Source organism: Amblyomma americanum, chromosome 1 (genome assembly GCF_052857255.1).
Source record: "Amblyomma americanum isolate KBUSLIRL-KWMA chromosome 1, ASM5285725v1, whole genome shotgun sequence".
Taxonomy (NCBI): Eukaryota; Metazoa; Arthropoda; class Arachnida; order Ixodida; family Ixodidae; genus Amblyomma; species Amblyomma americanum.
Window position 1 is genome coordinate 381649887 of NC_135497.1, and position 72089 is coordinate 381721975.

General features: G+C 46.0%; 3 protein-coding genes across 3 annotated transcripts in view; all 3 read left to right on the forward strand.

The window, feature by feature from the left end:
- Window positions 1-22523: 22523 nt before the first annotated feature.
- LOC144101602 (uncharacterized) lies at window positions 22524-33341 on the forward strand. Its single transcript, XM_077634748.1, has 4 exons — window positions 22524-22680; window positions 22921-23222; window positions 27731-27890; window positions 33070-33341. Exons 2-4 carry the CDS (start codon window positions 22937-22939, stop codon window positions 33236-33238), a joined length of 615 nt encoding a protein of 204 aa, XP_077490874.1. The 5' UTR covers window positions 22524-22680; window positions 22921-22936; the 3' UTR covers window positions 33239-33341.
- A 2272-nt stretch (window positions 33342-35613) lies between these two features.
- LOC144122639 (uncharacterized) lies at window positions 35614-41636 on the forward strand. The gene is made up of 4 exons (XM_077655810.1): window positions 35614-35924; window positions 36666-36863; window positions 38602-38986; window positions 41510-41636. Exons 1-4 carry the CDS (start codon window positions 35618-35620, stop codon window positions 41634-41636), a joined length of 1017 nt encoding a protein of 338 aa, XP_077511936.1. The 5' UTR covers window positions 35614-35617.
- Window positions 41637-71592: 29956 nt separating this feature from the next.
- Window positions 71593-72089, forward strand: part of LOC144101612 (uncharacterized) — a 7839-nt gene continuing 7342 nt past the window's right edge. The window contains exon 1 of the mRNA XM_077634758.1: window positions 71593-71915. Within this exon, the coding sequence (XP_077490884.1) occupies window positions 71745-71915 (171 nt within the window). The 5' untranslated portion in view covers window positions 71593-71744. The remainder of the gene's footprint in view (window positions 71916-72089) is intronic.

Here is a 72089-nt window from a genome sequence, read left to right on the forward strand (position 1 = left end):
CAAATGTCACGCGTCCCCAAGTGCAATAGAGAATGCAGCTCCCTGCGTCCTTTGTCTCTGCGTACTTGTGTCGTCAGGGACTCGAACTATTGCTAGCTGAAAGCGTCATTCTAGCTTTTACAGGAAAGTTGATGGCGTTGTACTCGTCACAATTGACTGTCAAGCCATTGCATACGTGACATATCATAAATTCTTAGCTGTTACTGTAGAGCGTTTCCTGTCCTGGGAGAAGTATGTCTCTTTGATAAAAAAACAAACAATCAAGCTGGACAGTTTTACAAGCATTGTAAGATTTGTAGCTGGAAAATGCTGGGGCCCGTCTGAGTGATCTTCACTTCCCATGTTCCAAGCGCTGGAGGTTGGTTATCTGAGATACAGCGCGCCTGTTCTTCAGAGGATAAGACTGTCTGCCCTGCGAACTACTCAGGCTCGTCCTTTAAAACTGTGCTTGGGACTAAAAGCAATGCTTGGACATGGGGCACATTTTAGGAGACCCGCGCCTGGTCAGCCCTAATTATTTCCAAGAGGAGCCACTACGAGTGCATTTGCGGCACGTAACGAGGCATCACCAAAACATGTGGCCAATATTATTAGTGCGTGTCCAGACCCAGCGAATTGGAATTCCATAAGGATGTAGCGCAATTTGATGCCTACAAGCTATACGCCACACCAGTTTGTGGAGGTCTCACTATAGAAATTTCGAAATTACAATTTACGTGACATTGTTCCAGGAATACCAAAAAAGTCACAGATCGCGACAGTTCGACTGAAGCAATTTGCGTTATCATATATCTACTCCACGTCTGGCGTTTCAGAAGATTTTCTTTTCAACGGATCACTGTGAAACACCTCTTCAGCAGCAGCAATTATTGTGCCTTACAGAGCCATCAGCCACCGTTTCAGGCACATGCATAAACCATCATTAACGGCAGCCGAATCGGCAGGCATTCGAGAGGCCATCCGCTACATTGGTCAGCAGACCGTAAATAACTGGACTATATTCTGCGACTCAAGACCGCCACGTCAAATCATCAAATCATAAATGAAACCACGCATATGTGAGCAGATAATCAGGTAGGTTGCGGTTTTGCTTGCTGAGGCCTTCCAGAGTAATCACACCATCAGGCTTTAGTGGATACGGAGCCTTTTCGGTGAAACGGGGAATGAGAGCGCAGATGCGGAAGCTAAACTGGCTTATGCTGATCAGTCTTCCATTAAAATCTCGTTCGCGAGAAATGACGTAGCAGCTTTACTGGCTCATTCAATGCAGGCTGCAATGCAATTGCACGGGAATGATGTTATATCCACCAGCAGGATAGCATCTCTCTGATGCTGGTTCACGACTCGACCTATCATCAAATTGTATGCGACGTCAAGGAACTCTGTTCCATCGGTTACGGCTTGGTGTCACATACATCAACACCTACCTCACAAGATCGGTGCTGCAGCTAACCCGAACTGCATGAACAGCAACAATGGAAAGGCAATTGATCATATTATCTGCAAGTGCCTTCACTCCACTGATGCGAAGAGGGCCTTGGAAAATACCCTCAGACAGTAGGACAGTCGCTTTCTCTCCGATGAATCTACCGTAGGCGTCAGGGCGAAACTAACAGGCGACTGGTGTGCGATGCAGGCTTTTTTCATGTTTTTATGTGAAGTAGGCCTAGATTCTCATCTGTGAGTCTTCTGTGTGCTTGGCCGTGTGGTTGTGTCGTGCGCGCCTACACACCTTATATTGCAGACATGCCGTGTACATGACATGAGTGCCACTGAGTGTTTGCACGGTCCACTTTATAACCCAGACCACCCAAGCAATTCATTGCATTACGAGATCATCACGCCCCATTCGCAGCCCAACCTCCTCTTACTTTCTCTTTCCTCCTCGCCCAGTGTGGAGGCCGGCGGCACCTTACCGTCGGCCCACCTCTCCACGTTTCCAGTCTTTAAATTACTTATCTCTCTCCTCCCGTCCTGCTGTTATTAACGACCATAAACTCACTTGCAGAAATTACCTGGTTTTAGAGAATGTGCACAAGCTGCTCAGTCTTTCTGCACAGGTTTGTCTTGCCCACGCTTGAATGTGAGCAAAGCAGTTAGTTTAGAAATCTATTTACGACAAAGAAGAAGCAAATTAAATTACCGACTGTTGTGAATCTTAAAATGTATGCTTTCGGCGCCGTATCCAAAAAGAAAAGTCACATAATTCGAACAGGACCAGCAGTTAAGCACTGAACCTTCTGTTGAAACTAAATATGAAGAATATTAAAATAATCACGCACCGTTGTTTGAGTAGACTTAACGTGATTTAATTGTTTAATCGATAATTTAACTGTGCTTCCTACCAATATTGCCACGGTAGGGGTGACAAGAAAGAGACGCGTCAGCTCGGCAGCATGTCCTTCACGAGGGGAGCCGCCGAGCATCAACGTCGTTGTTTTGTTGTTGCAACGTCCTTTCTCAGCATCAGCAGAAAGTTGGTCATTGCTTGCGCAAAGGGGCATTGAAATGACCATCGCCTTAACCTCTCTGCCGTATAGGAGGCGAAATTGTGCGAAACGTGTCGTCTCTTTTACGGCTGTATTTTAGGCGAATATCACGTATCGAAGGTCGTATTTTACGTCTTCTGTTGGACACTGACGTAGTACATCTGTAGCATGTCCGCCACGGACTTATTAAGCAGTTCTGTGAGTCCGTTTGCCTGCTGGTGGTAAGCAGTAGTTTTTCGATGGGTCGTGCCACTGAGTCGAAAAATGTTGACACTCACCTGCGAAGTAAAGGCCGTCCCTCTGTCCCTAATCACGTAGGTCAAGGTGCCATGCCGAAGTACGATTTGATACATGAAGAGAAGTGCAACGTCAGACGCAGCACAACGAGGTAAGGTTCTGAGCTCGGCGTATCAAGTGAGATAGTGAGTGGCAATGATGATGCATCGGTTGCCACCCGAGGGCAAACAAGAAAGGGCCGAGAATGTCCATGCCGACCTGATCGAAGAAGGACGTGGTGGTGCAATAGGTTTGAGGAGTCCGAGAGGTTTGGAAGCTGGAGTATTACGGAGCTGACATTTCCGGCAGCTCTGGACATAGTGCTTAACAACAGTGACAAGGATGGCCATTAGAACCGCTTGTGTATTTTGGAAAGCTTGCAGAGTATCCCAAATGGCCTGAGGTTGGTTCCTCGTGGTACGCAGAAGTGATTTCTTCTCGATGAGTTGTGCGGACGACGAGGAGGAAAGCTCGCTAACTGGAACAATGGTTGTTCTTAGTTTCAGGGAAAATGACAAGTGTCGTGAAAAACAGTTAGGTTCAGTGGCTGGTAGAACATTTAAATAATCGATGAGGAGTCGCAAGACTGGATCGGGCGTTTCTGCGTTTGCAACTAATGTCCCTACATTTTCCGCAAATAATCGCTCCACATTCACGCAGAAAATCGGCGCCTAGGACGAATTCTCGCGAACTGTTATTGAAAACAAGACAGCTGGCTATAAATGTGGACTCCTGGATTTCAATTCGGGCGGTGCACAATGTTATAGTTGCATCTTACAGCTCACAATCTCGTATCGCAAAAAGAAAAGTGTAGGGAATTCTGTCTTCCGTTTAATTGGCCTTCATGCCGTCGCTTGCCGGATTTCAGTCCCTTCCTTCACAGCAGTGCTACACATTGAACTTCTTGTTCTCCTCTCTGGATGACACGTGACTGACAAAGTTTAAAACCTGCTTTAGCCGCTTATGTTATGCGTTTACCCCGCGCATGAAACTTATGTCTAAACTTAAAAACCATCGTGCATTCTCGATCGATGTGTACTCACACCGATCCACGGACCACAGAAATTATTTTCAGTATATCTTTTACCTTTTCGCTCTTTTCGTCTGCTTCCACTACCTCCCCCGAAATGCCTCCAGAACAAATAGTAGATTGTGAACACTTTTCGCACGCTGGCTAAAGGCTTTGTTCTTCGTTTTATGATACTCTTTCAAAATCCTAGCAGTTCCTGGTGGAAGTACTTTTTTCTGTGCACAAAATCGGCCCCGTAGTTTTTCCTTCTTCTTTCTAATCAGTGATACTTCAGGTAAAGTATGCTTCCTAACTTTCCACTGACCAACATTCCAAAATAAACAATAGAAAAAATCTACTGTGCTTTTCTTGGATTCGGTGACTATTGGACTCCTTGATATCTGTTTATTCAGTAGCCGGTTTTCCACGTTCACCGTTATGCTCGTCCCTCACTACGTGTTTTAACTCTCCCATTTTGCGCACATCCCAATGAATGCTTCCTTCTCACTTGTGCGCTGTATATTTATTACAAGCGCTTGTCCAGAGTGCTGTGTTTTAAAATCACCTGGTGAATGGCTCGGTAAATGCAGACCACAGAGTTCTCGTGTTAAAATGCCTTCCCTGATAGAGGCTATTTCACCGCTACTAGGTTTCGGAGACAAATTAATAATTGAACGAATAATTATTCTCTTATAATAATTCATTCAAATTATCAACACCTCCTGAATTACTTCGGTAGAGAATTTTCTCGCTCCAGATTTATTGAAGTGCATCGTACGAAACTGCGCTGCCTTCTTCCGCTGCTCTATTTTTGCCCATATAAGTTTGGCCAGGTGCTTTCTTCTTTTAGCCCATTTCCTCATGAAGCCGTGTCAATATACTGTTTGTGCCTGTTGTGCCGCCTCTTCTTGGCTTTGCAGAGAAATGTGCTGCAGGGGCCGTCTCATTAGCTTGGTCTCGGTTTGAGCAGCCCAAAAGCCGCATGACTGCACCGGCGTTCAATATTTTCTACCAGAATCTCACCGGCTGCAATGCCAAAGATTTACAACACTAGCCTAGCTCTACCTTTCTTGCTTTCAGTCGATCCATCTATCTTTAAAGCGCCGACATCGTGATGCTCAACCACTCGTGTAATCGTCTACGTTTTCCTTTTGTTTTGTCCTGCCCCTTCTCAGAATTAGAACTTCCGAATCTTGGCTGAAGCCCGAGTGGGTTATGTGCCATTCGAGGCATGAAACAACGTTATGTTACAAAACAATACTGCCTCGATAGAAACGATGCGCCGTTTTGTTGTGCTTTTATGCTTGGATGACTAAATCTACCGCATTGCGATACTGTACATAAAATAGGATTAAAAGTGACGGCTGATCATGCAAACTCATGCAAATAAATGAGACAGCACGGTGATTTTTCATTTCGCTCTTCCCTTCGCTCTTCCTGCTCTGCGCATTGGACGCTATAGCTCTCCGTTGCTTCCCACCAGGTAAGTACTAGTTTTGTTGCTCCACTTCGCGCACTCACGCCCTCCCCTGTACATTAATTCACTTCTGCATACATTTCCAGGTTGAGCCTCAGCAATCATATCCCGGTTTCCTGCTCTTCCATAGCGCAAACTTCCATCCAAAAGCGCCGTGGCGTAACTCTGTCAGGATATTGGTACCTCTCCACACCAGTCTGCTTGGCGCAATAACTCATCAACAGCGCTACCTTCCCCTTCTCCTTCACCCCTCCACTTCGTGCCTTCGCGATAAAGCGCTCCTTTCTACGGACAGGGAAGCGCCGGCGTTGTGCGGTATCGATACTGAACTGGTTCATGAAGAACGGTACAACTGGCTAGTCAGTGTCCCCCCCCTCCCCCGGCATGCTCGAATCCATTGCCGACATGAGAGGTGCAGTTCACCACAACTTTCTCGTGCAGAATAGTCTTTAATTTCTTCTCTCCCCTCCCCTGTATATATGTTAAAAATTAAATAAATTGTTTAAAATAATGTAATGAGCGACGCAATACTGCCGATCACTGTCCAGACCAAGCCTGGACGGGCGTCGCCGACACCAAGGTGTCACAATAGAGGCTAACGCAGCTGCGGATACTGGGTGGGAGGTCAGCGCACGTGGCGACCCGGACAGGCCGCTGCAGGACGCTGAGCACCGCTGCAACAGACCCCTGCTGCATGCCCCGCAGTCGTCCGAACGGAGTCGCATCGGGCGAGCTCCAGTTTCCCAGTGACTGGCTCTGCCGCTCCAAGCGCACCTCCTGGTGCTGCAGGGCTGTCTGGAGGTGCCCTGGCCACACGACAAACGACACCATTGGCCCAGTGTCGCACTGGCTGATGCACCCGAAGACGGCACGGTCCTGTAGCTAGGTTTGCACACTGCGAATGAATTTGTGCACGAAACCTTGCGTTTGCGAAATAAGTACTTCTGGGCGTCCAAAACAGAATCATTTAATATGATTTTCAACCTATTGCGCAGTGCTGTGGCTTCAATTTTTTTGCAGAATACATACTTAGCTATTGTACAATTATGCAAGCGTAGCTTTTTGTGTCCTCTTATGCTGCGCGCCCACCTACCACAAAATTCCTCTGTGGAGCCCATGATCATTTTAAAAATAAATATGCATATAAATAAATAAAAACAAAAATGTTGTGCTGCTGCTGATATTATTCACTGCGGTTCCTGCGTTTCTGTAGCAATGTTAAGGCTCTAGACGTCATTACCTCCGCAGAAACAGCTTTGGCTTAAGTGCCTTGCCAATAACCTAACTTAAAATTAGATATTCCCTGAAAGAGCTGCACGGGAAGTGCAAGGGCATGAAGGAAAAAAGTTTAAAAGCCGCGCATTTCGTAAAGAATGGTCCCGTGAACATTCACAGTTAATTCGCGTAAATTTAAAAAGTGCGATGCTGCCTGCCACAGTGACCGGCAATCTGCCAGGTGTTTCCTTTCTATATGAACACCATGTAATATAACCCCTCCCTCTGGGACCCTCTGGCGGGAATTCCGTTACCCATGTTTCGCTTTTGTAGCGATAGCTACATTACGGTAGGCTTTCGAACCATCAGCGTGGCCACCCCGTGGCCTCTGTGGCGGCGCCGGGGCTGGTCACGTGGTTGGTCACGTGGTGCGGAAAAGCTGCCGATGGCGCGGCGCACCGGAGAAACCGAGTCGGGAGGGGGGGTGAACTAAAAAAACGGGAGAGGGGGAGAGAGTGAATCGACGTCTAGGGACGAAGATGAGGAGGGAACACCCAGCGAAACGAAGCGGCGAAAGACAGAGTTTGCAATTCAACTTAGCGAGTTCCACTCGGCAAGCTTTAGCTATCTCGTCACTCAAGGTTTAGCCAGAGCTAAACCACAGGCATTTTTTGAAACCCTGGCTTCCTAGGCAATGCTTTCGTAAAAATCCGATATTGTAATCCCTGCATGGACGCCTTTTATATGCACGTATTTTAAGTGGTCTTGATTCACGGCTTTCGACTATGTTACTTATCACGCTGCAAAAATCCTCGGAGAAGCCATGAACTGAAATGCAATGGCTTGTGCTGAAAAGATGCAGAGCAGGGAAATGGCTCTCCCTATTTCATTGGAAGGAATACGAATGAAAAAAAATGACGTCACCTGGGAACACAGCACTATAAAGAGCGCCCAGCTTTTATACTTGTAACTTTTATAAACTATACAGGGCAGCTTTGACCATCTCTCTTTGTTCTCAGTTTTCCGCGGTGTAAAATACGCCACAAAATCTGAGTACTCTTCAAGCTGCACACAATAACACGCCAGACCGATGGATTGCCTACCATGTAGATGTAAGGTACTAGCGTGGCTAGACTTGCCGTCTTTCCCGTGTGCGTTACATGTGCTACGATTTACCCGGCCAACGCTTGGCCACGACAGAGCATCTCACTGGAAAGAGCAAGATGTGAGCACAAACGGAAGTCTATTGCATGCGTCTGTTTACATGTTCACCACAGAAAAATAGCGAACGGGAAAAGGAACGTGTAGACCTGCAAATTACAACACAAGATTCATGGTGGAACATAGCGGTCGGTGGAGATTTTGTCTCAGAAATCCCCCTGCAGTGCTTGACGCGCCTGCGCAAACGGACCTCCGCGAAATACAGAAAAGAGAAAAATAAGGGAATCGTTTACGCCACTTTTGCAGAAGCACTGGTTTAATTAAACATATTATGTTACCGGAAGCTCCTAAGCCTATTCCTAAAGCACCTTGACATGTGAAGACCCGGTCACTGTTCAGACCTCGATAAGTCTTCTGGACCTCTTATTCAGTACAACTATGGTGACCATTAATGCCTTAAGTCCAGAAATTGATCACTTGTGCTACTCGCCTAAACGATGGTGTTCTTTGCTTTTAGGCTGTGAGAGTCACCATCGAACTCAGAGGTGCGCGTTCGTTCCGAAAAGTTAATCCATCCTACTGACTTCTTCCTGGGGGAGGAGGTGGAGCAACTTTATTTTTCAAAAGAACAAAACGTCTTCAAGGGTCAGCTCCTACTTTTCCAAGAGTTCGCGGGCCTGGGCCTCACGGAGCGCTCTGTCTAATAGCCATGTTTGGCCAGGTGGTTGAGCAACTCGTTGTCCCATGAGGAGGGGGATGGGCTCGGTATGGGGGAAACTGCCATGATTTGGGGGCATTCCTACATGTAGTGCCATGTTTGGCCAGGTGGTTGAGCAACTCGTTGTCCCATGAGGAGGGGGATGGGCTCGGTATGGGGGAAACTGCCATGATTTGGGGGCAATCCTACATGTAGTGCATGATGGTGGTCCTGGCTGCCCCACATGTTGAGCAGAGTTGAAGGGTCAAGTATTGACCTGCTACCTGTAGTCGGCCATGGTGGAGTACTCAGGGTTTGTGCAAAATCAATGCATTCCTTCGCCGGTGCTGTAGAGCACGCTTTTAGCGAAGTATTACTAAATGTTCCAGCCAATCATTGACAGTACTTGTTACGGCGAGAGATATGTTGTTTTTTGGTCGTTTCAATACAAACTTTGAATTACACTGCTGATTCAGCTGTTAATCACATTTTACCTAATTCAAAAGAAATTGACCCGATGTGAGCGTTACTAAGTTCGCCAGGACGACATCCTTATGTCCGTACATTTGCGATTCACCTTTACCCACAAAAAGCGTCTTTGATGTGAGTATGGAAATGTCTAGTAGTTGAAGCATACGGCTCGCAAGCAGGAGGCGCCGTGCGTAGAGCTAATGTTTCCGGATAAGTAGTACACGCTTTTCTCCGGCCTGGTGCTCGGCTTTGCAGGGGTTAAATGCGTGGGGAAAGGCACTTGAACAACCCTATCGTTTTTCGGCAATTCGTACATCGTGGAAGGCCCTAATGGTAAAGCCCGATTCTGACATTTAATCAAGCTGATAATGAAAATTCTCTATCCTTGCACGTCTTCCCACTCGACATTCAATATAAGGGATACACTCAATCCTTCTCGATTGACGGAATAATAAGCGCACAGAACAACACACACAGGAGCTGAGGAGGACACGGACTGGCGCTAACTCACATCTGATTCATTTTCAGGCATGCACAGCAGAAAATATATAAAAGGGGGGGGGGGGGGGGAAGACATGCGCAGTACACACAAGATAAAAAGAACACAAGGTGACAAGGCAACCAAATGATCACATCAAACCACACGTTCAAGAAAAACCCAATTTCTGCTTTGTATAGTTTAGCCAACGTATCACTGACACATTTGTCGCCCAATTTCCTGATATGAAAGGCTTCTAGTAACTCGTGCGCGGCTTTATCTCGACCTTTACCTAGAATCTTTGTAGCGCTAAGTCGTGGTTAACACCCTGTGCAGTTGGCGCAAGGAATAGCCAAATTCGTTTCACCTCCCCTAATAGCCCTCAAAAGATCCCCCGCGCGATCATTAATGCAACGCCCCGTCTGGCCTATGTAAGCCATCCTACATGTCAACGGTATCTGACACACGACTTCGGTGGAGCAGTTTACAAACTGCTTGGGATGCTTTTTTCTTCATCCGCTCAGATTAACATCTCGGGAAATGCGTGAGCACAGCTGGGCGAGCTTTTCGGACCAGAGAATACCACTGGCACACCATGTCGGTTCGCCACTTTCTTCATGTGGTGGGACATCTTGTGTACATACGGTACCACAACAGGATTAACAGGGAACTTCTCCCGTGCAATCTCCTTCCCAAACATGGCACGCTTGGATTTTCTAAAAGACCTTCCCTCACAGACACAATGACCTCGCAGGGGTAGCCAGCAGACATTATCCGATTTACTTTCTTGTCAAAACTAGACTGCACAGAGGGTGGGCATGACTTCTTGAGGGCAGATCCCAAGCATTGGAAAGTGATAGCTCTCTTCACTGTTTTTGAATGTGCCGACAGGTAGGGTAAAAGTTCCTTCTGTGCCCACGGTGCGTACTCCCAACATACGTGCCCATTATTTAAGGTAGTGTTAATATCTAAAAACTGCAACGAGCTGCAACCAGTGGCCGTCAAGTGGCCACTGGTCATCGGATGTCGTCACATCAGGCGATGCGAATCTGGGCTCTAAAGGTAAAAGCCAAAGGTCAAGTGACCACTGTTCATTGGTCGCGTGGTTGCTGGTCATTAGCTATGACCATAACATACGGGCATATCATGGCTATGGTAAGCAAGGCACATAGTCCTACATTGTTACTCTAGGGGGTGTGTGCTTGGTTTTACCTTGGTCGGGCTTCAAGGTCAAACGCGCAAAGCCAGGCGGAACTGCGAGTTGTACCTCGAGTAGTAGAACTTTCGCTCTAGAAGAGCACCGATGATTATGCCCTTGAAAAGTGAGGCCTCACTGCAGGGAGCGGACAGAACAAGGCCGCAATGGGCAGTCTTACATTAAACAGCGACCACGGTGCCGAGTGGATTCAGTAAACGCCAGCACCGGATTTCGAAGCGTGGTAGTTGCTACGACGCCCGTCGGAGCTTTCTTGAACACCGGAACCTTTTCAGCGATCTTGATGGGGTGGAAAAGAGCGGCTTGTCGTCGGTGGCGAGCGCGTCGGGAGCCCTACAGGTGCAGAGTCGCGAAGCAAGGCAGCTTCAATGGCAGGTAGGTAGGTAGGCAGGCCTCAGACATTGCTGGCACATACCCACTGCGGGGGAGTGGCCAAGACACAGGCGGCTAATTGCTGGATACAGCAAAATTTTGACGGGAAAAGGAGTGGTAATAGTATGTTGGCTGATAGATTGGAAGACGCAAGGACACGGGTCCTGTTAACTTGGAGATCGAAGACGGGACAATGGCTTAATGGGCATAATAGTATACAATGCCTTTAATGTTTCAATGTCGCACTGACTGAAAGCGGCAAAAATAAATTAGAATGGGAGTCGCTGCGTATCTTGAAGGAAGTTTTGCACAGCAGAGCGCACATTCCTGTCGCTTCGTCCAAGCAAAGAAGCGCCAATGGAAAGAACAACCGCGGAGGACACAAGCAAACCCAGGTGATGAAATGGAATTTGCAAAAGACGCTTCCTCAAACGAGAGAAGCGGCGGCAGAACAGCAGGAAGGGATCTATTGCCTCAGGTTCGGCACAAAAAGTACACAATTGGGAAGCCGCCAGGCCAGATCTGTGAAGGTAGAAATTTAGAAGGGGAACCCGGCAACGCAAACACGCGAAAGAGACCTCTAGTCTGCGCGAGCGCCAGTCTTTGCTACTCCAAGGATGCAGAAGATGCTAATATTCGGGAGATGATGTAAGAGCCGAGGCAGCAAACTCCTGAAATATTGTGTAGCTGCGAAACCTCACCGCAGCTATATATGCTCAGGTTGGCAGAAGAGCAACAATTGGGCCGCAGAGAGAGGCTCTTTCTAAGGAATCTGCAACCTCATTTAAATGAAAGCCCATGTGACCTGGTACCAAAAGCAACCTGATCGAATTTAGATGGAGCGGAATCGGGAAATTAAAGAGGCGTAATGCCCCAGACTCAGTGGGTGAGGATAATGAATATCGAATGGACAGAGAGTCCGTCATAACCACGACATAGGAAACGGTAGTTTCTTATTTTTGTAAGACTAAGATTACTGCTAATATTTCAGCCAGATAAATTGGAGTGAAGTGAGGAAGACGAAGAGTTAAAGACCAACCCAGTGAAGACGAAAAAATTCCCACACTTGCCTTCTCGCGATCCTGCGAGGCATCGTTAGCAATAAGAACATGAGAGGGAAAGGACCTTAGGTGGTCTTGCAACAAACCCTGAAGAACCGGAAAGGGCCCCAGCTTTGCATTCGATAAGAAAATGTCATCGAATTAAATCTTGACAGAAGATGAGTTGTTATACATTTGGTGAAGATCTGTGAAATGAATGTTTATGGGATGAAGGAGGGACTGCACGTAACATATCTACGGAGTATGAAAACGAGACCAGGCGACACTAAAAAAGGCGGAATGGTGGCTAAGAATTATTGTACTTGCAGGCGTGAAGAGGTGAGCAGTCAGCACGCGTGCAGTCTTCGTTTTCGTCACGCGTGCACTCGCGCTAGTAATTTCCACGGTAGATGGCCGACGGATGAAAGCGCTAAAAATTGGAGCGCTTAGGCAGTCGTAAAAAAGTACCAAGAGGATGTGAATGAAGTCCAAGTCCGTCCACGAAAAAATCAAAGGGATAGGTGCATCGCTACACCTTTAGATGTAATCGAGTACTGGAAACGCCTTTCGATGGAGCATAGGCTTGTCCCATATATCGCTTTTTTTTTCAGGGCTGCTACCCTGCTGCTGAAGCAAAGTGCATCGACAGCCCTCCACAAGAGCGGAGCGTATATACTCCCGCTGTAGGAAACTTAACTTTCGGGGCAAAATAAACAACAGCTACAGGTGAGCTGGGCGTCCATCCGCAGAACGTGTCGTCGTGAGCCGGCTGCGATACTTCCAGAGCACCGGTGGGACGACTGCCGCTGCTTTGATGCAATGGTAGAGAACCTTCCCGGAGCAGAAACCCAGCGCCGTACAGCGTTGTGTAGAAATATCCTGATCGTCTGGCAAGTGGTGACGTCATTAGATACGTTACCACAGCCATGAAATCCAATTGGCTGTAGCCTTATCCAACCGTAAGCTATCCATCACCGGCGGGAAAGGCGCAGAGAGGGGAATTGGCGAGGAGGAGAGTGACCGTGCCTCAAGCATGCGTCAATGCGCTGTTGGAAGCGGATTCGTCGGCGCGCATTGTTCGCAACCGAAGCCTTCCCATACAAAAATGTCCTATGGCCGGCTATAGAATTTTAAAAGGCGCCGCTCCTTTAGAAGGCGGCTATAGAAGGCGCCGCTCCTGCGAGGGCACTTGTGAGACTGCTCTTGAGTGCCCCTGCTCTTCCTCTGGAATGCGATTTTAGCTCTTGGTGCTGCGCCCTAATGTCCATTCAGCCTGAGCCTATAGGAGTGCGAACCCCTCTGGTCTTCCTAGAAGGAGAGCTGCTTTCACGGCACGCCACTCTCCCTTCCCTACTTCCCCCGGTGGCATTGCAGTCCCATCTGGCTGCCGGTTGGCTCAAAATCCCGGGAGCGCGCAGAGCACAGTTAGCTTTATCTGATGCCGCAAACAAAAAAGTTCAGCCCAACAAACACGCAACAAATTCGTCGCAGCACGGATGGCCCAAAGCAAGACTGCTTCGTGTTCATGCTCGTTGCCGGCGCTGACGTCACGGCTCTGGCGTTAGATGCTAGTAAAGGGGATCCTATTTTACATTACACGGTGACAACGGAAACTGGAGCAGTGGGCACACGTCAGAGAATTTGATTTAGGCGGTTCCGAACTAGGACACCTGCTGATTTTGTGAAAAATGCATGAAGACAGAATATCCTGTACATCGTCGATGCTTCTGATCGGTGGCTTCCCATTTTGAATCTTACACTACTTCTGTATATTCCATTTCTGTAATACAAGCGGATGAAAATATAATTTATCTTTTATATCCTTCTGAATAACATCTCCTTTGTCTCCTGTACCTTGTTCCTTCTGGAAAATTGACATATGACGAAACATCGCAACACGGTGCGGACATACCAGCATACCGGTGTTTAGCGCTAAAAACATGCAAAAATTATAATGAATGTATGATGATGTGGTAGCTGGTTCCTTTTCCATTTTTTTTTATTGAGGATGCGTGAATAGAACTGATTACTTGCTGACGCTGTGCTGCTGAGTCCCTGTTTCAAATATTCTATTATGACGTTTGTGAGGCACACTGTTGTTCAATTCTGTTCTGTTAGTGTGCGATGTTTGTAAGTTTGTAATCATTCTCAGTTTTTTTCTTTTCTTGTATGGAATCAGTTAGGTTGTCGGCCTGTCTAGCAGACGACCAGGCACTACCCGCACCGTTATCCTTCCTTTAACTATTTCTCAGAGATTCATCTTTCACCTTAAACGGCTCTGCGGAATTCTCGCCCTTTGCTCACGGGAAAAAACGTCCTGAAGGCCGGCGTGCCAGTGATTAGTTCAGTTTTGAAGGAAAGCAAGTGAATGGCCCAAAGCAGCTTGTCTCGGTCAGCTTGACAAAATTCTACCCATAATTCTGTTCAGGCCTATCAGTATTTTGGCGGTGTTTTATTTTTTTCCAATTGGGGAGGGGGGGGGGGCCGCTCGGAAAATGTTTTTTTTTTGGTGAAATTTGAGCGGAGAGCCGTGGTGCTCTTGAAATAGAGAGCGGTTCACGCTGCCCACTCTAGGCCAGTTGTTCTAACGCGTGTGATTTCAGTAGTCGGCACAGTTCTCGAAGACGTAATATAGCCCGTTCCTGCAAAGTGCCGCAAGATCACCAAGTCATTGGGGAATTCCAAGGATTTCGAAATCATTACCGTCGCCACCTGGTGGGAAATGACGGAAATGCGGGAGCGTCTTGACCTTCCAAGGTCATCAACGTCATCATCCTTATTATTAGCTTTACGTATTCCTGTTTTTCCAGCCGAATTATTGTCTTCGGTTGCTTGGTAATGCACAATATTTAATCAAAATTATGGCAAAGTTTAATTCGGTAGCCACATATCAGACTTCCGGGACTCATAAAGACACACTATCATCATCATCACCATCGCCATCATCTCGAGGATGAACCGCATGTGTCATTGCATGATCGTTTCAGTATATCGTGCATGAGAACTGTCGCGCTTACCTGCCGGACAATGTGAATTTCATTAATGTGGACCGGGTTGTGGGCACTTTTCGTAATGCGTCATTCGCGAATGTGTAGTAATGTGCAATTCATATGGACCTTAATATGGGGGTGAGGACCTGGTATGACTTGACATTAGATCGTTGTCACGTTATATCAGGTTATTCGCGTATGTGTAGTAATATGCGATCCATACGGACCTTAATATGGGGGTGAGGACCTGGTATAACGTGAAATTAGATCGTTGTCACGTGACTGGGTGTTATGTTACATTACGTGGTTGTCAAGCGATCTGGTATGACGTTACACTTAAATGATATTATCACTATTACTAATTAGACTTAGTTGTACGTTACCACATTAATTAGTAGTATTACGTATTATAATTTGCTCATGTTCGTTGGCATTACTTAATTATGTGGCATTAACATCTTCATCCCGTCACTCTCGGCTAGTAACGTCACCATGTGCCGTTTCTTGCGGACACTTTTTGCGCATATGACCTTGAAACTGAGCCTTCTAAGGGTTTCACATTAATAAAAGATGCCGCTCGCTTCTATACAGACATAAATACAATGCACCTCTGTTGGCGTACTACAGTAGCAGCTTGTTAGGTGTTGTCGAAGGCAGCATACATAGGACTGAAAAGAGCGTTTGCTGGGTGGCAAAATTTTTATCTACGCTGAGACCTCTCGCTATGCCGGATACAGCTAGAAAATCGAATTATGCTGACATGCGCCTGCGTAGCCGTCACAGTGGAAAGTACATCGGCGGCCAATTTCTTCACATTCGCTATTATTAAGTGTAAGAAGTGTATCGTGAATACCTCCCTCCTCCCTCCCAATTCCTAGTAGATGGAGTAGAATGTCTTTGTTTGTTAATTGCCGGTTCGTGAGCGAATAACCAGGCGGCTTCCAATACGAACAAGTATATACGAAGGAGGTTGCCGAGTGTTGACACTGATACCCTTACATATAGTTAGAGAAACAAAATACTGGTATACTGGTGGTAACCGAAGTAGTGGTGGTAACCGTGCAATGGACACTCTTGTCCGCAGGCCCTAAACTGACTGAAGAAAAAGGAACGCCGACCAAAAGGTTGTTGTTTAAAACGAAGACGTTTCGGCTTCCATAGGGAAGCCTTGATCACTCTATCAAGGCTTCCGTACGGAAGCCGAAACGTCTTCGTTTTAAACAACAACCTTTTGGTCGGCGTTCCTTTTACTTCATTCATGAATCTTCTTCCCGACCAGACGAGTTTTCGTCAGACTTAAGATTTCACACCGACCAAAAGGTTGTTGTTTAAAACGAAGACATTTCGGCTTCCATACGGAAGCCTTGATCAAGGCTTCCGTATGGAAGCCGAAACGTCTTCGTTTTAAACAACAACCTTTTGGTCGGCGTTCCTTTTTCTTCAGTCATGAATCTGCTACCCGACCAGACAAGTTTTCGTCAGACTTTAGATTTTAGGCCCTAAACTCTGTGACGGTTTATCCCAGATTATAAGCTCCTCTTATTGCATGCACATCAATAGCTTCTGTAAACACATTATTAAATAATTACAGACCGCTTAGTGCGGCCATTGTTATAATTAGCCGTCACAATGGTACCACCATAATTTCGGCTTTCCTGTTGGACGGGATTCTCAGAATTGTTTTTGACTGAAAAACTTCTTAACCGCTTTTTGTTTTTTCCGTTTCTTTCTGAGGCTGAGCAGCCGACTTCAACCTTAAAATCTGAGGTAGAGATGAGGTTGAGTGAGGTCACCAGTGGCCTGAGTAAAAGTGAGGTCAGCCGTCTCAGGATACCTTAACCTCATCAGTTGAAATTGAGGTTGAGTGAGGTCGGTAAGTTTTTTTTTTTGAGGTTCAGGTGAGGTCTAGATTACTCACGTCAAATGCCCACCTCTGATCAGTAGAGCGTATATCCTGAAAACTGGTGGGAGTGCAGCAGCATAATCACAACATGGCACACCATTTCCCAGAAAGCACTAAGACTGTCGCTAATATTTACATTTCCCCAAGCTTACCCATCTCGGGGAATTCTTTAATCCCTGCAGTTAGTTTGCATTATTGTAGTAAAGAAAAATGGAGGCATCCGTATTCCCGTAGACAGATACACACTACACCATAGTTTTTAAATATTTATCTGGCGTGCTCATGTGCTTGTTCGCATCAAACAGTACTCAAACCTGTAATTTTTGACTCGAGGACTCTATCGAGATAATTTTCGTCCTTTTATTCCAAAATAACTCATTCGGAAGAAGTTTTGGTTTGAGAGCAGAGCTACAACAACTTTTTGTAACAACTTAAACCTTCCTTAAACCTTAAAGGTTCCGGAGCTCATGTTATATTTAGCAATTTCGCGCAAGGGGCAGTTTTCTCTGCCCTAGTCATGACTCTCTTATATGAATTTTCCTTTGTTGACGATTTAATGTCGCCGTTCTTAACAGCTCCTCCGCGGCCCTAAAAATCTCGAATGGCCAGCGTTCACGAGCGCTGGACAGGAAGAGATGAGGTCCGTGCAGAAGGGCTGGCTTCCAGAAATGTCATCGAAACTCCAAACTTGAGCATCCAATAAAAGAAGGCGTCAGTGGGTTGTTCTCTGAGACAACGCACTGCCCTACAAGGGTTTATGAAATAGCAGTGCGTTGTAAGGATAAAATTTCAACTCAAAATTTTGAGTTCCAGTTGACAGCAGTAGTCGTGGATGTAAAGGGAGGCAACATTCAACCACAAAACCGCCAAAATCAAACTGCCATGTTGCACGATTAAGGAGTGGTTGCGCCTGTGCTTGCGTTTCTCTCGTGTACATGGATTTTCTAATGTTTTGTGCACATCGACCTTCTGTAGTATTATCACACAACGACAAGGTGCAAATAAAGTGTTAGTGAAGCTTACCAGAAAGCTTGCACATTTTGATGCAAAGCTTCCTGCCCAGCTGTGATAATTCTGCACCCAGCTATGAGCTGCCGTTGTGGATTTTGATTCCCGAAATTTCTTAAGCATTTTCTCTGGTACTCGACATCGTTCCAGCGCTGTGAAAGCATCTGAAAACGTGCTGCATCGCGCGGCGCTTCCGCTCCCACTGCCCCACAGATTCGTGAAAGCTGCGATAGGTGGCGCGGGGCTCGTCACCGAACTTTACTGTACGGAGTCTATCTGGACGCGTCTCATGATCAGAATCTACTCTCTGACACGCAATGCGATTATTTTCTTTATGCTTTGAAACAGCCCCATCTTTCTTTACCTCTGTTACATTAGCACTGCTAACTCAAGCTAAGACCTTTTATTTCTTTATGCTCCGGCATGGCACGCTCTTCCCTTTGCTGCGAGCATTCCGCGTGCACCTCGGGATCAACAACCAACTGCCTTAGGTTTCCCACCCACACTAATGATACACTTCTCTCCGGGTTGACGAAGAATCTCGTTCGCATCGCAGCTGCGCACTAACTACACGCAATCGACCGGAGGACGTTTCACTGCCTCTGTGTTATGCGACTCATACGTCCGAGGATTGTCCGGTGGCGTTTGCGCATCTTCCTGCCTGCCTTTGACCGCGCCTGGCTCATCTTTGTTATACACCATGCGGTGGCACTGTTCGGCTTTGTATTGTGCACAATTTTCAAGGCTGCACTCAATTTCACCTTCGGAACCTGGAGATTCGGGCACCTTTACGTTTTTCTTTTCAAGATCGTGCCGCTTGGACGCCCGAACAACATTTTCGTGGCGTCTGGCTTATCCAACTCGGCCACTGTCTGGCGTGCCCTTTCCTTACGCTTTTGGGTCGGCTGCTTTACTTTTCCGGCTTTACCTCTTGCCGGCTGCTTGTTTGCATTGGTACGACCACTGCGCTCCAAGAGCAGTAAGCCACGTGACCACGTCTGTTATAGCAGCATTACCCACGTGCTGGATGACGAACTAGAGCTCGAATCAGAGCTCGTACTTCTGCTGTCACTGCTATCGTCGTCCTCGTCGAATGCATACAGCACCTCGGCAACGCGATGACACTCTTCCGTCGCTCCCGCAGATTCTTCTGGCTCAAAGGCATCAGATTCCTCGAAGCCAGCCGAGCGCCGACGCTTTGCAGCCGCCATGTTCGACATCGGCGAGAACGGAAAAATAACAAGCAATACAGCAAGGATAGGACGTTTTCATGTCATGTGACTCCGCCACTCTCGCGTTTGAAGGGGGATCAGCCCGGACTCTAGTCGACTGCTGTCGGTGCCGCGAAACGATGCCAGGTCTACTATTGGATCAAAGTGCTCCTTCTCTCGCTCTTCCACTTGAAGGCGCCCACTCTTGCGAAGGCACTTTTGGGACTGCTCTTGAGTGCCCATGCTCTCCCACCGGAATGCGCCATTAGCTTTTGGTGCTGCGCCATAGTGTCCGTTCAGCCCGAGCGTAGAACCAGCTCGGCAACGGTCCCTCTAGCCTCTTCGAAACCTCTCTCTAGAGTTTTCGCGTTTCGTTTCTATCCGTGCCGATTACGCGCTGTTTCGCATTCGCAACGTTGAGATCTTTACGCTCCGCGACAGTCTGATGCCTAGCGGTTTTTTTTTTCTGGACAGAAGCCGCATCGCACTCAAATGGCTCCCTCGCTCTACCATTAAAGCGGATGCGGCCGCTCAGGCACTGTGCATTCTCACTCTCGGCTTTTGTCGAATTTCAGCATTCTCCATTCTGGACTGCGCCTCGTAGCATCCCAAGTTTTAGATTCAATTGCTTTAGTTCCTTTTCTGCTTGTTCCTTCTCTTTTTACTGCTCCCGATCAGCTTCCTCCATATCCCTACGTGCTGTTTCCTCTTGGTTTCCTTTCTCTTTAGCCTTCAGTACCGCTTCTTGTACTAACTTCTATATATCTACAAGCTGAACTTTATTCTCGATTCTCGACGTATTTGGAAATGGCCTTACATAGTTGAATGTTAGTTATTTTGCTCTGCACCTCTAGTGACAGTTCCTCGCATATCAAGAGTAAATCTGACTTCGAGAATTTCATTCGGTCCATGACCACGCTCTCGTAGCTTTGGCTCTGCTGTCTGAAAAATGTCGGGAGAGTAACCCCTCTCATATGGCAAACACTCTATTCCTAGTGGTTCAAGATTATTCTCTCAAAATCTGAAGCCTAGCGAATTCCATAGCAAAATCCAAAACGCTCCTCTGGAAGGAAACCACAATGTCGCATGGTCCATCCCATGGGTGCTGCCAACCATTGTTGGGGGCTGCGCTTCAATCCCACTGCTTCCACTAGTGTTGGAGAGGGGGGGGGGGGGGGGCTTGGGTTTTATGATTCGTTCAGCACCGCAGGTCCAACTTCCGAAGGATGGTGTCGGACTCCGTTAAGCAGGAAACTTTAGATTACGTTTAATTTTAACATATTTACAGTCGAGATAGGAGTGTCGATAACAAACAGCAACAGCACCCCGTTAAATACCCTTCGTATTCTCTAGATCCCTGACTGGGGAATAAGGTTTGGCGAATGATTTCCAATCAAGTTAGCAGGTAAAGACACTTGGGGATCCGCTCATGGCTCTTGCAGCAGCAGCAGCGGCCTTGTAAATCAGCCAATAAATCAAACATTACCATCATCGCGCCGGCCTCCTACTGATTGGTGGAACACTCTCTCGCAGCTCGATCGATGGAAAGGCGAAAAGGCAGTGCTCGGACACTGTTACGTTGATGACGCCACGGCGACGAGTTCGATGCCTTCGTGGGAAAGGATGGCACGCCGATTCCCAGAAGGTAGAAAGGGACAAAGACGCATCGAACACTGGCGTGTCGTATTCAACATTGTGCGAGGCCACAGTGGGAAACATATGCCCATCCATCCCCCAGCAGGTGATTGAACGACCTTGTACTTCCCCGCTTGTCGTCCGAAACGCGGGAACTCTGTCCAGGTCGCAGCTATCTTTCAATTCACATCCCCAGCGTGACCGTTGAATAGCAATTTCCCGTCCGGCGCCCGAGGGTAGACTCGGCCACATAGTGCCGCCATTGTCTGCTTCCGGTGCTTCCTTGAATGCCAGTCCTCGCAGCTGCGTGTCTTCCCAGTGACTCATCTGTCTTCACGTTGGTTTTTTAGGAATCCTTCCCAGGTCCGAATTCGTCTCTGCTAACAGCCCGTTCGTCGGCATACGCTGGGCATTCAAGCAGAATATGCTGTACTGATCCTACTGGGCTGCAGTTGTCGCAGTGCTGAGTGTTCATTTGTTGTAACGCTACCGCGAGCTGTTGGTGAATGCGGCTTTCAGACGGAGACGATCTTAACCCCTTTCCAGGCGGCGTTTAAGACTGTGTGGTAGGCTTGATTTCAGATGTGGAGGAATGTGTGATGGGGCGACGACGAGTTCCACAGCCGATTATTTTCCTCATAGGCCTGTCGTTTGGCCTGTTGTGACGCATGTGATTTTGTGAACAAAATACTCTTGTACTATAGATGCTGTAGACCTCTCCGGGCCGCTTCATCTGCTTTTTCGTTAGCTGGAATGCCACATTGAGCTCGTATCCACTTAAATGTTATATGTTGGGCCCTGCGGCAGTAACCAAGGGATGTAGATATGCAATGTCGTGAGAAACTGGGTGGTTATTCAGCAGGATGTACAGCGTTTCTAACGATGTTTTGGAGTTCGTGAAAATCGCCGATCGGCCAGGACTTTGGCGCAGAATATAAGAGACAGCTTCTTTAACGTCGTGAAGTTCTGCTGCGGAGGCCTTGCGAGCAGCTGCGACATCCTCTTCCCTCCCCTCCCTCGTTCAGTCTCCACTCCCAGCGCGTGACTCCCTACCGCCCTCCGCGCGCGCGGATAGCGCGAGTGCATAGCAGCGACCACGGGTGTGGGGAGAGTGGAGAGGCTCGCGCAGCCGCCAGTAAACCGGCCGCGGAGCGTTATCTTGCAACATGTTCCCTCTCCTGGTCTTGCCGCCATTGTTGCTGCAGGAAACGGAATCTTGGCCTTGCGTCGCCGGCGCGCCTGCCGCTCCCGCTCTAGACTCCCGAGAGTCATCTTGCTCACCTTCAATGCTGACGGCCTTCTGGTTTCAACATAATCTTTCTGCCTAGAACCAAAATTTTAAAAATGATTAGTTAATCAAGTAATCGTCTTCTTGTTGAGCACTATTGCGTATACAATGCCCCTTTTGTTGCATACAGTTCACACGCTCAGGCCACGCCGCAGTATCTGTCCCAATCAAAAAAATGATCTGCAAGGAATAAAAAAAAATCACTCTGTATACCAAAAGTTCAAGTGAAAAAAAAACGAAGTCTGAGACTTTTTGAGTTACCCGAGACAAGGAAGTAAAATCAATAGGTGATTATAAAGGAAATCAGTAAGTCCCTGTGTTATATGCAGCTTTGTACCCGAATAAATTTTGCCGTGTACCTTTTGTTGCATTCAATATTTTTTTGCTGTTTCTTACACCCCACGTCTATTGAAGTCTGTTTACGCAGTTATAGCGTTTTACTTTGCAGCTTACCTGAAACCATCCAACTTTCACCCATATCTGATCTCCGTGCTTTGACTACCTTGTGGCAAAATGAGCGGTGGCGGGAGAACTCGCACCCCTGACTACGAAGAAGTAGCGCGTGCTTAACGTTGATACGACCAGCTCGCGCTACGTCTTCAGCCTGCTGCGTGAACCTGTGCTTTTGCTGGCTCCGTCGCTACAGAACGGCCCTCATCATCCAAACGCAGCATTGCCGTTTGCGCATCACAGTATCGCCCTATCCCGCGGTGCATACCGTACCTCTGGCTCTCCTTGGACGTGGTGAGCATCATCCTGCTTTCGACCCTTCCTGCGTGGCGCCATCGCACCAGCGCTAAGCCCACCGGAGCTGAGAACCGCGAACACGGTGGCCCTAGCGTTCGCTGCTCTCCCTAATCGCCTGCCGCCGGCGTTCTCCTCGACCTGCCATCGCCAGCAGTCGTATAAGACAGGGGCCCACACCGAGCCTGCGTTTTGGTCTTCTGGCAATAAGACAGGCCTCATTCTGTGTCCTCTTTGCAGGCCATGACTGCGAGACATGGTCATGGTGCTCGGGATTCAGATCTTGTCCTGCCATCCGCGACGGGAGGAGGAGTTGCTTCCAGGCGGGCTTGAGCCGCAGCCACCTGACATGCCTCGGCGTGATCCTGGAGGGATCATGGTGGCGGTCGGCCGTTTCGTAGACCAGCAGCAGCTGCACGGTGTTCTTGCTTCCGCTGTCAGGGGTGGCGCGCAACGTCTCGCGCTACGCGGTGACCACACGGTTGACAGCCAAAGGGAAGACCATGGAGCGCACGGCTGCGGATTGTGTGGAAAGAAGATAGGTGAGCAATCTGTGGGCACCTGCCAATTTTTCATGCCCGTATCTTCCTCCCTCTCTCGCATCTGCGTGTGTGAGTTGAGAGGTGGTTATTGGTTAGATTCATTCAGACGACAGGCAGCTTTAGCATGGCCGCTGCTAATAAGCCGTGTAGCTCCGGTGGGTCATGAAGCTCCGTCATTGGAGGTTGCGCGGCGGAGGAGCGCCGACCTTCCAGCGTGCGAAAAGTGGCAAGAGGAGAGGGAACGGCGCGAAGACGCTTAGGTTGAAATTTTGACTACAGAAAAGTTAACTTCTACAAAGCGCATTGAAAAAATGTTTTGCTGGAAATAATTTCTAAAGCGGCGCTTCAACATCGCGGGCATAGCGCAACTTTATTAGAGCCGCTTTCAGAGCCTCTTTAAAGGCGCTAGCTGGTGCCCCAAGTCAACGCGGAAGAAGGAGCCGAGCCGGCTCCCAAACATTTTGTTCCAAATTAAAGGAGTTGAGACACCAAATTTTGAGGCTACAATAAGCTTGTTATGAGCTTCTTCTGTGTGTAAGGTCGTCCAAGGCAAAGTATTGCATGCAATTGACGCTTAAATATATATTGTGAGACTGTGAACCAAGCGAGCTCTTTATTCCCGCTGGAAAATATAGCGGCCACTCCTCAAAAGACGAAGATGCGAGATGATGATAAATATTCACAGATGAAGACGAGGGTCACGCACTGTGCTCACACTTTCTCCCCCTATGGGCGAAAGCGACCGTCCCGGGCGCACGTTAGAGGGAAGTAGGGCGACGGGTGAAGGGCTTTAAGCGCGACACATGAACAATCTCTTCACCGCGACAACGCCGGTCATGGCCAGGATGTACAGGAGCAACGCGATAGTTCACGGGGGACGTTTGTTCGAGTACAGTGCACGGACCAATAAAGCGGCTGAGAAATTTTTCGCACAATCCGGGGGTACGCACAGGAGTCCACAGCAACACTGCATCACCAGGGAAGAAACGCACTCCACGGTGTTTGAAGTCGTGGGTTGTTTTCCGGGAGGCTTGGCAGGCGTCAGTGTTCAGGCGGGCAATGGTGCGACAGTAGGCAAGACGGGAAGTAAATTCGTCATGGAAAGGCCGGAAGAGGTTGTGGAGGCAGAGAAAAAAGATGCTTCGAGAGTGAAGGTAGGGGGAGGCGACCGAACACAAGTAAAAACGGGGAGAAACTGGTTGTTCGTTGCACGGCAGTATTGTAGGCAAAGGTTACAAAGAGGAGCATGGCGTCCCAGTTGGTGTGGGCGGGGTTAATGTACATAAAATATACAGGGCTTCTTCTGTGTGTAAGCTCGTCCAAGGCAAAGTATTGCATGCAATTGACGCTTAAATATATATTGTGAGACTGTGAACCAAGCGAGCTCTTTATTCCCGCTGACAAATATAGCGACCACTCCTCGAAAGACGAAGATGTGAGATGATGATGAATATTCACAGATGAAGACGGGGGTGACGCACTGTGCTCACAATATTTAATTGAACTCCAGAGTCCTTAAATGTCCTTTCTTATGATTGAGACCCATCGCTAGCGCGATATTTTGTGACGTAGAGCTGTGGGAACGATATCAGTGGATAGTAGTGACATTACGGCACAGTATTTTGACGTAGTATGAACGGCGACGCACGACATCGACCAGGCGCTACGTCTGCGACTCGTTGGTCGGTGTGGTGAACGGCAAATATGCCTTTGCTGGCACGCCAGCTAGCATCCAGTATCGGGGCCAAACGAAATCTTCACGTCGATTAGACGATGACTATATCTGCTCTTGTCTACACCTTCTCCGTACTACGAATAAGCAAAACGAGCGACTAAATTTGATATGTTCACCCTTCGAATCACAAGCGGTACGAATTTACATAGCGAGTCAGCCGGGCTCGTATGTGTGATGTCGACGAGTGTGAAGAACGAGTTTAGAAGTTTTATCCAGTACAAATTGACATAGAGTACAGTTCTGACAACAGTGACCTGAAATTGTTGACTGCTTACTTTTTACGACACAGATACATCGAGCGGGAAGCTCCGCTGCTATGCGGTGTGACCCAGTCTGTGCAACAATGCTGTAGGCTCCCGCAGCGGCAGCTAGCAGTCGTCGGCGTCGCTTGAGGACAACAAATTGAGCCATTTTATTTATCAAAAATGGGTGTTGAACATGCTTCTAAATAAATTAATTTAAGGTCAAGTACCCGACACATCGAAAAAAGCAGTTAGACCGAGTCAGAACGCCGGTCCTACGCGGTGTCAACAACTTGGCTATGAAGCGTTCCCCAGGCTGGCGCTCGGATTCTTCGGCTGTATTCTTGCAGAGTTATCGCACTCCGTAAATAAGTAGACCCACAGAGAAGAGATTTTTTCACCTAAGTAGAATGCAGCTTGCAATTCATGCTGGACTTACGCCCAATTGCTGCACGTCTACAGATGCATTCAGCTAGATAGTAAACTAAAGCCGAGCCGAGATGCAGTCATCCCCATGGGCGCATTCCTGGAGGAGTTACTTACTCGTTCGGTAAATCATGAATCCTGTATAATTGTCTGGAAGCATTCATTCTGCGAATATATGGACTGTTTGATAAAAAAGCAACAGATATCGTAATCAGCCGCCGCGGCCCCTGAGCAGTCTCGCAAAGCGACGGCGCGGCAGAGGAATTAAAGACAGAGACAGGTATTGGTTAGTACCAACATTTGTTAGGTTGGACCATCGTGTCGCTATAATGTGACGATGGGATCGGCCAACTGACGCGCTGTCAATTACGGGCCATCGACACAGACGACCGCCGAGCAGCCGCGTAGGCGTAAAGCGGAATACAACGCACAAACCCCGTTGGCATACGCGGTATGCCGATTGAGATCAGCCGAAGTGAGCCGCTTGGTTGGACGACTGAGTCGTCCCTCGCTCACATGACGTTTCACAGCATATCGCAGTACCGACCGAATTTGCCGGCAGTTCGAAAGGGGCTGCTATGCACAGCCTGTGCACGTGAGCAGAGGATGAAGCAATCGTTGCGTCACAACTTTTGGGACCCATGTGATGAGGGTTGCTACTCTGCCATAACAGTGACGTCGCAACACATCCCGGCTCTCAGAAACCGAAACCAAAATCGCTCAGTATAAATATTCAAATAAAAAATGCGCATATATGATTTACGCAGCGTGTACCACGCGTCCTGGGGAAAGACGCAACGTTTGAAACAAAGAAAACGCCAATGAAAAAATTTCGTGTCTCCACTCCTTTAAAGGTTTTGGTAGGAAATGTGTTAGAGCTTATTAAAAGAGATAAGTCAACTTACCGGCGTCAGGAAACAGATCAGATGAATAAAAAAGCACGCACAACATGCTTACTGGCCGCGTATATGCAGGACGTTTCAAAGTGTTAGGACGCAAATGGGTGAAACCAACGACATATCGTTCGCCGCTGTATGGCCCAACTCAGAGTGTGTATTTTTTTGCTAATTTTTAATTGAGCTAAGAAAAATCACAAATCTTTTAAATATTAAAGCCCCAAGCGCGTTTCTTTTAACCTTATATAAGATTTAGGAACAGCCAATTCAACTTATGGTGGAAACAGCCAACCTGCATGATCCTTTTGTTTTTCCGCGACATATAAAAACAAATAAAGCCGCGAAATAAAGACCGCGACAAAAAATACAACTACTTAACCTCGGTCTTGCGCTACCACACTGCAGAAATCTCACTCGTGTTGAAAGAACTATGACTGGGCGCTGACTGTGCCGAAGTGAGCAGCTGCTGCTCACCTTTTGGTGGCCTTCCTAACACTTATCAGAAACGGCGGCACACTTTTCCTCAGACTTCTGATGTACTTTAATGCTGATACTGACTCCGGAGTCAGGCACTTTCTTGGACACGGTGGGCAAGCATACTTCGTTCATTTAAAACGTGGTTGGCATCGCTACAATATACGAAGGCAAGAGCGTAGACATTGGTTTCTTTTATTATTTTGGTGGCTTTTATAAAGTGCCGAAAGGAGGACCAGGCGAGGGAGGTATGCTACATCTATACCTCATCCAGAACTTAATAAAACGAGCTTGGGACTGCAATGAATATTATGAATATTGCATAATTATTTTTAAGCAAGAGTTAAAAACCCCGAGTTGACGGTACTCCTGCAAACAATATGATGTTGGTTTCACCCGTATGTGGTGTACCACTCTGTATTAAGTCTTGTTTTATGTTCCGCCAAGAGATCTGTACGTATGGAAGATTTTCAAAATGACATAACATCACCTACTTTTGGAGGCTGGCGGTACCAAGAAGAACGTCCACGACGTTGCGGCGCTTGCACCACAAACCTAGTATAACGATGACAGATGCTGCATGAGAGACAATACTCCGCTATTTCCGGCATGAACAACACAGGCAGCAGACAAAACATCTCAATTGCATTGCCCGTGTTATCATCCATGGAAAGAGGCGCGGGACACAGTGAAGGGGAACAAGACCAAAAAAAAAATCACGTTTCATGTTTCCAGCTGAAAGAGGAGTGGTGCCACCACCGCAACGTCTCTCAGCCGCTGACACTGATCCACCGGGACCTGGAGCACAGCACCCGCGCTCGAACCACACCTGGTGGCGACCAGCTCCGCAGCGACGAGGGCTCTACCCGGACTGGCCTATCTTCTTGAAACAAAGGTGCGCCAGCTGCCTGAAGCTGATTTACAATTCGTACAAGCGCCGTGAGAGCGAGCTGCTTCTGCTGCCTAGTTTCCTGTAAGTGTAAGATCCGAAGAAAAGTGTCTATAATCTTAGCTGCTCTCTCAACGCTCCGCACTGCACTCTTACACCGGATGCTACTTTCAGGATTGCGTTGCATCTCTGTCTGACAACTCTAAACAGATGCCCGCAGTTGCCGAAAATGCCTAAGAGCAGCGGCTTTGATGTCGATACCACAGCAACAGAATTCCGCGGTCGTGGCTGCAGTCATGACTTTCAGCGTTTTAATCACAGAATAAGGTGCCAGTTAACATCTGAGTCGTACAATGCGCCATCTTGTACTTATATGCCGACCACACGCGCAGTGGATTGGAAGAAGATATTGAACACCACCGCACGAGAAGGGGTGAGGCGTGCAGCTTCTCAGAATCCAATTCATTTTCCACAGCGATTACTTATTAAGACTAAGCGGATAAGGTATTAAACGTTAGTGCGAGGCAAATGGTCCCGTAGGGTGCAGCCATTCGTTCGACGCTATAGGAAGGTAGGGGTGCAACTGACCTTCAATAGAGCAATGGCCAGAGAGAATATGATAGGATCTCGCTTCAAAAAGTAGGGCGCGCCTCTTGAGTGGTCATAATCGATTCCATCCTGATTTGCCCTTTTCATTTCGTATACAGATGTAGAGTCTGCTTTTTTTCCTTTGTATTTGTCCAGTTTTTACCCTCTGTGTCGTGACCGTTCATTTAAAGATCTTTATGTCTCCGTCCTGCTTTCCTGCAGGCTTACTGGTTTGCCTCCTTGTAGTTTTCTTCTACTATGATTCATCGCTCTTTCTTCGTACGTATTTCAAATGCCCTAGCTGTTCATATCCTCCTGTACTAAGTCTCTTGTTGTTTTGATGTGGGCGCGTTGTGCTAATCTTCCAACAGCTCTGTGATTTTTTTTCTAGTTCCGACTGAACTTCTGCCCTTAGGCACAAAACCGCAGTGCAAATAGCAAGCACTGGCATGATTATTCCTTTCCAAATACCTCTCAGTACTTCATACCTGCAGTGCTCACATAATGTTCTAGGCTTCTTTATGACGGCATCGCTTCTGCTTTTTTGTCTAATAGTCTCTTAATACTTTTACACGTGTATCTCTCCTTCTTTAACCCATACTTGGAGATATTTATATTCTGCCATCCTGGGTATCTTATATCCTTGCACTGTAAGTATCTTATCAGTGAAATTGTTAAAGATCCTCAAACCTGCCTTAATGGCGCAAAACTAATCCATAGAACTTCTCCACAAGTAATAACCAGAGTCTGTAAACCTTTCTGGTTAGCAACGAACAGTACAATATCGTCCGCATACATAACACACAGAAGCCTCTGATCTGCGACCGTTCCGCCTAATTTGTACAAGAGATTATCGCCAATATAATTTCTTGTAACCATCTTTCCTTATTTATCAAATAAATCATGAACAGCAGCTGTGGTAACTTTTAACCCAGCCTTAGTCTTCCGTGTACCTCGACTGTTGTCGCACTTCTGACATCTCTTCTACTTTGTCACTAGCTGTCGGGCATAAACTTATTAACGTGGCAGCGTGAAGGGTATTGCGTCGCATTAAAGCCGGTCTCGTTTGCTATGAGTGAAAAATGCCGATGGAAACGAAGAATTAATAAAATGCTCGAACAAATCAAAGAATATTCTAATTGATGCCATATTTCTCATGGAGGCTTCTGTTATCAAAAGTAAGAAATTGAGTTGAAAAAAAAACGGGGTTATTTTGGGTTTAGGCGGAAATCGAAGCCAAGACTTTCGGACTGCGAGACGGGTGCGCGCTACTCATAAGCTGCGAAGGCTGGTCGGTTGAGGCTGCATAAAGGTGGACCTAGTGAATTCGTTGTGGTCTTCAAATTGGTGAACTGTCTTATAGGCATGTGCTAATGCGTAGATGGGTGATTATGAGCGTGCTGATTTTGATATAGGCCTTCGTGTGAGTGTTGCGTAGGCGATGCGCACAGGACCCGATACGCTATCGCGTTCTACTTTTAAAGGCAAAGCTTAAGCATCCCCTAAGTTGTTTTATAGGACTGTTCCAGGGCAGAAAACAAGCCTCTCTTTTAAGCTTTCCTGTAAATAACCTCTACAGTCTGCATTTAATTTCGTCCAACGTTACACGCCAAAACATTCCGTGGTGCCAGGCCTGCTCTACCCTCTTGAACAATTCGTGGGGATGTAGGACAAAGCCAAACAATCTCCAGACTCAAAGAAACGTCTTTTGGGCGGTGGTAGACGCTGCTTATTAGCAATAATCTGGAGGACTGGCGGGCACTCGTTCAACATGTGCGCAGGCCAGATGGAGAGAATAGCCCTGGAGTAAGGGCTTTACCCGTAATCTCAGGCAACTGCCTTTTGCTTGAAAAAGTTTTTCGTCCAAATCCTCTCATGCTTTTAACAAGGCTTCGTTGGTGCTTAGACCAAGTTCATTATTTAGTGTGACTGGAATTTCGTCTATTCCTGCGGTGGTGCATTTAGGATTATTTCCCTCGACGTTTTTACAGTTATGAATGCTCAGTTCTAGTCTCCTTTCCGTCATGCTGCCCTCAGCTTCGTCTCTATTCAGGGAGATTACCTGTCGTCGCTGCTAAATGATTCAACTGTAACTGATGCATTATATTTCACTGCAGAATAGACGGCACAAATTTTTTTAAGGATGCATAAAAAAAGAAGCCCTCTCCAACTGTTGAACCGGGGGCAATAATTTCTTAAATGCAACATTGGTTAGATCCCATCTAGCCACAGTGGTGCAATTTTCAACTTTCTCTGTGTCGCACCGAATGTACACGCCAACTCGTGAAAAGTGTCTGCGTGGAGCGCAGCCATGCGAGCCTATACCAAATCTGTGTAGACCCAAGAATGCGCGTTCCTAAGAATTCAGAAAGACGCCCTCAATTTATTCAGGCTTTCTTTAAATGAAATAATCCACAACCGAGGGGACAAATAGTCCTTTTTCATCGGCTTGAAAAAAGATTTTGCTCTTGCGGCCACTTACAGTCCCGTCGGAATGAAAAGCGAACACGCATATGCCTAGATGCCAGTGAATGAATATATACTTCGGTACACCCTTTACCCAGAAGCATGAATGACGTCCCTTGTACACTGAAGCTAAATGCACAAAGGCAAATAGTTTTCTTTGTTTATAAGTGCTGTTCACGTTTCATTACGGCCGTACATTTTTCGCTTGTCTTCCGTTGTGTCATGTATACAAAGCAAGGTACAAGGGAACATGGAAAACAATACTGGCGGTGTCTGTATATAACACCTTTTTTCTCACTTAAATAATTATTAGAAAACCTAGCACGCAATTAGGCACAAAATGCAACGACTTTCCTTAAATAACCATATACCACTCCTTGCATGTGGTAGGTATGAAGGTGTAAGTAGGCCACCGCCACAACTGATGATGGAGCGCCGAATATGCGTCCTATATATGAAGAATGGAAGATGTAAGTCTAGATCTCTCGCGTCTTATCGCAAATATTACAATTTTCGTGAAAAATGTGCTTATATAATGCCACACAGAAGGCCACTTGCTAGCTTCTGCATACAAAACAAGATTCAGAACTGGCCTTGGATATCTACTTTCAAAAGCGGACCATAATTTACACATGGGGGGATTCGCAAGCTTTGTACCAAATACTCCTATGTAGCCATAATTTTAAAGAAATTGCAGCGAGAACTAGTGAGAGTAAATCGGTGCATTCGTTGCCCTCTCTGGATTGGAGAGAAAATATCTGGTCATTGTTTTTCACTGCCTATAGTGCGGGGAACCGGTAGTACATCATGTATACTCCACAGAAATCACTTGTTAAATTATTGAAACCAGGACACGTTATTGTGATCTTGCTTGAGTAGATCCAAGCGAATAGTGTGGTATTAAACTTTATGGCCATTATCAGAGAACAGCAAGAGGTAATCCTATCATGATAGGTGCTAGACAGCCAGTCACGCCGTTCAACATGTGAAGAGGCATTTATTGAACAACAGCAGACCAACATGTAAAGAAACCAATGCATGTGACTGGTTTTCAGGATATGGAGGGTGCGCCGCTGAATAAAGAAGCTATTTATACAATGGCAAACATAACGGCGTGGCACTGTTATTCTAACCGGTGAAGCAATAATAGCGACTGGCAATATCAGGACCTTGTCTAAAGCACTGGAGCGTTCAAAGGCTGGCTCGTATACCCTCTTTTTTAGTATCGTAGGCTAAAGTTGAGGAGTCTCGGAGCTTGGACGGCGCCACTTGCTTCTTGCTACGTTGGCCGCATTGCAGGGTAGATATGCGGACACGCAGTTACTCCTCTGTAGCATTGGATCCCCGAGGAGTACTGCTGTTGATAAAGTTCCCTGGACAAAGCCCATGCTGCAGAAGTAAAACCGTGCTTGTGTGTTTTGCTGAAAATACTTCCTGAATTTCTTCAAAATTCTTGCCGAAAACACAACCAAAAGCAACACGTGCTGTGCCGCCGTAACGATCCTTGCCCACTCCGCTAATAGCAGGCAGCTTTCATCTTTAAACTTAATACACCTACTCTTTTGGCTCTCATTAGCCTGCGCTGATTAATAAACCTGCACTTAACCTTAATGTTCCGAAATTATAGGGAGCCTTTAGGTTTAAAGCATTTCTTCATATTTAAGTAATGGTTTAGCAAATCGAATGTAGCCGCAACCACAAGGTGATCTTTACTCTCATATAGCACACCGTTCGTCGAGATACTCGCAAAGTCACGGAATTTATTCGCCGAGCTCGTTGTGCACGTTAATTCTATTAATTATTGGCCTCAGCATTCTGTGCTCCTCACGAAGACTGCGCAATCAAGAGAAATTCTGCACTAGGATATTTTCTGCTGCTAGCAGTTTTTTCGTCTCTTTGATTTGCTGCTCGAACAGTTTTAGGACAGAGTTGTTTTTAATTGTTTACCACTTTGAAGAGATACTAAAGCAGAAATGGTTAAATTAAAAGAATCCTGTCTGGACTGCCACTGATTATGCTACAAAAGAGAACGGAATACTGAAAAGACCGCGTGCGAAAAAGCGGTTTTCCGGTTGGTACCTCAAGACAAATGCTTCCTAAATAGGTCTCTTGGGAACGCATTTTTTCCTAGCTCGTCATTCCGGCCATGGGAACATGCTGTCTGCGGGTGGATCGGCCAATGGGAAGGATTGCTCAGGCAGCCTGGCTGCATTTCGAGGCTTCCTTGGGCCCTGGGAGAGGCTGCTGAGGGGACCGCGCGTGGTTCTGGCCCTGGACAGCGTGTTGAGCAGTGCACATGACAGGGGCAGCTGAACCGTCAGCGGCGTCTAAATACCATCCTTGGCTGCTGCTGGAGCTGGGCGCGTACAGAGAGCTGTCCTGACATTTTATGGCGTACTAGTATATTTATTCATCTCGTTATCATCAGCATATATACACGACTGATTGAATACACAATAAAACGCCAAATTTGTAAGCGACCATGATGCGAATGGCCTTTTTGATGGTATAAAATGATTAGCGAAGCTGGTTTTACTCGATTTCTGCTCTGAAGATGGAAATGCCTTAACACGGCTTCTTCCTGTCAGACTGCCGGGCTGTAATTTGAAGGTGTGACCAGCCAAACGCATAACAGTAGAGCTCAAGATGAAGACGACTATCGCTAAATTGAGAACAAAAAACATGTTGATTTACGGTTCATGAACGATTGTGCCAGTCCTGTCTGCCTTACGTGTTTATCGTCGTCTTTTCGCACTGCCTTCCGTGGCCATGCAAACTGAGCAACAAGCAAAATCTAAACTTCAGATTAAAACTCTAGTGTGGAATCAACTCCGATCGCTGTTATGTTTTATGTGGCTCAATAATAACGAGCGCGACCTCAGAAATAAAATTACCCAGTTCGCTAATGATGGCTGCGCAAAAGCTGTGCACGGAGTGCTCGTTGTGTTTTGGAAAGAAGAATTGACTGAATTAATGTTCCAGGGTCGAAACGTTTCAATGTTACATTGCAACGTTATTACTTGTGTCGGGAGTGTGATGTGAACTGAAATCAATCACCATATGCGCAAACCTTCGCAGATTGCGTAATTCTTTTTTATCAATGCTGTTATAACTGCAGGAGCTTTGCGCATACTTGAAGATGTTGAAAACTCTTTAATGTAATTGATACAGTCACCCTCAACTTAAGTATGTGTTGAGGCGCTCAGCAAGAATTTGTGTAAATGAGAAAATGCTTCCATCGCTATTGAAGCTTGGAGATTTCATAGCGATTGAGGAATAGGAATAGTTCATTCAAAATCATTACACTATGCATTATGTTTTAGCCGAGGAAATATCTTCTTAAGCATTCTTGTTTTAGACAACAGCAAGTTGAACGGTTAGTTGATGTGCGAAGTCCAGGCTAAAATGTTAGAGGGTAAATGAAACCCGAGCAATACAGACCTTCAAACAAGTAGCGATAAAAGTTTGACTGCCAAGGTTAAGCCATGCTAGAATACGGAAATTGACAATGACAGTAAATGCTGTGGTTAAGATTATGCTTTTGGCACCTTCAAGGTTGTTCCTAAACCTGAAAACGTTGTTTCCCTAGGCGCTGTGGCACAACTAATTTTGGCTTCATGGAACCAAAATACATGCGCTTTCAAAAGGTTTGCAAGCAAAGGAATCTCTCCAGTGCCTGTAACTCATCGAGGGGGCCAAAATTTGTTGGCCCACTGCGCCAAGGGTAACAGCGTTTTCGAAATTATAACAACTGATATGGATTCTAATTGCGGTGGGCTACAGGCCTATCAATAATTAAGGAGCGTAACAGTAATAGTTAAAACATTAACTATTCAATACTAGTTAACTAGCCTGCTAGTTAGGACGTCTATAGTGTATTCTAGTTTACTACTACTGTATTCTAATTTACTACACCATTGACAATGCTATTACCGAAAAAAGCGCTCTTCTAACTCAAAAAGCCTATTTGAAAAATTGTGTAAAGTCTTCGGTCAAAAACCCTGCATTGCTATACTGCTATACGGGTCATTTTTCTGAAATTATTTTCTTCACGTTGTCTGAGCATGATTTCATGATTTTTGAGAAATTTACTAGTGGTAGGCAGAAGCAAGCAATTTTTGTGGGCAAGCGGCCGCAACAAAGGGGGTATCATTGCCTTCTTCTGTATTTTGACGAAGTCTCATTCATAGACTAACCCCCGAATGCAGAAATGTAACTTGGCTCGCGCTTCGACTCAACTTCGGCAAGTCGAGTCGAAGCACCAAGGCGGCTTCAGAACGGCCAAGTTGGGTTTCGTGTTTCATAGATGCTCAACCTGACTTGCTTCGTCAAGTTAAGCGCGTGCTTGAAAGCGAGGGCGCATTGCTCGTCTGGGGATGAGAGTATTGAACAATCTGTTATAATAACACCCATTTTGGTCCTATAAAACAACGCATCTCGTTCAGCAGTCATAAACAGGCACTAGGTGTGACTTCTGCGGAAAATTGCTGACTATAAAAACTACATTTCAACGATACTCGCTGCTTCCGCTTGATTGAAGCTTCAGTCTGGCAACATGCCCCACATTGAGCCAATTCTACTTGAGCCATAGCCAGTTTTTTCCATGCTTTTTCTTTGTTGCTCGCGTGTTGTACTGGCAAGTCTCTCCTGCACGCTGTGTTCACCTCATGGGCAGCAAAATGTCGCTCCAATCATCGCAAGACGACTCCTGCTCCCAGCGGAGACTAGCGCCTCGCTTTACTTTCGAGGAAAAAGAACTCTTACTGGGTTTGGTGAAGACATACCAGCATGTGCTAGAGTGCAAAAAAACCGACGTGTCGTCGCTGGCAAAAAAGAAGGCCACCTGGAAGGAAGTTGCCGGGCTCTTCAACAGCCATCACGGGGTAACCCGACGGGACCCCAATCAGCTCAAGAAATGCTGGGCTAATATGAAGCAGAAATCGAAGGAGGAGGACGCGACGAAAAAGAGAGATCGCCACAAGACAGGTGAGCGCGGCTTGCAGGCCGTTTACAAATGCTTGTTCCTGCATGCTTTGTATGCCATGGTTAATGGCATGATTATTCTACTTGGGTCTGCGTAAGCAGCATGTACTGGAATGCATAGTTTTTTTGGCAACAATGTGATAACATGGAAATGGGCACGTAATAACCTTTCGGTGTAGTGTACACTGCTTTATTTACAAACGCAGATAAGTGCAACCTGCGGTAATCGTGTAAATAATGCAAGAGCAGTATCCTGTACAGCCTCCTTAATTGTTAAAAACTACATAGAATGTTTACTACATTCAAGTCAGTACGAAGGCATGCGATTTCTGCTAGATAGAAGACGACGATGAGCGGGCAGCGCAGTGGGACGGAGGGCTCGCGCCAGGCCAGCAGCGAACAGACAACGCACGATTTTGCTCGGGGTTGGTACCCTTCGCATACTGTCGCACCGCGAAGCGCAAATTGGGTGCACCGTAGTTCAGACGGTGTCCACACTAGCGATCTTCACGTTCATGAGGAAACTTGCCGCGCAATTTCGCTTGGTACTATCAAAAATCCGGAAGGCTGTACATACAGCTACCTACCTCGGCATAAAAACGGAGCGAAAACAACACGCAGTTGCATGCATTGGTATGCCTTTGGTTGCTTTTGTGTGGCACTTCATGAACAAAATATTTCAATGGCACATTGCCTATAAATTAAGGCTAGCGTCACTGTGTGCGATTGTTTTTTTCTTTTCAGGAGGAGGGCCAGCGAAATGCCACGTGAGCGCTCAGAGCGAGCAGGTGATGGCTGTTGCCAGCCACATCTCGACCAGGGCAGGCAACGCCACAGACTCGGATGGGGGCATCGACCTGCCACCAGTGGCAAGTTTGCCTGTGATAAGGCTGCTGCAGCCAATGGTGGATGAGCCAGGCGATGCAGAATGCCATTACTCAGGTAAAGCACTTCGCATGTTGTTGGAAAACAGCACTCCTCTCTTTATATTCCTTTGATGACAGTGGCAGTGTGTACTGTCACGATTGACAGTGTTTCAATTTTTTATATTGCCTTGAACCTGCTGTGAGGAATGTAGGATTCATCTACAACAAATTATACAATTCTCATTTATACAACACTGCGGAAAGCTGCTGTACATGTGGTTGGCTGAATGTTTGTGCAGATAAAGGCTGCATTGGTTGACAGTGCGAAAGGATGACCTGCTCCAAGCTGCATGTTGTTGGACAGCACTCCGAAGGCATTTTGTCTTGACTGCCTATATTCATGTGAGTGGTATGGTGTGTTTCTGTAGTGGAAGGAGGGTTAACCGTCGGACACTGAGGGAGCGGGCATTCAGTGCTGCAACCTGAACTGCATTCATTATGACATTCTCACCTGATGTTTTTGAGTCTTGTTTGGCATTCCTGCCTCACTTTAAACAAATGCCAACTTTAATGCAGTTTCATTATACATGCACTCCTTCACATACATTTCCATATTTTTGTGTACTTGTACATGATGGTGCTCCAGGGATAAGGTAACAACATTCTTGTGAATAATGGTGCAGCTTGCCTATGTGTAATGCTCAAAGCCTTTTGGAATTGGGCTGCTAGTTTTAAGGAAATTGTTAGTTTTGCAATGCCGAGGTTTCACTCGAAGCGTGTTTTCTCTAGCCCTGAATTAGGTTGCCTACAAGCATGCTTATTAGTGCAGACTGAAAAGTAGCACTAGTGGCTGCAGTGTGCACAGAATAAAACTGTGCAGTAATATTTATGCAGGTAGCGTCAACAGTATAAACTTCTTGCATAACAAAAGACTCAATTGTCACTTGTGCGCACTTTATTTTTACAGTGCACTGTATTACATAAACATAAAGGAGGTTGCAATACCAGCTATATGAATTGCACTGCCGATACAACGCAACAACACTGAAACAGTATTCAGAGATTTTCTGATTCAGGACTACACGAGAAATAGCAGCTTTGTACTGTAGCTGCTATTTTGTACTGTAGCCGATTATGGACATGCGTCCATTATCGGCTGTGGCTCAGGCTGCAGTATTTGTCACTTTTCTTGTATGCCCCACCTTAGCATTGGTATCGCATATATCCGGCGAAGCAAGCAGGCAGGCATTACAAGAAAACCTTTGCAAAAAATTGAAAGTGGATTACCTCAGCTACTCCAGGATGTACAAAGTGAATGCTGTCGGCGTTCATTGGCATTGACAACATTCTAGACGCCGATGATTTTGAGGAAAGGAAGGGTGTATAACTGGCTCCCTGGGTCAGGGGACACACGCCAGTGCAAACTAGCAAATGTACTAAAACTGAAAAGAAACCAATTGAAAGAACAAAAAAGCTGCAGAGTTTGAGGATAACCACATGTGTAAAAACTCGTGGCCTGCGTGACTATCACTACAGTATCAGCAGAAAAAATAAAGTGAGGTCACCAGGCATACTTCAGAGTGAAAGCTGAGGAATATGGCAGATTAAAACAGAACAACTAAACTGGGGCCCCAAGAAACAAAGGCAGCTATTTGGCGCTGAGAAGGGCAACTGATGCCTTAGATAAGAACATTATAAGGCTTTCGTTATGTCTCTTCACCATTTGACCTAACAATCTGTGCTGTTGAGTCAGACAGCTAATGTATTGTTAGCTTAGGTTTGTCCAACTAATTTTTACCTTTTCTTTGTTACAGAAGACGAGTGGGAAACTCCATTCATGGATCAGCCGCAGTCATCAGTGGCTGCTCTTGGTAGGAGTGGGGCAACTCCAGAAGCAATTGAGCAAGAGAGCAATCTCTTTTTTCCTGCTGTGCAACCTGTTGCAGAACCTGCTGATGCTTCCAGCACAGCTGCAGCAGGCTGCATTAGTGCTACAGTTGCTTCTGGAGCTGCCGCTGGTTCCACTACTGCTGAAGCAGTGGCCACTGGTGAACCTGCCAGGGCTCCAAGAGGGCGGATGGCCCTTTTAGAAAAGTCGCCCGCTGATGAAAACGACTTTAGAGTGGCTCTACTGCGAGAAGAGCGCGAACTGCGTCTTAAGCTGATGAGGGAAGAACACAAAAGCACTCTGGACGAACGGCACGAAAAAAAAAATTCTCGACATCCAGAAAAAAAAATTAGAACTGGAAATATTGGAAATTGAGAAAAATTAAAACTCGAACAGCTTTGTAGGCTGCGAGAGGCACCAGAGTAAACGGTGCCTACAACTAAAGAAACTGGAATGCTGTCTGAATGCTTGCACAAATATGTGGCAAATCCACATAACTGCACTTCATTTGCACATGTATGGTTTTAAGCACATGACTTGGGAACAAACATACAGCCCCATCACCGCTTTGCATGCAAGTCTGACAAGCTATAGCATAGCAGGAGGCAGGTAGGATGGTTGCGTGGTACTTCTCCTGCTGTTATGCCTATATGGCGCTTGTGGATCTTTGTATGCAAGCAGCAATTTATTCATAGAAATACGCATTGCTGTATGCTACAAATCTGGCTGCTCTTGGAAGGAAAAACCTCCCCTGGCATGGCTGGCAAAACCAACCAGTAGGAAAAATTGTAGGCCACATTGTTAAAGTTTCCATGTATGAAAAGTCTCAACAATCTTGGCTCACGCAGCAGTCAACACTACATAAATGCACAAAGGCCAGCACTGCTCTCTACGCGTTCCATTATCTTTGCTGTCTCACCTAACCTAAACACTTGCAGCTAGTGCCTCCTACTCAAGAACCTTAAACCTTTGAATGCAGTTCCTCCGATGCCGTCTACAAAATGGGCCCATAGCTTGAGTCAATGAAATGCCACAGCCTGCCACTTTGCTGAAGTAATCTATTGCTTAAAAAATATGGCCAGCACATGCCTGTGACAACCCGCACTAGGCATGGAAAAAAAAAGACTAAAGAAACATGCGTCCAAAAACACTTGCTGATGGCACCCACGTTCTGCTATTTCGAACCCCGCCAAACCATGTAACAATTTTAAAACATGCCAGTTCTCGATAAATGGAATTGGTACTGCTCCAAGAAGGCTGGCTAAATGCAAAGTTTAAGCTGCGACAGCCAACCAGTACCTGCAGGTACAAATCAAAAGAACTGCTAGTCTACGTGTTTGCATGTGAAAGATTTCACTACAGCACTTGCAAGCTAGAAGTAACTACCAAGTCATATCGCAAACCATTAATTGAACCACAAAACAAAATGCTGCAAAGACTACTGGGGTCATAAAAGTTATCTTTCAGTAGTCCACCATGACTGCAGCAGCAAGAACTTTCCAAACGTCAGCAGTGCCTGCACACAATGATCTTGACTAAAGTGTTGGCTCATGATGACTCACTTTATGACGTAGTGTTCAGCCATGCAAAGCAAGGCGCCTAACAAACACCAGGTGCATGTGGCTAGAGTACAATGAATATTGAGTGCAACTGCTCGCAGACAGATTGTACAGCCTTTAGCAACTGTTACAGGAGCTCTATGTACTACCATGACCAGGCGGCAGAGGCCCATAAAGGTCGATGCCCACACGATCAAACGGACGGGCAGGGCAAAGTAAGGGCTGCAATGGTCCGGAAAAGTGCTGCGGTGGTCACTTGCGGCGTTGGCAGTCAAGGCACAAGCGAATGTACTTTCATAGAAAGGTGTACAAAGGTATACAGAGGTATGGTCTAAATTTAGTTATTGCCCACAAGATGGCCACAAACATTCTTTTCCGGACACGGAGTAATTGATCTTGGCCTTAGACAGCGCGCGGTTGGCACAGGCGACAGCATATTCATGAAATCCAGGCTTCCGTTGTGCAAGCACAGCACCAATGCCGATGCCACTAGCATCCGTGTGAATCTCGGTTGGAGCGTTCTGGTCACATTTCGGTTGCAACAGTGCCGTTTCTCAGCTCCAGGACGGGGTCAGAGCACACCTCCACCACTTGCAATGGGTTTTTCGGGCACAAAGCACGGCACAAAGCACTGAACGGCGTTCACAGTCAACGGTTCCAGCAGCACCAACCGGAAGCACGCGCTCGCCGAGAGCAGTCCCGCTGCCATGTGGGCACTTCTTCGTCATTACAATTGTGACATAAAAACAAAAATATACTCAATACATAGAAAACATGCAAGAGCCGAAGCTTAAACTGCAAGCCGGGGGAAAGAAGAAAAGACGAAGTAGCAGAACTACCTGCTGTGAGGAACCATAATTCCATGCCGCTACCAAAGCAGCCACACAAATGTTCGCTCTGTGGAAAGGTGCACAAGCCCCGTGACTGCACCACCTAAGGCCTGACTGTTGTACTTCACCAAATCTGGGAATTTTTCACATGTGTGTAAGCAAAGCCGCCAAGGCAGCAGCTCTTAAGACAAATGAACCGAGCGCCATTAAGGCCCTCAGCAGCAGGTTCAACAAGATATTTTCTGGTATTCGCCTCCTGCAAGATCAATACAGCATTTTTGAAAAATAGCATTTGGAATAGAACACTATAGCAACAAATGCAGGACCTAGAAGTACAAGAGTAGCAGCTTGTTAGTGCAACAAGCTCAGAACATAAAAGGTTCCAAAGCTGAGAAAAAATTCTGGTGTAAAGGGGTGTATCCGCAGTGCAGGTCTGTGGTCGTAGATCAAAGCGCGTCATGATGAGCACACTCTCAGGAGCCACTCAGGATCCACCGCTGCACTTCGCCAACCTCTTCATCCTGCCGCTGGAACTGCTGCCAGTCATTCCCATTACTCTAAAATTTCTTTAGCTCCTGCAGAGAAGTTGGGATACGGGTAGCATGAGCAACTGCGGATTATAAACATACTTGATTCAAAATGCATGGGACAGTGTTGAGGACTGTGCATTTCTTACTTATATGAAGCTCTTCTGGATGAGCACCCGTCGTGCCTGCATTCCTGACAGGCTGTCGCTGACAGCATCAACAGGTGGAAGGTATTGTGGCCGCCTTGCTGCTGTCGTGCTGGTGCGAGTCGGTGGAGTGCCCTGATTGGGAGCGCTTTGAATAGGAGGCTGCGGCTCCTTCATTAAGCATGCAAAGTTCTGCAGGGCTGCACAAGCTGTTATGATAACTGCAGCTTGTTTCGGCTTGTGCTGGAGCCCCATATCCAGACAAGGGAAGCGGCGCTTCCAGACACCGAATGTCCTTTCGACCACATTCCGTGTCTTTATGAGGGCTTTCTGGTACCTGCATGCGTAAAAGAATATTGCATTGATTTAATGCCACAGCTCGAAAGTGTGGTCAAGCTTTGTCCACTTTGTCATGCACTGTCATTGGAAACATATTAACTAACCTTCCTTGCGGTGAAATTGCCGGGCCAGGGTCTGACAGCGGTGTCATCAGGAAAGGCTGGCATGCATAGCCAGCGTCTCCCAGCAGCACTCCAGGCACCCGACCCTCCTCGTAGAGCACCCGCAGGCGGGAATTGTCGAATATCCGACTGTCATGCACAGAGCCTGGCCAGTCGGCAACAATGTTAAAAAATTGCAATTCGGGTCCGCTAACAGCCTGCACCAAACAAACAAAAAGACCAATCAGCAAAGGCAGGGCGACATACGGCACCTTCTACTTCTTCAACTCGTAATGCAACTGTTGACACAATAGCCTATCTTTGAGAACGCGCAGTTCTTGAACAAGCGTGAAACCCGCTCTCGAGCGCAAGGGAGCAAAAAAAAAAGAGAGAGACACGACAGACAGTGATTGCGTGCTGTTATAGCGCCTAGAATGCAGTGGCATGCTCTTCACGGAGCATGGAGAACGAAGCTACATTATAAAGCAGTACTGGCCTTAAAAGAAATTTGTGGGCCTCAATCGCATATTCCAAAGAGACACATTTCGCTATCTGTCAGCGCTCGACGCAAGCATGCTTGTTTGGTTTTAGGTTTTAGGAGTTCCCAAAGTCAAGCTACGAAGGAGGCCGTAGTGAAGGGCTCCGGAAATTTCGACCACCTGGGGTTTTTCAGCGTGCACCGACGTCGCACAGTACACGGGCCCCTAGCGTTTCGCCTCCATCGAAATGTGACCACCGCGGCCGGGATCGAGCCCGTCTTTCGGGCAAGTAATCTTGTGATTGTACGTTCGTAGCACCGCGGTGAAATAAATAAAATGACAATACGTCCACTACGCGAACGAATACGCATGAGCTGAACAGTCGTAACTGTTCAGAGAACTTCAATTTTAATTACTCACCTGCACATTGATGGAGAAATAGCCTTTGCGGTTTCGGTAGACTTCCGCATCTGCGCCACCCGGGCTGTTGATGCGGACATGCGTGCAATCTATGCAGCCGGTCACACCAGGGAATTCAGCGATGTCGTAAAAGTCCCGCATCAGCTTTCCAAACTGCGAGGCGGCTGGAAACTGCACCAGCATCGGGCGCAGGTGCTTGGCAATCAGCAAAGTGACCTTGCCAACTGCGCGGCACACCGTGGGCTGCGAAATCCGCACCAGATCCCCGGTGACGGTTTGGAAAGTGCCGGCCCCGTAAAACCTCAAAGCCAGGAGCAGCTGCAGCATCGGAGGCACAGGCTGTCCCCTGTTGTCGGGACTTTCACGCAGGGGCAACATGGTCAGCAGCTCCCGCACGGCGTTCTTGGAGAACCGATAGCGGGCGAGGAACTGCTCGTCGTCGTAGAGTTCCATGGGGTTCCCCCGATCACGTAGCGCTGGCCGTGGAATCTTCGGCAACGAATGGGCCTCAGAAAATGCTACGTCCATGGCGTGGCAAGCGAACTCGAACGCAGCTACTCTCCGTGCGACGTCCGATCGGTAGGTGGCCATGTTGGAAAATACAACGAAGTCGGCTTCAAGCAAGCTCCTCAGCCGACTTGAAGTTGGACCAAACTAGGATCGAGCCAAGCCGGTTGCAAGTCGCACTTCATGCCGAGTTCGGTTTATGAAACACGATGGAGCTCACTTGAGACCGATGGAAGTTAAGTTCGAGCCAAGTTACATTTCTTCATTCGGGGGTAAGTGTAGGGTAGATTTCTCCCATCACTCCTCTATTCTGGGTTTCCCGCGTCTAAACTTAGAATTCAATTCGTAGAATTACACGTGCAGCACGATTACGATAGGGGCAAAAGTGTTTCCTGACGTGACGCACCAGCTGTGTGTTATATATAGATTCCGATGTCTCACATAAACACTTAGAGTTCGATAGCTACTAGTAACATATCTTTCCAGACTGCTACAAAACGCGATACGGAGCACAAGCGCTACTCCAAAAAGCATCCTCTGGGTCACGACTGCGTATAATTGTGCTGATTGAGTTGAGTTGAGGAAAGGGAAGTGGATATCACGCAGTCGGGCAGCGCTAAAATTTTCAGCACAATGAATATTAGAGGACAATGGCGAACTCTAAGTTTCCAATATATACGTGCATGGTGACTGCAGTGTGTAGAAACAATATTGATTATAGATCCTTAGAAAAGCGACATCAAAACTATCACTTCGCTTTGCGTCGGCCTAGCCGCATGACGCAACTGCACAAGTGCGCTCCATGCATCGCCTTCCGCAAATATAACTCACGCTCGAGCAGGTGGGTCGGATTGTGATTGACGTCGCGGACATTTGACCACTGAGGCCCATACCATGACATGCTGCCTGCCGGGCACCCGCTATTGTCAGCCGACGCAAGCACTACGTCCGGTGTGGTCTTGGACCCAGCTGTCAACGCTCCGCGGCGTTAATGTCAGTCCTTAGAACGCACTCGCGCATTTGTTGAATGTGAAACCAGAATAGGTTGCGAAGATCAAGCGCAACGAAAGACAGCACAGAGAAGAAGGGACGACGGGGACAAAGGCTCCCGGCGTCTATGTCCAGCGGGAAAGCGCAATATCCCGTCGTTCCTCCTTCGGCGTTCTGTCATTTTTTGTGCTTCATCTCCACAAGCTATACATCAAACAACCTAGCAACGTGTTTTGCAGGTTTTGTTTTTTTTAGAATTCAAGAAAATTCTAGGATTTCAAATAATGAACTTCTACGTGAAGCATGTCAACTGTTTTGGAACGGCGTTTAAAATGTTCTCTTATTCACACTTTAAAGCCGCTACAATCTTCAGATCGTTTGTTATTGCGTCGTGGAACTTAAATTTTTAAATCACTTGTTTATTTCTAATAGCATAGACAATCAAGTCAATCGAAAGACAATGCAACATTAGTACATAGGTTGTATAATTACCTCCATCTTTGCTGGAACACCCACATAGATTCTCTGTCTTCAAAAGCTCGAAAGTTACTTTAGAGTCTCAAGCGGGGCATATATCATGCAACCCCAGAATCAAATGTCTGGCATATAAAACGACGGATCATAGAATACGCGAAGCTTGTCCGAGAACCATACGCTAAATTCATCGTTGAAAGATTGCAAAGCGCAGTGACTTTATGCCGGGTTTATATTTCGTAAATGCTGACATAATATCTCACCATGGAACTTTTTTCATAAACTGGTCTTCTTATGGTAGACTAGCGAACCAAGCACGAAAAGATAAATTACTTGTACATTTTTATGCACAATCAAGTTAATATTTACAAAAGCCAAGTTTTTAAATTCGGTAGTATCAAACATCACGAATTTATCGTTCTATAATTATTCCAGCTCAAATTTTCCAACTCAGTGTTTTAAGAATACTTCATTGCCAAGAGCGAATACTGCATGGAATATCTAGTTAACGCTGCTGTACAATGCACATCCGTCGAAGGCTTCATAAAAAGCTTCACCGACGTTCTTGTTTTTCCCAGCTAATGAGTTTATTTTACGGGTGTTTCAAATTATTAAATACAGAAATTTGTTTTGAAAATTTCTGACAGATAAGTCACTGCGAATTGTGCAGGTGAGTTCTATGGAATGACGGAATTATTTACCTGATAGAGCTCTATATTGAACCATTAATTAACGAATAATTTAGCCGTAGAGTTAATATGAATTTGAATTTGAAGCGAACAACATCACGTTCTTATGGAGCACAGCAAAAAACAAAAAAACAACTTTATTACAACACTTGTCCGGACACCTGTATTGCGGAGCAAGTCAAACGCACCCGCAAAAAACTATAAACGGCGCATACCGTTAAATTCACATGAAATGTTGCTCAGCTCTATTTTAGAGAATAATGGCAGTTGAATATTTTTTCTGTGTAAATCATATAATAGCGTGGTAGTTGGTTCTGTATTGTTCGGAGACCACATGTTGTTCTGTACGTGTGCACCTTCCATGGTCCATTCTAAAGTGTTGCATAAGTTAAGACGTCCACTTTCAGCTGAGCTAGTGTTGGCAGAAATGTAGAATAATTTGTGAATTATAGCTAAAGCGACTTGGCAGAGACGATAATCATTAGCTATGGTACTCGAAATTACACTGTACTTTTCAAAACGGTCATAAGTATGAAAATAACGAGGCACAGCTTTTTGCATGTTCTCTATTGTTCTTGGCCACCAAACTAAGCTGCAGTAGCTCAGACTGGATAAAAACAGAGAATTAGAGATTTGTAGCATGATATTGCACGGCAGTACATAATGATTTCGGTAAATTAATCCAACAACCTGCCGAGTTTATTTGTACGAAAATCTAAATGTGCGCTCCATAAAAGGAATTCGTTAAATATTACATGAAATGTCTTCAAAACTGGCACAATTTCAACAGGCAAAGTCTGCAGGGATGTCGTTATGGGTGTTAATATGTTCTTGTTTCCAGAGTGAAGTAGAACAGATTAGTAGTATGGATTTTAAGCATCTTCATTCGTGACCACTCATTTAGAGCAGGAAGTGTTGAATTTGTATTATCAATGAGCTCATGTGGTAATCGTCCAGTGAAAAATACACTGGTGTGGTCGGCGTAAATGATAAAGTTGCGACGCTCGCAATAAAATTCTGACGCTCACGTGTCTAATGCAGCAACTGCAGACGCCGTTTGTGTATTAACTTTCATGGCGTATATGCAGTTAAAGTCATTTCTGCTGCAATACTAAAGCCAACTGAACTAACCTCCAAAGGCGTATTTTTCACGTTCGGTATTGTGAACCACATGGCCGATTAAAAAATTTTAAAACTGTTGTCACCTGTGATGTTGACTGCCTTGAATCTGGCAATATTATCTTGCCCCTTAACATCAGAAATAGAAAAGTTGATTAGTCCGATTTAATTATTTAAATGCTTAATTATGCCGTTCCATCAGATAAACAATGACCACCATGTCGTAGAACCCACAAGCACAAACTGCAGCAAAGTATCTCTCATAGCTTAAAAAAAAAATATTTTTTTCATAATTTGAAACACCCGCGATGTTCTCGTGATTGCTTGTGTTCTGGTTAAAAATATTGTTCTATTACATTCCATGCGTTGTTAACGGCACGTATTGTTTATATCTTTTTATGTAATTGCATTAGGATGTATTACTTGTTCTTACACTTTCGTTATCTTTTCCGCTTAAGTAAAAGCCCCACAGACGGCTGATAGTATAAAAAATAATAAACAATGAGACGTGCGGAGAAGCTCGGTGGTAGCGTAATCATTGCTCAGACTTTACGTTTCCGCAGCCTTTGCCCATAACTTTACACGTGTTGCCGATGCCACCAGAAAGCAGTTTTCTGCGTTAGAAGTGTAGCGCCGGCTTAGATGACGTGAGATAGTCAGTGATAACGATTATGCACCGGTTGCGGTCGAGAAGGTCCATGCCGACGTGATCGAACTAGGCACGCGGTGGTGCAATATGTTGGAGGGCTCCCGGAGGTTTGTAGGACAGAGCCTTATGGCGCTGACATTGCCGACATCTCTGGACATAGCGCTTAACAACAGTGACAAGATTGGGCCAGTAGAACAGCTGGTCTAATCTGGCAAGCGCGCGAGAGTACCCCAAATGGCCAGAGGTTGGTTCGTCGAGCCGCGCAGAAAGGATTTCCTCTCGAAGAGTTGTGGGGACGACAAGGAGGTAGCTGGCGAACTGGAACAACGGTTTTTCCTATTGAGCACACCTCCTTTCAGGGAAAACATCTACAAGTGCTGAAAAAAATGTTTAGGTACAGTGGCTGGTAGACATTTTAAATAATCGATGAGGAATCGCAACACTGGATCGGCGTGCTCCTGAGCTGAAAAATAATCGCGCCGTATTCGCCACAAATAACTGCCTCATATTCACGCAGAAAATCGGCGCCTACGATGAGGTCTCGTGAAGAGTAATTCAGAACAAGACAGCTGAGTGGCATTATAGACTCCTGGATATGAATTCAACCGGCGCACAATGTTATTATTGCATCTGACACCTCACGTTCTCGCAATGCAAAAAAAAGGTGTGGGGAATTATGCCTTCCGTTTAATTGGCCTTTCTGACGTTGCTTGCTGGATTTCAGTCGTTGTTGTTGTTGTTAGCCTATCAATAGATGGCACATGCCCACACTGGCGGATCGGCCAAGAATCGGGTGACTATTCACCTGTATTCAGGTAATTATAATGAAAAGCACACGGGAAAGAAACACTGGAGGATACTTCCTCATGAACAGAAAACGGGTGAAAGTTTTGACTTCAAAATTAGCAATAATAATAATAATAATAATAATAATAATAATAATAATAATAATAATAATAATAATAATAATAATAATAATAATAATAATAATAATAATAATAATAATAATAATAATAATAATAATAATAATATTTATAAAGAGAGGAACTGCATGGAACAGAATTATTAGGCCAAAATGTAATAATTGAGAGGAAAGAAAATTTTGTAACCCTTAGCATGGCAGTCGGTGAGATTCTAGCCGGAAATTTAGAACAGCGGTACAAACAGATCTGTGGCTGAACCTGAATGTGGTGGCACCAAATGATAGCAAGAGCGGGCTGCTTAAACTAAGGCCAAGGGGCCGCAAGGAATTCCCCGGCAACCTTCTTCTCAACAAGGTGCATCGGCGACAATAGAGCAAAAAATGCTCAATACATTCAGGCTCACGGCAAAATGCACAAGGGGAGAGAGAGCCCAACCCGGCCTGTGTAAATAGAAATTTAGAGGAGGTATACGGCACCGCAGCCTTGTCAGAGATACTTCAAGCTGCTGAGATTGACAAACTTGCCTGTTCCAAGAATATCTGAGCTGCTGATAATCCACCAATGTTACACGTGCTGTGTCTTGCGCGCTTAAAAGCGCACGTCGCCGAAACCTAGATGCTGTAATACAGGCTGTAGCCGGGATGATAGGCAACACGGGGCCACTTATGGAAGCCTTTGCGAGCATATCAGAAATCTCATTAGCTGTCACACTGCTGTGACAGGGAACCCATACTCAATGAACAAGACTCAAATGCGGAGGAAGCAGGGTCAAGAATGTATTGAAAATGGGACCGTCAACATGCCGGCGAGGGACGAACACAGCGATAAAGAATCAGTAATTACTGCCACTGCGGTAATAGAGGGGTTTAGCTTGCGCAGGGCAAGTACTACTGCTAGAAACTCTGCTTGAAAAATAGGGGTGAAATCAGGAAGCCGCAGCGAAGAGGACCAGTCTAAATGTGAACAGAATATTCCCACACCTACCTTTTCATTGCACTGCGATGCGTCGGTTGCTCTTACAATATTTTTAGGGAAGGCCCTTAGATGATCATCTAGTAGACCATTTAGAATACAGGGTGGCAAAAGTTTTGCATTTTGGGGGTAAATATTGTCGAAAACAATGTGAACAGAGTGCCCTCTGCATAGCGCAGGAAGGATGTCAGAAATTTTCATATCTAAAGGCTCAAGTATTCTTTGCACAAGCACAATACCTGTGGGGTATGAAAACGAGACCAGAGGGCACTAAAAAAGTAGGTAGGCTGGCAAGAGAAAATGCTTTGTGAACGGTGGAATTGAGATTCTGAGATGCTTAGGTAGCTCTGAACAGTTAAAAATTGAAGTCGAGAAGAGAGAGAGGGAATGCGGGCTTCAAGGTACAGCACATTCGTAGTCACAAATTTTGGTAGGCCGAGGAACATCCGAAATGCTTCCCTCTCCAAAAGTAAAAAGAGGACGAAGTTTGTATGTAGCCGAGCCTGAAAACAACACAGATCCAAATTCCAAAATTTGCCTGACATACATTTTGTAAATCATTAATAGCGTATCTCTTCGCATGCCGTAACGGTGACTACATAGTCTACGCAAGATGCCCACGGCACGAGCCCCCTTCACCACTTCATGGTAAATGTGGGGTCGCCAGGTTAGTTTCTCGTCATAAATGACCCCTAGGTATTTTAGAGATTGAACCTGTGGTACTGGTTGTAAATGGCAAATGAGAGAGACCACTACAGGATTTTATAGAGAGAAAACAAGGATGGCGCACTTGCTAACATTTAACTTCAGCTCTAAGGTGCTCAGCCAGTGCTCAAGTGTACTCAGATATGACTGCAACAGACCACGCAGGGAATGTATATCCGGCACAGCCGCAAAAAACGCAATGTCGTTCGCATAGACGTAAGTGCGTACATGTCGATGGAGAGGGATTGAGCTCAACAGAATATTAAACAGCACAGGAGAAAGAACAGCTAATTGCGGTACAGCTCTCCTTTGCTTGTACCTCTCTGAATGAACACCATATTGAACGCAAAAGAATTCTCCATTACAAAAAAAAAAATGCAGATATCCAAGCTACTATATAATCTGGAAACTGAAGAGACTGTAGCCTAAGTATTAGTGTATGTATGGTGTATGTATGTATTAGTGTATGTATGTATGGAGTGTTCTACACTGTCGTAAGCATTGGCGGCGTCTAGCGTAACCAATGCCGCGACCTGGTGTTGACGACGAGGAAAGAGAATTCTGCTCTCAAGATCAGCATGTGCATTCCATATCGAACACCGTGGCCGGAATCCGAGTTGACACGGGCTGAGTATAGTTTTGCTGTCCACGAAGGCTGAAAACCGAATTAGTAACATCCGTCCTATTAATTTTACCACGTTTGATGTTAAAAAAATTGGCCTAAAATTATCCAATTCATAGTCTCCACCCTGATTTATCAGTAAAGGAATCACCTTGGCCAATTTCCACTCAGGAGGTATCCAAGCGTGTTTGATGGAGTAGTTAATGAGGTGCAATAAGGAGTCTGGAGACTCCTCATAAAGAATCTTGAGCATCTTTGTGGTGACACCATCAGGGCCAGGAGCAGCCGCTGGTAATCTCTGTACAACTTGGGAAAGCTGCGATAGATTAACTTGTGAGGCATTATTATTTGGCACCACTGGTGCAAGCAACATTAGGCGCAAAGGCAATAGAGACGAAAAACGCTTTTGCATCCCCGTGGCAAATAATTCAACCGCCTGGATAGCTTCTTTAGGTGACATAACTAACGACTGCAAATTACTAGAGGACGTGAGCAGTTTTTTAGACCGTCAAAAGCCGAATATTTCACGTCAGGCAACCGACGTGCAATATTATGATAATTGAAGTATTCTGAGTCATATTTTTCTTTCGCATGAGAAACTGCGTTTAAAGGTGGCTGCAATAAATTTATAATCATTCCAGTTATTTGGGCATTGGTTATGAAGATGCTTTTTCCATGGTGCCTTCCTCCGCCTGTAATCTCTTGTACAATCCGCGTTCCACCATGTAGAAGAATTCCCTTTTGTTGGCCGCACCAGAAACTCCGGCATTTTACGGCATTCTTCTATTGCCAGACATATGCTCCTTCACTGGTGGGCCTTGACGATCTTAGGAACTGAGGCAAGGGCAGAGCGCAACGCCGTCTGAAATCTGTCATAACTTATATGTGACCGCAACTGAGAAGACGCAGGAGTTACACGGCATACGATATCAAAATGAATAGGTATATGGTCACTTGAGGTGCCGTAATCAACAGTCGACCAATCCGTTAGGTCAATGCCGGGACTAGTGAACGTGAGATCTAAAACAGATTGAGTCTGTGCGCGAAGATAAATGGCCAAGCCCGAATTTAAGCTCATAAGGTTGTGGTCAGAAACCCAGTCCCTTCCTTCACAGCAGTGGCGCGCATTTAATTTTTTCTTCTCCTCTCTGGAGGAGATGGGACTCACTGACAAATTTTAAAACAAGCTTTCGCGACTCATGTTATGTATTTACCCCGTGCTTGAAACTTCTGTATAGGCTTAATACCTTCCTGCATTCTCAACTGATGTGTACTCAGCCCAATCCAAGGACCGCAGATATTTTTCATTACCTCATTTCACTTTTCGCTGTTTTCGTCTCCTTCTGATACTCTCCCCCAAAACCCATCCCCAACAAAGAGTAGCTCGTGAACGCTTTTACACGCTGGCTAAAGTCCTTGTTCTTCATTAATGAGCCTCTTTTGATCCTTGCAGTTCCTGCTGGAAGTAGTTTGTGCTGTGCGCAAATCAGGCTCCCTATATTTTTCGTCTTCTTTCTAATCTGTTATATTTCGGATAAAGTATTATTCCTGATTTCTGTTTTGATCAACGTTACAAAATAAAAAAGGGAAAAAATATCTCCTACGCTTTCCTTGGTTTCGGTGGCTACCTGCTTCCTTGACATCTATTTCTACAGTAGCCGTTTCTGCATTTTCTTCATCATTGTGCTCGTAGTTCATCGCGTATTTTCGCTCTCCCATTTTACGCACTATCATTGACTGCTTCATCCTCACTTGTGCGATGTAGATATATTACGAGCGCCTGTTCAGAGTGATGTGTTTAACACACCGTGGCGGATAACTCGATAAAGGCGGTCACAAGAGGGCTTATGTTAAATTGTCTTCCTTGTTACAGGCTTCTCCACCGCTACTAGGTTTAGGAGAGAAATTGCTAACTGAGCGAATCTTTATTCTTTTCTAATATTTCCTGCAAATTATGAACCCCTCCTGCATTCCTTCGGTAGGAAATTTGCTCGAACCGACATATAGAATTGTACCTTACAGAACTGCGCTACCTTGTTCCGCCGCTATACTTTTGCCCACATAAATCTGGCTTGGCGCATTTTTCTTCGAGCCAATTTTGCCGTGAAGCAGAATCATTACACCGTTTGTGCCTCTTCTGGCGCTGCTTCTTCGCTTCGCGGAGAAATGTGCAGGAGGGCCCGTCGTATTAGCTATGTCTCGGTTTTAGCAGCCCTAAAGCCACATGACCACACCGGCGTTCAAAAATTTTCTATTGGAATCACAGCGGCTTCCATGTTAAAGCTTACAGCTCTAGCTTAGGTTTACCTTTATTTATTTCAGTGCATCCATCGTACTCTGATACGCCGATCTCGTCATGCTCAACGGCGCCTGTAATCATCTACCTTTTCTTTTTTTGACCTGCCCCTTATTACAATTATGACTTCCGAATCTGGCCCATCCCAAAGTATGGTTATGTGCGTTCGACGCGTGAAACAGCGTTATTTTAGAAAACAATAGTCCGGCGACTGAAATGCCAGAAGCACAAACTGATTTCTTAGATATACATACCTAACAGAGAACATGGTTTTTACGGGTACTATATACTGTTTGGAAGGGTAAATGTGATTAAAAATGATGGGTGATCATGCGAACTGATGCGATGGAGAGGGTACAGCATGGCGATTTTTCATTTTGCTCTTTATTTTTGCTCTGTGCATTTGCCGCTATAGGAATTCTTGTTTACACCCAACCGGAAAACATTACTTCTGATCCTCCACTTCGCTCACTGACGGCCTCCCCTGTAGACTCCTTCACTACTGCTTACATTTCGAGGTTGAGCCTTAGCAATTATAGCTTGCTTTCCTCCGCTTCCATAGAGCAAACTGTTATGCAAGCCCGGAGCGGCGTAATGATGCCGGGCCATTGGTACGTCCCCACTCCGGTTGGCGCACTAACCCACTAACTGCGCTACCCTCCCCATTCACTTCACTCCACTCTGTGCCTTCGCGATCAAGCGCTCCTCCTCCCCCTCTCGCGTCAGGGAACATCAGCTGTAGGCGCTTCGTCTGGTGGTGCACTGGCGGCACAGCTGTGGCTTTGGCTTCCGCACTGAAGCCTCTCTACGCTCAGACAAGCACCGGCTTTGTGCGGTATAGATACTCTTACTGCTGCCGCAGCAAATCTGGTACAAGAAAATCGGTCTAATTCGTTAGCCAATGTTATCGCCCCTGACTGCCCGAGCCCATTGCCGACATCAAAGGTGGAATTCACTACCACGTCCCAGTGCCAAATTCTCTTTAATTTATTCTCTCCTCTTCCCTGTATATATGTTGATGATAACTGAATCAATAAATAAAATGTAACAAAATGTGACCCTATGGTGCCGGTCACTGTCCAGGACAATCCTGGACGGGCGTCGCCGAGAGCAAGAAGACCCTGCAGCGGATAAGGCTGCTTCCGCAGAACGCAGCTGCGGATACTGGGCGCGAGGTCAGCGCACGTAGTGACGCGGCCACGCCGGTGCAGGGCACTGAGCAGCACTTCATCGGAGCCCTGCTGCATGCCCTGCAGTCGAGTGAACGGCGTTGCCACGGGCCAGCTCCAGTCTCATCACTGACCGGCTCTGCCGCTCCAAGCGCACCTCCTGGTGCTGCAGGGCTGTCTGGTGGTGCACTTGCCACACGACAAAGGACACCATTGCCCCAGTGTGGCACTGGCTGATGCATCCGAAGATGGCACGGTCCTGTGGCTGGGTTTGCGCACTGCGACTGAATGGTGACATGAAAGGTCTCGTTTGGGAAAACGGATATTTTCTGCCATCAAAAAATAAATATTCTGCGCTTCTTCTGGTGTTATTCAAAGTGTCTCCCTGTAATTTTACGGCGATGCTGTTTTTTTTTCTTTTTTACATGGTCACCTCCGCAGAAGGTTTTAGAGTGCAGGTCTTAAGCTCGCGTTCTTTGATCGAGCCGTGTCGGAGCCGTCGGTGTAACCAAGCGAAACAATAAATAAAAAAACAATAAAATAAACATTGATGCTACTGAGATTCGAACCCGCAGCGCCGCGAACAGATCAGGTTCGCTGGCCACTGCACGAAAGCACTAGACTAACGGAGCTTTTTTTTCTTTATTATTTAGGCTATCAGAGCAGACGATCACACCTGGTGTTAAACTTATACCCAGTAATTCTGGACAAAAGGATTTTGAACGAGAAACAGTTAATGAACGCAACTTTTTCACACATTGTAAGATTTAACTATAAGAGCTGATCTCCCGTCGTCATGCTTGGATTTTTTTTTTGCTATTGACGCTTTTGCTATCGTCAAAAGTGTTCCCCATTGGTTTTTTATGGCAGTCTTCACCTCTCGATGAGAGCGATGGATACAATTTAAAAGGAAGATTTTGGTACACACTCGAAGAATGCACTACAACTTGAATATTTCCGTAAGAGTACCTTCAAGTTTTCCAACATTCGAAACTTAATTTTTCCTAGAATGTTGGACATGGGAATGCACTTTCGCTCTGTGCATTGCACATCGTCGTCTTCATAAACTAGTGCTACTATCGAACTAATACCGTCGCCTACATGCCGACTACCTAGCAAATCAAAAGAATCAGCCTTCAGAGACAGAGAACTAGGCTAACGCCGCAACCGATCACACTCCGTGTTAGACTGCAACACACTCTTCGCTGGGCAGTGCACATCATCGTCTTCTACTACTCATACTTCTGTCGATATCGAACTAATATACAGATTCTCGCGGGCTGTGCATTGCACATCGTCGTCCTCTGCAACTTATACTACTCTCTCAATATTGCAGCCATGGAGGCGTGTCGACCACACAGCAAAGCAAAACAATGAGCCTGCAGAGTGTGAGAAAGCAACATAGCTGCGCTCAAAATGCGAATTAGGGAGAATCAGGTTTTCGGGTTCTGTACTCTACGCAATGAACTAATAATATCATTAAGGATTTAATGCGTTAGTGTAAAGGCCGGAAAGATAAAGACTGCAAAATCTGTGCATTCTCTTAAAAGGGCTCCCTTAAGCAACCGATATTATTCCGGGCAGAATTAAAGACCGGGGGGGAGGGGGGGGGGATGCAGCAGTGATCGACATTTGTTCCACGTGAAGTTGTCATATGAAAACCGTGTAACCCTTTCCAGCCCAAAAGGAGCCAAATTTTCGTCAATACTTACGCAGAGCGGGGAACCAGGAGCGCTTTATAGAGGAGCCTGTCTGGAAAGCGGTCATTCCGGAAGCAGGGGTAGCGACAGAGGCTACAGGTGGTCGACTCTATTGAACCACAAATGAAGAGCTGGCTTCCATCCGTTCGTAGAACGCTACTTGTCTGCTCCAAGTACCAGTGCAGCAGTGTCACGGAGAAAGAAATGCCGATCTCCAAGTACCCCTCGTTCATCTGGAAAGATGAAGAGGAGGATGTTTCCTTGTCGAAAATTACAGGTTTTGTAACACGGTGCATACAAAACTCTGAACTTTCAAAATAGTGGCAGCGGAAAAAATCGTCCATGCGTCGCTTCTGTGTTTTTTTCTCTACTTTTCGCTTTTTTGTATGTGTTACATAGCTCTGGAATGTTTTTTGATACCGTAATACTTATATGTGCCAGAAGAAATGAATCTCAATTAGCAGGTACTTGACGGAGCAATAATTAGGGTAGACAAGTGGCCAAGATAAGAAGCACAAGAAGGGCTTCGAAGTTAGACTGCATGGTTAGTGAATGAAATTTATTCCGAAGTAGAGTGGACACGCTTAAGGGCAGTGTGAATGCTTGAGTATTGAAAAGCGTTAGAGCAAGACTCCAACGTAAATGCAGTTTGGAAAAGTACGCTGCCCACAACGTTTTCAGCAGCACGTGGTAACACTAGGACAGAGCAGAAAAGAGACACGTATACAGTATCATGAGCCTTGTACTGCGTCAGCTGTATAGCCTGAGTTTCGGCAACAGCGTACTGGTGTATTCCTTCTGATCCCAGTGCTGTGTGGGTGAAGCAACCGAGTGCAAAAGGGAACGCCAAGAGGATGAGGGGAAAATGCACTCGAATAGCGCCCCTAGCAAGGCGGGAAACTGGAAAGACGCAAATAAAATACGATTAAAAAGCAAATTTCAATGCATGAAAACAAATATAATCAAACTGCTGACGCAGAAATGCCGCATCAGAGTGCATGGCTTTCTGCTAATTTTTTTTAATAGTGCATCCCTCTAGCGGCCGCGAGAAGTCCTCTTCCGAGCCAGGCTTGCTCGGCTCCTTTGAATGCTTGCTACAAAAATTTGTTCGAAGTTGCTGGGGGCGATTAAGGCATAGTTAAGAACACTGTCGGCTTTGTCTAGCCAGAGCAGGCATGTGACCAATCTGCGGGCATATTCGCACAAAGTACGTGGTCAGCGCAGGACGCTAGAGAACCACATCGCGTTTTTCCTCTTAGGGCCGGTTCGTGTGGGCCACGAGCGCATCTCCGTAGGCTCAGATGGAGAAACCGTGGCTAGTGGAAGAACACATGGAGCGAAATCATCAGCCATATTCGCAGGGCATGCCCTGCGTAACGGTGGCTAGAAATCTATGCACATGCGGAGAACGTTACTGGCAGGAGGCTCATTGGGTCGTTGACTAATCTGGGGCTTCGCTCGAAAATATTTTGCTCGCGCTGTCCTCAATCCCTGAATGTTGCACACGGAAGAAGGACCGAAGAGATTGAGTTAAGCTTACACCGGACTGAAACAAGTTAATTTCTCACTTGCATGTTATTTCGGACAGCTCTTATGAAAGCGCTGAAAGATTGCTGCAACACTTCGATGCTGCAAATGAACATAATGCTCCTGGTATATTTAGGACCACTGACCTACGCACTATATGTTTCTGATTAAAGAGACAACGCTTTATTTTTTTTATGTGGCGTCGAATGAGGTACCTGTTGTAAGAATTTCAAGAATAAAGCGCTGCTGTGTTAATGTGATAGCCGTAATAAAAAGACCTAAGCGGTTTTCCCAATGGCTGCAGCTGCCTGCGCGCACTTCGTTACCTGGAGCCTGGCGTTATCAAGAAACCCCGTGCGAAATACCGCCTTCAGCTTGAGGATATAGCCTGTCGCGGTCGCATTCGGATGCCTTCCATGTGCACTCCCAGCCTCAACAACACGGACGACTCGCAGCTTCACCGCGGCGACTTAAGGGGGGACGCCATCCGGGTCATCACGATGCATGTCACACGGCTGCGGCCCAAGTTCAGGGAGGCATTCGCGTTCGTGGCTCGGGTTGTTGGCTAGGAGCCGCAAACAGAGTTTCTTTGCCATAGCTTGTCCTTCCGTCTTGGTGGTGTGTGCAAAAAAGGGTACCAGTCAGGAAGTGCTGCAGCACTTAGGCCTGGCTGCAGGATGCACCCATCCGAACACCGCACAGCAAGCTTACCTTGGAGAGCGACGGCGGCGTAGCGTCGGTTCAAACCTGCGCTGGTTCGAGATCGCTAAGCACGGCGAATGCCAGGACGCCCCGAAAGGTTTAGAACATAGTGGATGGGGGCAGATTGGCGGTCGGAGAAAACACTATCTTTTCTCGTGAATGTTGAGAATAAACCGGGTAAAATTTCCTACAGTCCGCTGCGCAAGGGGGACCCTTCCTCTTGGGTGAAACGAACCATTGGTTGCCTGTCTCGAGTGTGGCGGAGGGCCGGTCTGCAAATTCTGGCAGGTAGAGAACGGGGCGCCGATGCGGAGAGAGTCACTAGGCCTGACAAATGCAATGGCGGCAGCTCGCGTGCTCTCTTCGTTTTCGCGGCTCATGCACTAGCGTCGCGAGAGTAGTTGTTATTGTTGTTGTTGGCCTTGCAAAAGATGGCACATACCAACACTGAGGGATCGGCCAACAACAACCAAAAATAGTGAGCAACAGAATCAAAAGGGCTCCAAACCACATCCGAGATGGTAACCGAATCTCCTGCGCACATACGAGCAGTTCTGAACTGGCTGTCGCGATTTCTTGAAAGAAAATGAGGAGCAACACGAAAGGTATTTTTGTTGCTGTTTGTTTGTTGTTGGAAATTATTAGGTGAAACCTTAAGAGGCAGGAAGAGGGAGAGTGAGTCAGGGATCAAACGCGGGTTAATGACATCCTAGTCGAAATCAAGAGAAAGAAATGAGCTTGGGCAGCACATGTAATGAGAAGACAAGATAACCGTTGATATATAATGGTAACGGGCTGGACACGAAGATAAGGCAAGCGTAGCAGGGGGCGACAGTAGGTAAGGTAGGCGGATGAGATTAAGAAGTTAATGGGGATTGGTTGGCCACGGCTAGCGCGGGACAGGCTTAAATGTAGAATATCATAGAGGTTTCTGCCATGAACTGGGCGTAGTCAGGCTGATGATGATGCTGTTGGCCCCTGTTGGGGAGGCAGATATCGACAGTGGGGATTGTCAAGAGCGCACTGCAAATTCTTAACAGGAGAGACACATTGATGTAATTCGGTTATACATTCATCGGTTCAATTTTTAGTTAAAAGTAGGTAGTTTAGAAAGGTATAACTAACAAAAGAATCTCCCTGACTCAATGATGTAACCATGAAAAGAATCGCACACTGGTTTTATGGCATACCCCCTGGCACTTCCTCAAACGGCCGGAATAGAAAAAGGAAGCCCTATTCGGGCGAGGGGAACTCCAAATAAGCTCATCGCAGAGGAGCAAACCGCTGGAAGGAGAGGAAAAAGTGATAAAATGATCTGATTTCTCCGGCATGACTCACAAAAATTTTTATAAGAATTCGAAGCTTCGATAGCTGGCGGGTTCACAGGCACTTGGGTGGTTAACTGCGCGAATAAGCAAGAACGAATGAAGAGAAGACACGCCATGCGCTGTTCATGGCTTCTCTTCCTTCGTCCTTGGTTTTGAACACTGTTATCCACGAAAGCAAAACTGACAAAGGTTGGGCAGGAAGACAACCCTGATTGGAACAATAAAATATTATGATTTATTCTTAGTATTCTAGAGCACAAGAGGGTCATGGACACCTCTCATTGCCGTGAATTGCATAAGCGGACGCTAATAGGGAATGCCCAATTCTGAAAATCCGCCGAGGCAAGAAGCTCATCACTCAAGGGGTTTAGATGCAGGAAATGTTCAAAGCTGGCTATCATAAAGTGCGTAGCGTTTGGAAAAACGGCAGCACAGGCCCGCAACGGGCAGACTATGCTAAAAAATCAACCGTCGCGTTAGAAGCAATGCTGCTGTTTGCAATTACGAAGAGAAAGCGCGCTTCTTTACCATGCGATGGAATGAAACAATTTGCGGTGGTTTAGCTCTGGTTAAACCTGGAGTGACGCGAAAGCTACAGCTGGCTGAGTGGAACTTAGTCACGTCACCAGCCACGTGAAGAACCACGTGATCAGCCACGGTGCCGCGCCGCCGGCAGATACTGCGTACCACGTGACCATCCACGTGACAGCGTGGCGGCGCAGCTACAGGGTGGCGGGGCCGCCTCGCTGAAGGCTCGAAATAATACCGCAATGTGGCTATCGCTACAAAAAAAAAAAGGCAACGGTTCAGAAGAGCCTGTGTTTAGAGTGCATTTTAATACTAAAAGCTTGCGGGCAGCCGCATTGCTTACACCGTCATTATCAAGCTACTTACGTCTACTGCACTAAAAAGGCATCTTCCATTCAACTTGAATTTTGTCGGGAAACTACCTAGCCTCACCTGTCTACGAGACCCTCTGCTGCCCCTCTTCACGTTTTTTTTAAATACCTTTAAATTTGAACCGTTTTGTTCACGTAGCGCATGCAACACAGCTACGAGGGGGCACAAAACCCATCCCTCGAGTTAAGCAGTAGGTCGACATGGTGTTTTTTTTCGATCTCGCTATTCTAAGTGGACAACGGAATAGTTATGAGCAGCGCCCAGTGGTCTACAGTGTTGGAACACGAAGCGCCATTCGCAACAGGTACGTCACTCTTTGGAGCAGGTTTGCGCCGACGTCAGTCTTAATGCATGGGTAGTTATGCAGACTAGGTATGTGAATATGTCGGAACATGGGCGTATCACGAGAATTCTGCTAAATGAATTATTCATGGATTTGAACCACATTTAAATTTTTGTACGAAAAAACTGGGCCAACTGTTGAGATATAGAAGCTCTTAAATACATTTAAATAAACGAGGAGTTGCAGGGTGAGAACTTTCATTTCACTTTTTGTTCACCTGACCACATATCGAACGGGCAAAAACTACTACCGTGTACGTAGAATGCATTTTTTTATCAGCGCGAAGTACGCAGGACTAAGAAAGGAGATACACGAAGAACGAACGACGCTCACTTCAAGTTATGGTTTATTGGCGCAAACAGCAATAAATACACACCAATGTTTAATACTTCAGCTCACAAGCGTATGACCCGCACATTCGCATCTGTTTTAACACAATTTAACAACAAAGCAGTTTCAACTGGGCCCTCGCGTCATTCTACTCTGCAGATAATGCAACTCCTTGGACGATAACATAAGAAATTCAGTACTAACGCATTTATCGCCTTCATTGTTCATATCAGGGGCCTCAAAAAGTGCTGCATGTCTTCTGTTATCGTCCAAGTAGTTGCTTTACATGAAGACTAGTATGACGCGAGCGCCAAGGTGAAACTGCTGGTTTGTTAAATTGTGGTGAAGCGGATGGGAATGTGCGGGCAATGCGCTTGTGAGGTGCGGTATAAAAGCTTGCTGTGTATTTATTTCTGTTCGCGCCAATAAGCCATCAGTTGAAGTCAGCGTTCGTTCTGCGTGCATCTCATTTCTTTGTCTTGTGTATTTCGCGCTGAAAAATGCATTCTACGTACCAAGATCAACTAGCCCGCCTTTCCACTTTAATAAGTTACTATCGTGTATTACTTGTTAAAATAGCTAAATCTTCATTTCAAACTCACTGCATAGCCATATAGCGCATGACGGAAAGGGTGCTCTATACTGGCCCTCTTACGGGCGTGTGAAAGTAGAAATTCGCGGTTAAAACTTTCACTAAAGCTGTCGCCGACCCTCTATTCATGGGATTAAATTCCAGGTGCCCGATGCTGGTTTCACTGCAGTGTTTTATTCTCGCGCGCAGTGTGAATAGCGAAAGAAATTTGAGGATGGAAACTCAGGCATATTAACCATTCGTTTCACCGCAGTGCGTCTTGCGCGGGCGTCATGAGGTTATCGACACGAAAATATAGCACGCCATGAAAGTACAGCCATGGAGAAAATTTTATGCGAAGGGGCTTCGTCGGAAAAAAGAATATTTCTGGTCAGACAAAGAAGTTCACTAAAAAGCCTAGAAGCATCTGGGGACATGCATGCCCCGTCTCCTGGAACGGATACCAGCTCACTGGGTAGCGAGGCAATGCAGCAATAATTCTTTCTCCGCGCAACCGCATCCTAGTAACTTTTGCCCATGACAGTTCAGCGCAGGCGAAGCGCGGAAATGGAACGACCCATCCAATGCAGCTATTTTCACACGGCGGGTTGTGTGCTCGGCGGGTTCTTTGACAGGCTGTTTATTGTCAACAGTAAACAAATCCGCCACTTTGATGCGAACTCTCGCCCACTCAAATTTTTCTGTTTTCTCTCGACAAGACTCTTTTCCAGCTCTTTACAACCAACCGCGTATGACGGCGGTCAAGTTTCCGGGATCAAGGTTTATCTTGCTATGTCACGGCAAAAAAGCATATCTCCATCTATGCAGACAGCAAGTATGTTGTCTTGTGCGGAAAAGAGCGGTTTTGCAGCATCAGGAGACAGTTGTGTTCTTAACTTTCTCCGCTCATTCCTCTTGGACTTCTACTCTCACGGCGCGAGAATCTTTTGGCATTTCTGCCAATGGTGTATAAGCATCGGCGTTTTAGGCAGCAATTTGTGATGATGACAGCTGTCAAGCCATTTTCAGACATGGGCGCAGAAGCGACAATGCGGCTCCAAATTTTCCTGTACGGCTGATACCAGGAACTCTCTGCAAGCGCGCATTCTTGATGGATCGCAAGATGGAATTCTTCAGCGTATCTTGTGAAAGCCCCTTTGCTTTAGCGCAAACCAATATGCGTGGTACTAAATGCATTCTGGGCAGGTGGAGAAAAAAATTATGTCCACAAATTCGAAACGACCAGGTTCAAATCCTTGACATTTTTTATTACAGGCTTCCTATCGGATACTTAGTAGAACATCGGGAAAGGCATTTGGCTAGCCTGATGTCTACTTTAGGTTTTGACTTGTCGACCGCTGCCGGAGGCGCCTTCGTTTCCGGCGTCATGGCGTACACTTTAATGGCGTATGTAAGCTCCGGGAACATACAAGGACTGCGCTGCACTTACAGGATCTGCAATATTGGCCAATATCTCGGAAATATTTGCATGTAGTTCATTCCTATCAACGCTTTCGGGCACCTATCATCTCGCCTTTGCGCTCCAAGTAACACCTGAGCCCCAGAAAATACTTTTATTGGTCACGAGGCTTCCTTGGATACGTGATATGGAGACATAACTTACGTTACCGACGAAGATAACCTGGACATTGCATCTACAGCGCGTACCTACAGCGCGCCGAAACCCGGAAGCTCACCCGTCTTCACAGACCAGGAGTCCGCTTGAAGTCGACGCCACAATATTAGATGGCGCGGCAGAGATTGAAAGCGAGATTTCCGTGTGTGAGTGTGGACGCTGATTCCCGTCCGCAGTTACAGCAAAAACTTTTGCACTGCTAATTCGGCCCGAACAAGCATCTACGATTTGAAGAACTTGACATCGATGTCATCCCCCACAGAGCGGCATCCCAGCATTTCCATGCATGTCCGCAAGTGGCGCGCGTTGTGCGCGTGAATCCTTTTTGCTCTTGTTTACGGACGCTGACCTTAGCATGCTTTCGCTTCCTTAGAATCCTGGATGTGTCTCCACCCTTTCTCCGACTTTCGCTTTCCATCCTCTCCCCGAAAGATGCCGCCTCCACTTTCTCCTCTCCTTCCAACCACAACAGGAGGCGCTGCGGACGCCAAAGTCGACAACGCGAAACTGAGGAACGAGCTATTAAGAGCTAACGCTCTAAAACTAATCTTCGTCCGACAACGTGTAGTTATGAAACCATACATAATGTTTCATGGCCGCCGCGTGGAGCAGTTTTCAGGGCGAAAACAGCAAGGATGGTTCACTGCTGGCGAAAGCACGTGCGCTAACGCATCGTCGTGAGGGTACTGTCGCGCAGAAATGCATTCGACTGTTAAAGCACCACACCTTCTTTCAAGTGCCTGGAACACTGGATGAATCGTCTGGCGCAGGCTTGCGCTTTTCCTCCCATGGGCTCCTATGGCATTGCCATCGGAACTGGAACTCGAAATTCTCTTCCCCTTTCAGACAATGCGCGGCTTCTCAACGCAAAACATACTGCAGCAGAAAGCCAGGCTTCTCAGGACGGCGAAAACAGGTGAACTCGGGAGGTAAGGTTAGTTCACTGAACTAGTGAGAAAAATTTATTCTCTGCAAAAACTGCCGCAGCTATGATTGACATAGAATCTGCTATTCTTACTATATGTACTGGGATGATTCCTCTACAAGGAAAATCCCGGTACCTCTTTTTTATGGGTAAGCGAGGATTATCTGGTCATATTTTCTTATCGAAATCGTTCAGAGAATTTCGAAAAGTTCTCAAAGTACAGGCAGCTTCTAATCTGCTTTTCGGGTTAATAAAGCTTTGCAGACGTATGCCGAATATCTGTGAAGGTTTCATTAAGGTGCAAGCAGGAAATGGACCATCACGTGTGCGGAATTACGTCGGCCACTAGGTTGCCTCGGAAAATAACGCTCGTCTTCAATCACTGCAGCTGAAGCGACACTGAAATGACGGTCGAGAAAGCTGAGGAAGATATGGAACGACACCGGAGGCAAAGTCGTGTTTTTATAATAATGCTCTTGACGTTGTCGGATTAAAATGTCTAGCGCCTGCAATATCAGCGCCAATTGAAACGCGAACAGGACAACGGAGACAGGAAAAGCAGCACGAGATCTGATTTGAGAGAGACTGAATGCAAGTGGAGATGACTTTCATATCGAAGGTGCACTGGCCACTATTTGCAACTGGTAACAGACCCTGCCTGTATTCCCTATCCAGCAGTGAATGCTTCATTTTTCATTTTCTTTCTTTCCTGTTCGCGTGTTATCTGCCACTCATTCTACTTCAAACGATTTGTTCAGTCAGATAAGAAGCATATTACCCCCTTCCCTCGCCCCTCGCCTTTCTTCATGTAGCAGACAAAACTATCGAATTGCCTGCTACTGTATGCCGCAAAAAGACTTCGGTCGCCTCAAAAAATATTTTTCTGATGGCTGTGTTCATGGCTAAGGCTTATGCGCGAAAAGATTACTGATTCCATTTATTTGCGACTGCTCTTATCTGTGCTGCATGTATTTGCCCGAGTAACACTTTTTGGCAAACTAGTTCGTTCAGGATCTTTGAAACCCAACTGTGTGCTTAACAGACGTGGACAAAGGGAAAACATACAGGACACACAAGGAGCCAGCATGAGAGGTTTATGTGTTAATATGTTTTCCTCCAGCTTCTTTCAGCGTTTTAGATGAATGCTTTGCATATTTTGAAAAAATCTTCATTACAATGTCGCCGAGTTAATGCGATGTTATTATGAATATTTTCTTAAACTACAAACCCACCTTTTTGTTGCGCAAAGCATATTTTATACTTTATTTTTTTCACGCAGTAAAGAGAAGCAAACGAACATAGTTTTGTCTGATTGATTACGAGGATGCGACAGCGGTAGTTTTGTAGCGAAAGCTACACTAGGCTAGTCAGCAGCGCATTTCGGGTAAGCGTCCCTAGTCAATACTGCCCATGCGCCGCGAGTTACACCGAGTCACAGGTGTTCCGCCACTTCGCCGAGCCACGCCTTTCCTCAAAATCCAATTTTCAATTTTCAATTTCCTCTTTCTTCCTTTCTACTTTCCCTTCCTTCTTTAGCTCTTCCCTAACGGTGCGGTTTGGGTCGTCTCCGAGATATGCGAGAGAGTTACTGCGCCATTTCTTTTCCTAAAACATCTAACAGAACAAGTGAGCCGCCGGCGTTCACTGGGTTCATTGGCGTTGACAACGTTGCAGAGGCCGTTCATTTTCGCGAAAGGAAAGGTTCAGAACTTTCTCCGTGGGTCAGTGGACACCTCAACGAATGAGGCGTCTATTGATCCAGGGAGCCAGTTATGCGCCCTTGCTTTCCTCTCAGTCATCGCCGTCTAGAACGTTGTCAACGCCAACGCCCATGAACACAATGAACGCCGACAGTTTTCGCTTTGTATATTTATTTATTTATTTATTTTATTTTGTTTATACATACTGCAGCGCAATTATATGCGCTATGGCAGGAGTGGAAAAAACAAAAATGCAAGGAAATTAAATGCAGCAAAATGTACAAAGTGAGCACTACAAAAAGTTAAAATCACAAATGAAATATCAAACAAGAAAGGAACTGTTAACGACAGGGTAAGAATACACAGCTATTATGCGTCTTCAACGGCAGTTACAAAGATTTGAAATGGACAAGAACGAATGGACCCGGGTAGAGAATTCCAGGCTTCAATTGAACGGGGAAAAAAACTGAATTTGAACAAATTAGCATGCGCAAAATACGGTATCAAATTAAGCTCGTGATGACTTCTTGTAGATGATAATGGTGCAAAGTTAATGTAGTGGTTAGCTGACAGCCTTACTGAGGAATTGACGACACAATGTAAGAATTTTAATGATTCAGTGTGGCGACGGACAGACAGCGTGGTTAAATTCAATGAGAGAAGTGTAGAAGAGGGTGAGAAATCGCGATCATAACGATGACATATAAAACGCACAGCTTTCTTCTGGACTACTTCTAACATGTTAATTTCGAATTGCTTGTACGGGTTCCACACTACAGCTGCGTAATCAAGAACAGGGCGGATTAGAGATTTATACAACAGTAGCTTTGTGTCTTTTGGTGAATTGGGTAGCGTGCGTCGTAGATAACCTAGTTTTTTTAGTGCTTTATTACATACGTAATCAATGTGTTTAGACCAAGACATGTTATGCGTGAATATGACACCAAGATATTTGTACTGCGAGACCCTATCCACCACACGGCCATTGAAAGAGTAACTAAAATGGGAAACGGAAGATTTGTTACAAAAAGACATGAGGACGGTTTTGTCGAAATTAATTCTCATTTGCCAGGTACTACACCAACTACAAAACATAGCAAATGACTCTTGGAGGTGACGATGATCATTAGGGCCATTAATTACTTCGTATAAAACGCAATCATCAGCGTAAAGACGAATGTTAGAAGAAATGTTATGCGGCAAGTCATTTATATATATTAAAAAGAGTAGTGGTCCAAGGACGGAGCCTTGAGGCACACCTGACGTTACATCAACAGCAGTAGAATGAGAAGAATTATAGGATACGAACTGGGAACGAGATGAGAGAAAGCTAGAAATCCAATCAACCAAGTCAGGATTGTTTAGTATAGCATTTAGTTTAGCAAGAAGCTTGGAATGTAGAACAGTATCGAGTGCTTTCGAGAAGTCTATAAAAATGGCATCAACTTGGTTACCGACATCGAGGTTATGTAATATATCATGAGCAAATTCCGTTAATTGTGTTACCGTACTAAAACCGCCCCTAAACCCATGCTGAAAGTTAGATAGCAAATTATTGGATTCAAGAAAAAGCATGATGTGTTTATGAATGATGTGTTCCAACGTTTTGCATGACTGTGATGTCAATGAAATCGGTCTGTAGTTCAACAAGCACTGTCTATCACCAGATTTGAAAAGAGGGAGCACTTTGGCTAATTTCCAAGAAGAAGGAACTGTAGCGGATGATAAGGACTTGTTGAATATAATGGTCAGATATTTCGAAGACCACATGGAGTAACGAACCAGGAACGCATTATGTATTCCATCTGGGCCGGTGCATTTCTTAACGTCGAGGTTTAATACAAGATTTAGGATGCCATCAGTGTTTATGACAGCATCACTGATTGCTGGAGAAGAAATTATATTAGGGAGTGGCGGAATGGCGTTGTTATCCGGAACGAACACCGAGTTAAAATATTTGTTGAAAGCATCAGATATTACAGCGGGCTCACTGATGACGTCATTATCTAATCTGAACGAAGTGGATGAAGTGTCACGAGGTAAGATGGATGACCAAAATTTTCGGGGGTTAGTTCTTAACAGATCGCGCAGGTGGACACGAAAAAAGAAATCCTTGGCCATGCGCAACTTAAGATTAAGTTCTTTTTTTGCCTTGTGAAATCTGTCTAAGGTTATGGGATCGTTGCTTCTTCTCGAACGCCTTAGCCTACGAAGGCGACGAGATAAATGCAAAATGTCTCGAGTCATCCAAGGAACATTAGTATTTCTTTTCTTAGTTTTAATAGGAACAAAGCGTTGGACACAATCCTTGACAAGGCATTCAAAGTAACTAGTAAGAAAATTTACGTCGTGGCTTGCTGAGAAAGCAGAGAATGTATCGAAACGATCAGCTAAAACCTCAATAATGGAATGGTCGTCAGCACGAGTGAAGTCAGGAAAAGTAGTAAACAAATAGGGTGATTTGGAGACTGGACAAGAGAGTGAAACTAACACGCCTTTATGGTCTGAGAGCCCATCAGTTACTTCACAAGAGAAATCATTTTGGGCCAAAGTAGAGTTTAGAAAAACTAAGTCGAGGATGGAATTCAGCCTAGTAGCACTAGAAACAACCTGAGTTAGTCCAAACAATAAGGAAATGTTTATTAGTTCTTTACAAATTGTAATGTCACGACCAAATGCAGACAACGATGGCCAGTGGATGCCAGGAGTGTTGAAGTCTCCCAAACAGATAAATCTTGATGAAGTAATGTTGATCTTGGTCATGAAATTTGCGACAGCGTGAAGGACATCAACGGAAGAACCAGGTGGACGATAAATAACACTGATTAGAATACTATAATTGTTTAGATAAACTTTGCACCACAAGGATTCTGTATCAGGGGGAGAAGGCAAAACTGAGAATCGTAAATCCGATCTGATAAGCAATGCCACACCGCCGCCGATACTGCAACTTCTGTCTAAGCGCACAGTAACAAAACCTGGTGGGGTGAATTCGGAGTCATAAATTCCACTATGCAGCCAAGTCTCCGTTATGCCAATAATATGGGGGGAGTGAACAGAAATAAGGGACAGTAAATCTGGAAGTTTTTTAACAATGCTGCGAGCGTTAATATTTAGAACAACTAGCTTATCAGGACGGCCAGAGCTAAGTCAGGGAGTCGATGATGCGGCAGTCAAGGACACAGGCGCAGAACAAGCAGGATCATTGTATGCTTTTACCAACGAGCTAGAACTTTCATCCCAATTGTAACGAACCTTGTCAATGAAGGCATGATCGAAACTTAACCTCACGATAGAACCGTTGTCACGAAAAGACACTGATGCGTCCCATATTTTTTTCCGAATGGACCTAACCCTTGCAGAAAAATCTTCTGTAATGAAGAAGGCAGAGCCCTTGAGTTTAGAGACGTTTTTAAAAACCACACTTCTGTCGTTGAAGCTAGAAAGATTTAGGATAACTGGACGAGTATAACCTCTGCGAGCTGCACCGAGCCTGTGGAAGCGCTCAATACTGGGACAGCTAATCTTTAATTTATCAGTAAATACAGATGAGATGCTATCCAACAATGTGTCAGCGGTTTCATTCGGGTCTTCTGAAACGCCGTGTATTATAATGTTATTTCTTCGAGAGCGGTTTTCAAGGTCATCATTCTTTTGCACCAGCTGTGTTACTCTGGAATTTAAAGAGTTAATTTCCTGGATATCCTGAGCTAACCCACATTACTTTTTTTTGTGTCTCTCTGTCAGGTTTATAATCACATGAGTTTCGAAACTCGGTTTGAATCCCAAGTGCTAACCATGGCTAGTTTACTGAGATTGACCGATGGTAGCACAACCGATGAGCGGGGCAGTCAGCTGTCGATGGCGCCCTGCAACGTTTGTTTCTCCACCATATCCGAATATTTTACAGCGTTGAGCAGGCAGCTTGCATGCCGCAGGTTGCATGCTAGTCTTCTAACCTCCAAATTTTGGCCCAAACACAGCGTGAAATTTTGATACATGGGGGCTGCAAGGAATTTCTGAGTTAGTATAATCGAAGAGCTGCTCTTCTCCGCAACCCGTTGAGGGCGTTCAGGTGAAAACATAGTTGGGCGCGGCCCACCTGCAAATTCAACGTCTTATACTGGGTCGAGGACACAACGCTCCGTCGACTATTACTACGCGCGCTATTTTTGCGTGGAATTGAACGAAATTATCTGCTCGGATGCGTGTGAGTGTAGAATTTATTTCATACAGGTGATAATTGTTTCAAGACCTCCTAATTAAGGTTTTTATAGCGTGTCCCGTCGCATCATTGAATGTACAGAATGGTCGGCGAGAGTCTACCGATTTTCAAGTGCGCTGATAGACAGCCGCCAGGACAAAAGCGGCAAAGACGCACTACACGTCTTGGGGGCGTTGAAATAGCGTTCTCTAAGAAAGATGAGTTCAAGAGAAAAATGCCCTCGCCCCGACTCCACCTTTGGCCGTCTTCACGGGATGCGCATCTTGGAGGTTTTGTGCGTCGGGACTTTCGTCTTCGAATACAAAATTCGACACAGATAGCTTGTTATCCGGGGCACTTGACAAGAGGAACGCATGCTTAACTGGGAAGTTGGAGAGGTTTAAGGATGAAGCGACCGAACGAGGCAGTTCGTACGTGCTTGGAAGTCGTCCAGACGAAGTTGGGTCGTCGGCATATCAGTCTTAAAAAGTATTACGCGTGTTTTCAGGTTGTTGTGAGCATGTTTGCTAGAAAATTGACAGTTGTGGTGACAATCCTCTGATTTGCTTCTTCCGACTCTTGAACCCGAAGCGTTCCAAAACGACCCGGAATGCAGCCTAATTTAAGATTTGATGTAAACCTTCAAATGGACAGTGCCAAACGCCTGAACAAAAAGAAGGTAGCAGAGGAAGATTTAGATTGAATTTCTAACAACTTCTGCTAAAAAAGTAGTAAAAAAAATAAATATTTGTAGCACACATTTTGGTGACCCGTATTTGGGGTGATGTGCAGCGAATCGCACTTTGAATTCAAAAAAAAGAGATTAAGATTTTCACAATATACCTTGTCAACCTTGCAAAGTGTACCTGCTGTTGCTTCGCCCAAGCACCGAACTGTAGTAAGGGGCAGATATTGGTCCTTAAAGCCTCAATGCCGACAATTGGCTTCACTACAAGCCCACCACGCGTCCATACTTTCCCTCCTAACCAGAAATCTACTTCTGTTTAGTTAAACTACAACCTGACGGATGTGAGCGTTCCTTGAGACCAGAGCTAAGTGTTTTTGCACACAGCGTACAGATATATGATTTCTCCGAGTTGTTTCATTGCACTGTCTAGCGATCCTTCCCCATATTATGCGAGGAAAAAAATCGCAATTACGAAAAGTATTTACAGCTCGGTAATGTAATACAGCTTTAAACATCAACTGATAATAAATTTTCCCAAGTTTCTATTGGGATAAATCTGGCTAAAAGTGCCGTTGCAATTTTGAGAGCATTTAGGCGAGCTCGTAGAACGAAAGTGCATGATGAATATTTAGCAATATATGAGGTGAAAAAATGAACACATCTTTCGTGCTGATACGAGGCAGAGAAGTGGAAATAGCAGTTGATTACAAATAATTTGCTCTATTCTAGTGTTTGCTTTCTCAGCTGGACTGAGAATAAGGAGCTTTGGAACATATCTCCGTCCGCTGACCGCACAGTGGCATGACGAGCGGCGGCGCGAGACGCATCCTATGAAGACGAAGAGGTCGTAACGTGCTAAACGCTGCCGCGTTATTCTGCGCCATTGCAGGGTATTGCGTTACTGAGCGGCTGTCGCCTTCCAAACGTAATACTACCGTTAGCGCTTTGCAGTTCCCGCCTAGCTCACAGGGCATACCCCTGATTAGGCTCTTCGTGGATATGGCAGAGCGTCATCCTCCCTTATTCAACCATCACAGCACCGCCATCGTGCCTGCACTAAGCCTACCGGCTCCTAAGGCAGTGGACACGGAGATCCCAAAATTCACACCTCTCCCTGATCGCCCGCCGACGACGCTCAACTCGACCTGCCATCGGCACCAGTTATATCAGGTAAGGGCCCACACCATGGCTGGTTTGTTGTCTTCTGGCAATAAGGCAACCTTATGCTGGGCCCGGTTTGCAGGCTTTCACTCTATGACATAGCTATGGCGCTCGGAATTCGCATCTTCTCGTACCCTACGCTACGGCAAAAGGAGCTGCTTCCCTGCGGACTTTAGTCGCTGG

What these genes read in the sequence shown, in the direction of transcription:
- LOC144101602 (XM_077634748.1), top strand. Translation starts at nt 22,937, where the DNA reads ATGGTCATGGTGCTCGGGATTCAGATCTTGTCCTGCCATCCGCGACGG. An exon ending in ATTGTGTGGAAAGAAGATAG is followed by an intron (nt 23,223 to 27,730) that starts GTGAGCAATCTG and finishes TCATGTTTCCAG; the next exon opens with CTGAAAGAGGAGTGGTGCCA. An exon ending in CCTATCTTCTTGAAACAAAG is followed by an intron (nt 27,891 to 33,069) that starts GTGCGCCAGCTG and finishes ATTTTTTCCTAG; the next exon opens with CTCGTCATTCCGGCCATGGG.
- LOC144122639 (XM_077655810.1), top strand. Translation starts at nt 35,618, where the DNA reads ATGTCGCTCCAATCATCGCAAGACGACTCCTGCTCCCAGCGGAGACTA. An exon ending in GAGAGATCGCCACAAGACAG is followed by an intron (nt 35,925 to 36,665) that starts GTGAGCGCGGCT and finishes TTTTCTTTTCAG; the next exon opens with GAGGAGGGCCAGCGAAATGC. An exon ending in AAAAGCACTCTGGACGAACG is followed by an intron (nt 38,987 to 41,509) that starts GCACGAAAAAAA and finishes CTGTGGTCGTAG; the next exon opens with ATCAAAGCGCGTCATGATGA.